We start from the raw sequence: 62,974 nt of genomic DNA on the forward strand, positions 1-62,974 counted from the left end.
AACGATTTGCAATAACGTAGAATGGTTTTCCATCCGTCCAGAACGTTGTGCAACGTCCTCCCACGATGTCGAACCCCGTAGAATCGTTTGGCAAACATCCACAACGTTGTGGAAGGCTCTCCAACTATTTCCAATCACGTAGAATGGTTTTCCAACACTCGACAACGTTGTGGAAGGCTCTCCAAGGATTTCCAATCACGTAGAATGATTTTCCAACCCTCCACAACGTTGTGGAAGGCTATCCAACGATTTCCGATAACGTAGAATCGTTTTCCAACCGTCCACAATGTTGTGGAATGCTATCCAACGATTTCCAATAACGAAGAGTGGTTTTCCAAACGTCCACAACGTTCTGGAAGGCTATCCAACGATTTCCAATAACGCAGAATCGTTTTCCAGCACTCCACAAAGTTGTGGAATGCTATGTAACGATTTCCAATAACGTAGAATCGCTTTGCAACCCTCCACAATGTTGTGGAAGGCTATGTAACGATTTCCAATAACGTAGAATGGTTTTCCAACCGTCCACAATGTTGTGGAATGCTATCCAACGATTTCCAATAACGTCGAATGGTTTTAAAACACTCCACAACGCTGTGGAAGGCTATCCAACGATCTCCAATAACGTAGCATGATTTTCCAACCCTGCACAACGTTGTGGAAGGCTCTCCAAGGATTTCCAATCACGTAGAATGACTTTCCAACCCTCCACAACGTTGTGGAAGGCTCTCCAAGGATTTCCAATCACGTAGAATGATTTTCCAACCCTCCACAACGTTGTGGAAGGCTCTCCAAGGATTTCCAATCACGTAGAATCGTTTTCCAACACTCCACAACGTTGTGGAAGGCTATCCAACGATTTCCAATAACGCAGAATCGTTTTCCAACCCTCCACAAAGTTGTGGAAGGCTATGTAACGATTTCCAATAACGTAGAATGGTTTTCCAACCGTCCACAATGCTGTGGAATGCTATCCAACGATTTCCAATAACGTAGAGTGGTTTTCCAAACGTCCACAACGTTGTGGAAGGCTATCCAACGATTTTCAATAACGTAGAATGGTTTCCCAAACCTCCACAACGTTGTGGAAGGCTCTCCAACGATTTCCAATAACGTAGGATGGTTTTAAAACACTCCACAGCGTTGTGGAAGGCTATCGAACGATCTCCAATAACGTAGAATGATTGTCCAACCCTCTACAACCTTATGGAAGACTTTGCAACGATTTCCAATAACGTAGAATGGATCTCCAACACTCCACGACATTTTAGAAGGCTATCCATCGATTTCCAATTACGTAGAATGATGTTCCAACCCTCCACAACGTTGTGGAAGGCTCACCAAGGATTTCCAATCACGTAGAATTATTTTCCAACCCTCCACAACGTTGTGGAAGGCTCTCCAACTATTTCCAATCACGTAGATTGCTTTTCCAACAGTCCACAACGTTGTGGAAGACTTTGCAACGATTTCCAATAACGTAGAATGGTTCTCCAACCCTCCACAACATTGTAGAAGGCTATCCAACGATTTCCAATTACGTAGAATGATTTTCCAACCCTCCACAACGTTGTGGAGTGCTATTCATCGATTTCCAATAACGTAGAATCGTTTTCCAACACTCCACAACGTTGTGGAAGGCTCTCCAACGATTTCCAATAACGTAGAATGGTTCTCCAAATCCCCACAACATTTTAGAAGGCTATCCAACGATTTCCAATTACGTAGAATGATTTTCCAACCCTCTACAACGTAGTGGAAGACTCACCAAGGATTTCCAATCACGTAGAATAATTTTCCAACCCTCCACAACGTAGTGGAAGGCTCTCCAACTATTTCCAATCACGTAGAATGGTTTTCCAACACTCCACAACGTTGAGGAAGGCTCTCCTACTATTTGCAATCACGTAGAATGGTTTTCCAACGGTCCACATCATTGTGGAAGACTCTCCTACGATTTTCAATCACGTAGAATGATTTTCCAACCCTCCACAACGTTGTGGAAGGCTATCCAACGATTTCCGATAACGTAGAATCGTTTTCCAACCCTCCACAACGTTGTCGAATGCTATCCAACGATTTGCAATAACGTAGAATGGTTTTCCATCCGTCCAGAACGTTGTGCAACGTCCTCCCACGATGTCGAACCCCGTAGAATCGTTTGGCAAACATCCACAACGTTGTGGAAGGCTCTCCAACTATTTCCAATCACGTAGAATGGTTTTGCAACACTCGACAACGTCGTGGAAGGCTATCCAACGATTTCCAATAACGTAGAGTGGTTTTCCAAACGTCCACAACGTTGTGGAAGGCTATCCAACGATTTTCAATAACGTAGAATGGTTTCCCAACCCTCCACAACGTTGTGGAAGGCTCTCCAACGATTTCCAATAACGTAGGATGGTTTTAAAACACTCCACAGCGCTCTGGAAGGCTATCCAACGATTTCCAATAACGTAGAATGGTTTCCCAACCATCCACAGCGTTGTGGAAGGCTATCGAACGATCTCCGATAACGTAGAATGATTGTCCAACCCTCTACAACCTTATGGAAGACTTTGCAACGATTTCCAATAACGTAGAATGGATCTCCAACACTCCACAACATTTTAGAAGGCTATCCATCGATTTCCAATTACGTAGAATGATTTTCCAACCCTCCACAACGTTGTGGAAGGCTCACCAAGGATTTCCAATCACGTAGAATTATTTTCCAACCCTCCACAACGTTGTGGATGGCTCTCCAACTATTTCCAATCACGTAGATTGCTTTTCCAACAGTCCACAACGTTGTGGAAGACTTTGCAACGATTTCCAATAACGTAGAATGGTTCTCCAACCCTGCACAACATTGTAGAAGGCTATCCAACGATTTCCAATTACGTAGAATGATTTTCCAACCCTCCACAACGTTGTGGAGTGCTATTCATCGATTTCCAATAACGTAGAATCGTTTTCCAACCCTCCACAACGTTGTGGAAGGCTCTCCAACGATTTCCAATAACGTAGAATGGTTCTCCAAACCCCCACAACATTTTAGAAGGCTATCCAACGATTTCCAATTACGTAGAATGATTTTCCAACCCTCCACAACGTTGTCGAATGCTATCCAACGATTTGCAATAACGTAGAATGGTTTTCCATCCGTCCAGAACGTTGTGCAACGTCCTCCCACGATGTCGAACCCCGTAGAATCGTTTGGCAAACATCCACAACGTTGTGGAAGGCTCTCCAACTATTTCCAATCACGTAGAATGGTTTTCCAACACTCGACAACGTTGTGGAAGGCTCTCCAAGGATTTCCAATCACGTAGAATGATTTTCCAACCCTCCACAACGTTGTGGAAGGCTATCCAACGATTTCCGATAACGTAGAATCGTTTTCCAACCGTCCACAATGTTGTGGAATGCTATCCAACGATTTCCAATAACGAAGAGTGGTTTTCCAAACGTCCACAACGTTCTGGAAGGCTATCCAACGATTTCCAATAACGCAGAATCGTTTTCCAGCACTCCACAAAGTTGTGGAATGCTATGTAACGATTTCCAATAACGTAGAATCGCTTTGCAACCCTCCACAATGTTGTGGAAGGCTATGTAACGATTTCCAATAACGTAGAATGGTTTTCCAACCGTCCACAATGTTGTGGAATGCTATCCAACGATTTCCAATAACGTCGAATGGTTTTAAAACACTCCACAACGCTGTGGAAGGCTATCCAACGATCTCCAATAACGTAGCATGATTTTCCAACCCTGCACAACGTTGTGGAAGGCTCTCCAAGGATTTCCAATCACGTAGAATGACTTTCCAACCCTCCACAACGTTGTGGAAGGCTCTCCAAGGATTTCCAATCACGTAGAATGATTTTCCAACCCTCCACAACGTTGTGGAAGGCTCTCCAAGGATTTCCAATCACGTAGAATCGTTTTCCAACACTCCACAACGTTGTGGAAGGCTATCCAACGATTTCCAATAACGCAGAATCGTTTTCCAACCCTCCACAAAGTTGTGGAAGGCTATGTAACGATTTCCAATAACGTAGAATGGTTTTCCAACCGTCCACAATGTTGTGGAATGCTATCCAACGATTTCCAATAACGTAGAGTGGTTTTCCAAACGTCCACAACGTTGTGGAAGGCTATCCAACGATTTTCAATAACGTAGAATGGTTTCCCAAACCTCCACAACGTTGTGGAAGGCTCTCCAACGATTTCCAATAACGTAGGATGGTTTTAAAACACTCCACAGCGTTGTGGAAGGCTATCGAACGATCTCCAATAACGTAGAATGATTGTCCAACCCTCTACAACCTTATGGAAGACTTTGCAACGATTTCCAATAACGTAGAATGGATCTCCAACACTCCACGACATTTTAGAAGGCTATCCATCGATTTCCAATTACGTAGAATGATGTTCCAACCCTCCACAACGTTGTGGAAGGCTCACCAAGGATTTCCAATCACGTAGAATTATTTTCCAACCCTCCACAACGTTGTGGAAGGCTCTCCAACTATTTCCAATCACGTAGATTGCTTTTCCAACAGTCCACAACGTTGTGGAAGACTTTGCAACGATTTCCAATAACGTAGAATGGTTCTCCAACCCTCCACAACATTGTAGAAGGCTATCCAACGATTTCCAATTACGTAGAATGATTTTCCAACCCTCCACAACGTTGTGGAGTGCTATTCATCGATTTCCAATAACGTAGAATCGTTTTCCAACCCTCCACAACGTTGTGGAAGGCTCTCCAACGATTTCCAATAACGTAGAATGGTTCTCCAAATCCCCACAACATTTTAGAAGGCTATCCAACGATTTCCAATTACGTAGAATGATTTTCCAACCCTCCACAACGTAGTGGAAGACTCACCAAGGATTTCCAATCACGTAGAATAATTTTCCAACCCTCCACAACGTTGTGGAAGGCTCTCCAACTATTTCCAATCACGTAGAATGGTTTTCCAACACTCCACAACGTTGAGGAAGGCTCTCCTACTATTTGCAATCACGTAGAATGGTTTTCCAACGGTCCACATCATTGTGGAAGACTCTCCTACGATTTTCAATCACGTAGAATGATTTTCCAACCCTCCACAACGTTGTGGAAGGCTATCCAACGATTTCCGATAACGTAGAATCGTTTTCCAACCCTCCACAACGTTGTCGAATGCTATCCAACGATTTGCAATAACGTAGAATGGTTTTCCATCCGTCCAGAACGTTGTGCAACGTCCTCCCACGATGTCGAACCCCGTAGAATCGTTTGGCAAACATCCACAACGTTGTGGAAGGCTCTCCAACTATTTCCAATCACGTAGAATGGTTTTGCAACACTCGACAACGTCGTGGAAGGCTATCCAACGATTTCCAATAACGTAGAGTGGTTTTCCAAACGTCCACAACGTTGTGGAAGGCTATCCAACGATTTTCAATAACGTAGAATGGTTTCCCAACCCTCCACAACGTTGTGGAAGGCTCTCCAACGATTTCCAATAACGTAGGATGGTTTTAAAACACCCCACAGCGCTCTGGAAGGCTATCCAACGATTTCCAATAACGTAGAATGGTTTCCCAACCATCCACAGCGTTGTGGAAGGCTATCGAACGATCTCCGATAACGTAGAATGATTGTCCAACCCTCTACAACCTTATGGAAGACTTTGCAACGATTTCCAATAACGTAGAATGGATCTCCAACACTCCACAACATTTTAGAAGGCTATCCATCGATTTCCAATTACGTAGAATGATTTTCCAACCCTCCACAACGTTGTGGAAGGCTCACCAAGGATTTCCAATCACGTAGAATTATTTTCCAACCCTCCACAACGTTGTGGATGGCTCTCCAACTATTTCCAATCACGTAGATTGCTTTTCCAACAGTCCACAACGTTGTGGAAGACTTTGCAACGATTTCCAATAACGTAGAATGGTTCTCCAACCCTCCACAACATTGTAGAAGGCTATCCAACGATTTCCAATTACGTAGAATGATTTTCCAACCCTCCACAACGTTGTGGAGTGCTATTCATCGATTTCCAATAACGTAGAATCGTTTTCCAACCCTCCACAACGTTGTGGAAGGCTCTCCAACGATTTCCAATAACGTAGAATGGTTCTCCAAACCCCCACAACATTTTAGAAGGCTATCCAACGATTTCCAATTACGTAGAATGATTTTCCAACCCTCCACAACGTTGTGGAATGCTATCCAACGATTTCCGATAACGTAGAATCGTTTTCCAACCCTCCACAACGTTGTGGAAGCCTGTCCAACGATTTTCAAGAACGTAGAATCGTTTTCCAACCCTCCACAACGTAGTGGAATTGCTCTCCAACGATTTCCAATAACGTAGGATGGTTTTAAAACACTCCACAGCGCTCTGGAAGGCTATCCAACGATTTCCAATAACGTAGAATGGTTTCCCAACCCTCCACAGCGTTGTGGAAGCCTGTCCAACGATTTCCAAGAACGTAGAATCGTTTTCCAACCCTCCACAACGTTGTGGAGTGCTATTCATCGATTTCCAATAACGTAGAATCGTTTTCCAACCCTCCACAACGTTGTGGAAGGCTCTCCAACGATTTCCAATAACGTAGAATGGTTCTCCAAACCCCCGCAACATTTTAGAAGGCTATCCAACGATTTCCAATTACGTAGAATGATTTTCCAACCCTCCACAACGTTGTGGAAGGCTATCCAACGATTTCCGATAACGTAGAATCGTTTTCCAACCCTCCACAACGTTGTGGAAGCCTGTCCAACGATTTCCAAGAACGTAGAATCGTTTTCCAACCCTCCACAACGTTGTGGAAGGCTCTCCAAGGATTTCCAATCACGTAGAATGATTTTCCAACCCTCCACAATGTTGTGGAAGGCTATCCAACGATTTCCAATAACGTAGCACGATTTTCCAACCCTGCACAACGTTGTGGAAGGCTCTCCAAGGATTTCCAATCACGTAGAATGATTTTCCAACCCTCCACAACGTTGTGGAAGGCTATCCAACGATTTCCGATAACGTAGAATCGTTTTCCAACCGTCCACAATGTTGTGGAATGCTATCCAACGATTTCCAATAACGTAGAGTGGTTTTCCAAACGTCCACAACGTTGTGGAAGGCTATCCAACGATTTCCAATAACGCAGAATCGTTTTCCAACACTCCACAAAGTTGTGGGATGCTATGTAACGATTTCCAATAACGTAGAATCGCTTTGCAACCCTCCACAATGTTGTGGAAGGCTATGTAACGATTTCCAATAACGTAGAATGGTTTTCCAACGGTCCACAATGTTGTGGAAGGCTATCCAACGATTTCCAATAACGTAGCATGATTTTCCAACCCTGCACAACGTTGTGGAAGGCTCTCCAAGGATTTCCAATCACGTAGAATGATTTTCCAACCCTCCACAACGTTGTGGAAGGCTATCCAACGATTTCCGATAACGTAGAATGGTTTTCCATCCGTCCAGAACGTTGTGCAACGTCCTCCCACGATGTCGAACCCCGTAGAATCGTTTGGCAAACATCCACAACGTTGTGGAAGGCTCTCCAACTATTTCCAATCACGTAGAATGGTTTTCCAACACTCGACAACGTTGTGGAAGGCTATCCAACGATTTCCAATAACGTAGAGTGGTTTTCCAAACGTCCACAACGTTGTGGAAGGCTCTCCAACTACTTCCAATCACGTAGATTGCTTTTCCAACAGTCCACAACGTTGTGGAAGACTTTGCAACGATTTCCAATAACGTAGAATGGTTCTCCAACCCTCCACAACATTGTAGAAGGCTATCCAACGATTTCCAATTACGTAGAATGATTTTCCAACCCTCCACAACGTTGTGGAGTGCTATTCATCGATTTCCAATAACGTAGAATCGTTTTCCAACCCTCCACAACGTTGTGGAAGGCTCTCCAACGATTTCCAATAACGTAGAATGGTTCTCCAAACCCCCACAACATTTTAGAAGGCTATCCAACGATTTCCAATTACGTAGAATGATTTTACAACCCTCCACAACGTAGTGGAAGACTCACCAAGGATTTCCAATCACGTAGAATAATTTTCCAACCCTCCACAACGTAGTGGAATGCTCTCCAACTATTTCCAATCACGTAGAATGGTTTTCCAACACTCCACAACGTTGAGGAAGGCTCTCCTACTATTTGCAATCACGTAGAATGGTTTTCCAACGGTCCACATCATTGTGGAAGACTCTCCTACGATTTTCAATCACGTAGAATGATTTTCCAACCCTCCACAACGTTGTGGAAGGCTATCCAACGATTTCCGATAACGTAGAATCGTTTTCCAACCCTCCACAACGTTGTCGAATGCTATCCAACGATTTGCAATAACGTAGAATGGTTTTCCATCCGTCCAGAACGTTGTGCAACGTCCTCCCACGATATCGAACCCCGTAGAATCGTTTGGCAAACATCCACAACGTTGTGGAAGGCTCTCCAACTATTTCCAATCACGTAGAATGGTTTTCCAACACTCGACAACGTTGTGGAAGGCTCTCCAAGGATTTCCAATCACGTAGAATGATTTTCCAACCCTCCACAACGTTGTGGAAGGCTATCCAACGATTTCCGATAACGTAGAATCGTTTTCCAACCGTCCACAATGTTGTGGAATGCTATCCAACGATTTCCAATAACGAAGAGTGGTTTTCCAAACGTCCACAACGTTGTGGAAGGCTATCCAACGATTTCCAATAACGCAGAATCGTTTTCCAACACTCCACAAAGTTGTGGAATGCTATGTAACGATTTCCAATAACGTAGAATCGCTTTGCAACCCTCCACAATGTTGTGGAAGGCTATGTAACGATTTCCAATAACGTAGAATGGTTTTCCAACCGTCCACAATGTTGTGGAATGCTATCCAACGATTTCCAATAACGTAGAGTGGTTTTCCAAACGTCCACAACGTTGTGGAAGGCTATCCAACGATTTCCAATAACGCAGAATCGTTTTCCAACACTCCACAAAGTTGTGGGATGCTATGTAACGATTTCCAATAACGTAGAATCGCTTTGCAACCCTCCACAATGTTGTGGAAGGCTATGTAACGATTTCCAATAACGTAGAATGGTTTTCCAACGGTCCACAATGTTGTGGAAGGCTATCCAACGATTTCCAATAACGTAGCATGATTTTCCAACCCTGCACAACGTTGTGGAAGGCTCTCCAAGGATTTCCAATCACGTAGAATGATTTTCCAACCCTCCACAACGTTGTGGAAGGCTATCCAACGATTTCCGATAACGTAGAATCGTTTTCCAACCGTCCACAATGTTGTGGAATGCTATCCAACGATTTCCAATAACGTAGAGTGGTTTTCCAAACGTCCACAACGTTGTGGAAGGCTGTCCAACGATTTCCAATAACGCAGAATCGTTTTCCAACACTCCACAAAGTTGTGGAATGCTATGTAACGATTTCCAATAACGTAGAATCGCTTTGCAACCCTCCACAATGTTGTGGAAGGCTATGTAACGATTTCCAATAACGTAGAATGGTTTTAAAACACTCCACAACGCTGTGGAAGGCTATCCAACGATCTCCAATAACGTAGCATGATTTTCCAACCCTGCACAACGTTGTGGAAGGCTCTCCAAGGATTTCCAATCACGTAGAATGACTTTCCAACCCTCCACAACGTTGTGGAAGGCTCTACAAGGATTTCCAATCACGTAGAATGATTTTCCAACCCTCCACAACGTTGTGGAAGGCTCTCCAAGGATTTCCAATCACGTAGAATCGTTTTCCAACACTCCACAACGTTGTGGAAGGCTATCCAACGATTTCCAATAACGCAGAATCGTTTTCCAACCCTCCACAAAGTTGTGGAAGGCTATGTAACGATTTCCAATAACGTAGAATGGTTTTCCAACCGTCCACAATGTTGTGGAATGCTATCCAACGATTTCCAATAACGTAGAGTGGTTTTCCAAACGTCCACAACGTTGTGGAAGGCTATCCAACGATTTTCAATAACGTAGAATGGTTTCCCAAACCTCCACAACGTTGTGGAAGGCTCTCCAACGATTTCCAATAACGTAGGATGGTTTTAAAACACTCCACAGCGCTCTGGAAGGCTATCCAACGATTTCCAATAACGTAGAATGGTTTCCGAACCCTCCACAACGTTGTGAAAGGCTATCGAACGATCTCCACTAACGTAGAATGATTATCCAACCCTCTACAACCTTATGGAAGACTTTGCAACGATTTCCAATAACGTAGAATGGTTCTCCAACACTCCACAACATTTTAGAAGGCTTTCCAACGATTTCCAATTACGTAGAATGATTTTCCAACCCTCCACAACGTTGTGGAAGGCTCACCAAGGATTTCCAATCACGTAGAATAATTTTCCAACCCTCCACAACGTTGTGGAAGGCTCTCCAACTATTTCCAATCACGTAGATTGCTTTTCCAACAGTCCACAACGTTGTGGAAGACTTTGCAACGATTTCCAATAACGTAGAATGGTTCTCCAACCCTCCACAACATTGTAGAAGGCTATCCAACGATTTCCAATTACGTAGAATGATTTTCCAACACTCCACAACGTTGTGGAGTGCTATTCATCGATTTCCAATAACGTAGAATCGTTTTCCAACCCTCCACAACGTTGTGGAAGGCAATCCAACGATTTCCAAGAACGTAGAATCGTTTTCAGACACTCCACAACGTTGTGGAAGGCTCTCCAAGGATTTCCAATCACGTAGATAGTTTTTCCAACAGTCCACAACGTAGTGGAAGGCTCTCCAACGATTTCCAATAACGTAGAATGGTTCTCCAACCCCCCACAACATCGTAGAAGGCTATCCAACGATTTCCAATAACGTAGAGTGGTTTTCCAAACGTCCACGACGTTGTGGAAGGCTCTCCAAGGATTTCCAATCACGTAGAATGGTTTTCCAACCCTCCACATCGTTGTGGATGGCTCTCCAACGATTTCCAGTAACGTAGAATGGTTTTCCTACACTCCACAACGTTGTGAAAGGCTATCCAACGATCTCCAATAACGTAGAATGATTGTCCAACACTCTACAACCTTATGGAAGACTTTGCAACGATTTCCAATTACGTAGAATGGTTCTCCAACACTCCACAACATTTTAGAAGGCTATCCAACGATTTCCAATTACGTAGAATGATTTTCCAACCCTCCAGAACGTAGTGGAAGGCTCTCCAACTATTTCCAATCACGTAGAATGGTTTTCCAACGGTCCACATCATTGTGGAAGACTCTCCTACGATTTTCAATCACGTAGAATGATTTTCCAACCCTCCACAACGTTGTGGAAGGTTATCCAACGATTTCCGATAACGTAGAATCGTTTTCCAACCCTCCACAACGTTGTCGAATGCTATCCAACGATTTGCAATAACGTAGAATGGTTTTCCATCCGTCCAGAACGTTGTGCAACGTCCTCCCACGATGTCGAACCCCGTAGAATCGTTTGGCAAACATCCACAACGTTGTGGAAGGCTCTCCAACTATTTCCAATCACGTAGAATGGTTTTCCAACACTCGACAACGTTGTGGAAGGCTATCCAACGATTTCCAATAACGTAGAGTGGTTTTCCAAACGTCCACAACGTTGTGGAAGGCTCTCCAACTATTTCCAATCACGTAGATTGCTTTTCCAACAGTCCACAACGTTGTGGAAGACTTTGCAACGATTTCCAATAACGTAGAATGGTTCTCCAACCCTCCACAACATTGTAGAAGGCTATCCAACGATTTCCAATTACGTAGAATGATTTTCCAACCCTCCACAACGTTGTGGAGTGCTATTCATCGATTTCCAATAACGTAGAATCGTTTTCCAACCCTCCACAACGTTGTGGAAGGCTCTCCAACGATTTCCAATAACGTAGAATGGTTCTCCAAACCCCCACAACATTTTAGAAGGCTATTCAACGATTTCCAATTACGTAGAATGATTTTACAACCCTCCACAACGTAGTGGAAGACTCACCAAGGATTTCCAATCACGTAGAATAATTTTCCAACCCTCCACAACGTAGTGGAATGCTCTCCAACTATTTCCAATCACGTAGAATGGTTTTCCAACACTCCACAACGTTGAGGAAGGCTCTCCTACTATTTGCAATCACGTAGAATGGTTTTAGAACGGTCCACATCATTGTGGAAGACTCTCCTACGATTTTCAATCACGTAGAATGATTTTCCAACCCTCCACAACGTTGTGGAAGGCTATCCAACGATTTCCGATAACGTAGAATCGTTTTCCAACCCTCCACAACGTTGTCGAATGCTATCCAACGATTTGCAATAACGTAGAATGGTTTTCCATCCGTCCAGAACGTTGTGCAACGTCCTCCCACGATGTCGAACCCCGTAGAATCGTTTGGCAAACATCCACAACGTTGTGGAAGGCTCTCCAACTATTTCCAATCACGTAGAATGATTTTCCAACCCTCCACAACGTTGTGGAAGGCTCTCCAAGGATTTCCAATCACGTAGAATCGTTTTCCAACACTCCACAACGTTGTGGAAGGCTATCCAACGATTTCCAATAACGCAGAATCGTTTTCCAACCCTCCACAAAGTTGTGGAAGGCTATGTAACGATTTCCAATAACGTAGAATGGTTTTCCAACCGTCCACAATGTTGTGGAATGCTATCCAACGATTTCCAATAACGTAGAGTGGTTTTCCAAACGTCCACAACGTTGTGGAAGGCTATCCAACGATTTTCAATAACGTAGAATGGTTTCCCAAACCTCCACAACGTTGTGGAAGGCTCTCCAACGATTTCCAATAACGTAGGATGGTTTTAAAACACTCCACAGCGCTCTGGAAGGCTATCCAACGATTTCCAATAACGTAGAATGGTTTCCGAACCCTCCACAACGTTGTGAAAGGCTATCGAACGATCTCCACTAACGTAGAATGATTATCCAACCCTCTACAACCTTATGGAAGACTTTGCAACGATTTCCAATAACGTAGAATGGTTCTCCAACACTCCACAACATTTTAGAAGGCTTTCCAACGATTTCCAATTACGTAGAATGATTTTCCAACCCTCCACAACGTTGTGGAAGGCTCACCAAGGATTTCCAATCACGTAGAATAATTTTCCAACCCTCCACAACGTTGTGGAAGGCTCTCCAACTATTTCCAATCACGTAGATTGCTTTTCCAACAGTCCACAACGTTGTGGAAGACTTTGCAACGATTTCCAATAACGTAGAATGGTTCTCCAACCCTCCACAACATTGTAGAAGGCTATCCAACGATTTCCAATTACGTAGAATGATTTTCCAACCCTCCACAACGTTGTGGAGTGCTATTCATCGATTTCCAATAACGTAGAATCGTTTTCCAACCCTCCACAACGTTGTGGAAGGCAATCCAACGATTTCCAAGAACGTAGAATCGTTTTCAGACACTCCACAACGTTGTGGAAGGCTCTCCAAGGATTTCCAATCACGTAGATAGTTTTTCCAACAGTCCACAACGTAGTGGAAGGCTCTCCAACGATTTCCAATAACGTAGAATGGTTCTCCAACCCCCCACAACATCGTAGAAGGCTATCCAACGATTTCCAATTACGTAGAGTGGTTTTCCAAACGTCCACGACGTTGTGGAAGGCTCTCCAAGGATTTCCAATCACGTAGAATGGTTTTCCAACCCTCCACATCGTTGTGGATGGCTCTCCAACGATTTCCAGTAACGTAGAATGGTTTTCCTACACTCCACAACGTTGTGAAAGGCTATCCAACGATCTCCAATAACGTAGAATGATTGTCCAACACTCTACAACCTTATGGAAGACTTTGCAACGATTTCCAATTACGTAGAATGGTTCTCCAACACTCCACAACATTTTAGAAGGCTATCCAACGATTTCCAATTACGTAGAATGATTTTCCAACCCTCCAGAACGTAGTGGAAGGCTCTCCAACTATTTCCAATCACGTAGAATGGTTTTCCAACACTCGACAACGTTGTGGAAGGCTCTCCAAGGATTTCCAATCACGTAGAATGATTTTCCAACCCTCCACAACGTTGTGGAAGGCTATCCAACGATTTCCGATAACGTAGAATCGTTTTCCAACCGTCCACAATGTTGTGGAATGCTATCCAACGATTTCCAATAACGAAGAGTGGTTTTCCAAACGTCCACAACGTTCTGGAAGGCTATCCAACGATTTCCAATAACGCAGAATCGTTTTCCAACACTCCACAAAGTTGTGGAATGCTATGTAACGATTTCCAATAACGTAGAATCGCTTTGCAACCCTCCACAATGTTGTGGAAGGCTATGTAACGATTTCCAATAACGTAGAATGGTTTTCCAACCGTCCACAATGTTGTGGAATGCTATCCAACGATTTCCAATAACGTCGAATGGTTTTAAAACACTCCACAACGCTGTGGAAGGCTATCCAACGATCTCCAATAACGTAGCATGATTTTCCAACCCTGCACAACGTTGTGGAAGGCTCTCCAAGGATTTCCAATCACGTAGAATGACTTTCCAACCCTCCACAACGTTGTGGAAGGCTCTCCAAGGATTTCCAATCACGTAGAATGATTTTCCAAACCTCCACAACGTTGTGGAAGGCTCTCCAAGGATTTCCAATCACGTAGAATCGTTTTCGAACACTCCACAACGTTGTGGAAGGCTATCCAACGATTTCCAATAACGCAGAATCGTTTTCCAACCCTCCACAAAGTTGTGGAAGGCTATGTAACGATTTCCAATAACGTAGAATGGTTTTCCAACCGTCCACAATGTTGTGGAATGCTATCCAACGATTTCCAATAACGTAGAGTGGTTTTCCAAACGTCCACAACGTTGTGGAAGGCTATCCAACGATTTTCAATAACGTAGAATGGTTTCCCAAACCTCCACAACGTTGTGGAAGGCTCTCCAACGATTTCCAATAACGTAGGATGGTTTTAAAACACTCCACAGCGTTGTGGAAGGCTATCGAACGATCTCCAATAACGTAGAATGATTGTCCAACCCTCTACAACCTTATGGAAGACTTTGCAACGATTTCCAATAACGTAGAATGGATCTCCAACACTCCACGACATTTTAGAAGGCTATCCATCGATTTCCAATTACGTAGAATGATGTTCCAACCCTCCACAACGTTGTGGAAGGCTCACCAAGGATTTCCAATCACGTAGAATTATTTTCCAACCCTCCACAACGTTGTGGAAGGCTCTCCAACTATTTCCAATCACGTAGATTGCTTTTCTAACAGTCCACAACGTTGTGGAAGACTTTGCAACGATTTCCAATAACGTAGAATGGTTCTCCAACCCTCCACAACATTGTAGAAGGCTATCCAACGATTTCCAATTACGTAGAATGATTTTCCAACCCTCCACAACGTTGTGGAGTGCTATTCATCGATTTCCAATAACGTAGAATCGTTTTCCAACCCTCCACAACGTTGTGGAAGGCTCTCCAACGATTTCCAATAACGTAGAATGGTTCTCCAAATCCCCACAACATTTTAGAAGGCTATCCAACGATTTCCAATTACGTAGAATGATTTTCCAACCCTCCACAACGTAGTGGAAGACTCACCAAGGATTTCCAATCACGTAGAATAATTTTCCAACCCTCCACAACGTAGTGGAAGGCTCTCCAACTATTTCCAATCACGTAGAATGGTTTTCCAACACTCCACAGCGCTCTGGAAGGCTATCCAACGATTTCCAATAACGTAGGATGGTTTTAAAACACTCCACAGCGCTCTGGAAGGCTATCCAACGATTTCCAATCACGTAGAATTATTTTCCAACCCTCCACAACGTTGTGGATGGCTCTCCAACTATTTCCAATCACGTAGATTGCTTTTCCAACAGTCCACAACGTTGTGGAAGACTTTGCAACGATTTCCAATAACGTAGAATGGTTCTCCAACCCTCCACAACATTGTAGAAGGCTATCCAACGATTTCCAATTACGTAGAATGATTTTCCAACCCTCCACAACGTTGTGGAGTGCTATTCATCGATTTCCAATAACGTAGAATCGTTTTCCAACCCTCCACAACGTTGTGGAAGGCTCTCCAACGATTTCCAATAACGTAGAATGGTTCTCCAAACCCCCACAACATTTTAGAAGGCTATCCAACGATTTCCAATTACGTAGAATGATTTTCCAACCCTCCACAACGTTGTGGAATGCTATCCAGCGATTTCCGATAACGTAGAATCGTTTTCCAACCCTCCACAACGTTGTGGAAGCCTGTGCAACGATTTTCAAGAACGTAGAATCGTTTTCCAACCCTCCACAACGTAGTGGAATTGCTCTCCAACGATTTCCAATAACGTAGGATGGTTTTAAAACACTCCACAGCGCTCTGGAAGGCTATCCAACGATTTCCAATAACGTAGAATGGTTTCCCAACCCTCCACAGCGTTGTGGAAGCCTGTCCAACGATTTCCAAGAACGTAGAATCGTTTTCCAACCCTCCACAACGTTGTGGAGTGCTATTCATCGATTTCCAATAACGTAGAATCGTTTTCCAACCCTCCACAACGTTGTGGAAGGCTCTCCAACGATTTCCAATAACGTAGAATGGTTCTCCAAACCCCCACAACATTTTAGAAGGCTATCCAACGATTTCCAATTACGTAGAATGATTTTCCAACCCTCCACAACGTTGTGGAAGGCTATCCAACGATTTCCGATAACGTAGAATCGTTTTCCAACCCTCCACAACGTTGTGGAAGCCTGTCCAACGATTTCCAATAACGTAGAATCGTTTTCCAACCCTCCACAACGTTGTGGAAGGCTCTCCAAGGATTTCCAATCACGTAGAATGATTTTCCAACCCTCCACAACGTTGTGGAAGGCTATCCAACGATTTCCAATAACGTAGCACGATTTTCCAACCCTGCACAACGTTGTGGAAGGCTCTCCAAGGATTTCCAATCACGTAGAATGATTTTCCAACCCTCCACAACGTTGTGGAAGGCTATCCAACGATTTCCGATAACGTAGAATCGTTTTCCAACCGTCCACAATGTTGTGGAATGCTATCCAACGATTTCCAATAACGTAGAGTGGTTTTCCAAACGTCCACAACGTTGTGGAAGGCTATCCAACGATTTCCAATAACGCAGAATCGTTTTCCAACACTCCACAAAGTTGTGGGATGCTATGTAACGATTTCCAATAACGTAGAATCGCTTTGCAACCCTCCACAATGTTGTGGAAGGCTATGTAACGATTTCCAATAACGTAGAATGGTTTTCCAACGGTCCACAATGTTGTGGAAGGCTATCCAACGATTTCCAATAACGTAGCATGATTTTCCAACCCTGCACAACGTTGTGGAAGGCTCTCCAAGGATTTCCAATCACGTAGAATGATTTTCCAACCCTCCACAACGTTGTGGAAGGCTATCCAACGATTTCCGATAACGTAGAATGGTTTTCCATCCGTCCAGAACGTTGTGCAACGTCCTCCCACGATGTCGAACCCCGTAGAATCGTTTGGCAAACATCCACAACGTTGTGGAAGGCTCTCCAACTATTTCCAATCACGTAGAATGGTTTTCCAACACTCGACAACGTTGTGGAAGGCTATCCAACGATTTCCAATAACGTAGAGTGGTTTTCCAAACGTCCACAACGTTGTGGAAGGCTCTCCAACTATTTCCAATCACGTAGATTGCTTTTCCAACAGTCCACAACGTTGTGGAAGACTTTGCAACGATTTCCAATAACGTAGAATGGTTCTCCAACCCTCCACAACATTGTAGAAGGCTATCCAACGATTTTCAATTACGTAGAATGATTTTCCAACCCTCCACAACGTTGTGGAGTGCTATTCATCGATTTCCAATAACGTAGAATCGTTTTCCAACCCTCCACAACGTTGTGGAAGGCTCTCCAACGATTTCCAATAACGTAGAATGGTTCTCCAAACCCCCACAACATTTTAGAAGGCTATCCAACGATTTCCAATTACGTAGAATGATTTTACAACCCTCCACAACGTAGTGGAAGACTCACCAAGGATTTCCAATCACGTAGAATAATTTTCCAACCCTCCACAACGTAGTGGAATGCTCTCCAACTATTTCCAATCACGTAGAATGGTTTTCCAACACTCCACAACGTTGAGGAAGGCTCTCCTACTATTTGCAATCACGTAGAATGGTTTTCCAACGGTCCACATCATTGTGGAAGACTCTCCTACGATTTTCAATCACGTAGAATGATTTTCCAACCCTCCACAACGTTGTGGAAGGCTCTCCAACTATTTCCAATCACGTAGATTGCTTTTCTAACAGTCCACAACGTTGTGGAAGACTTTGCAACGATTTCCAATAACGTAGAATGGTTCTCCAACCCTCCACAACATTGTAGAAGGCTATCCAACGATTTCCAATTACGTAGAATGATTTTCCAACCCTCCACAACGTTGTGGAGTGCTATTCATCGATTTCCAATAACGTAGAATCGTTTTCCAACCCTCCACAACGTTGTGGAAGGCTCTCCAACGATTTCCAATAACGTAGAATGGTTCTCCAAATCCCCACAACATTTTAGAAGGCTATCCAACGATTTCCAATTACGTAGAATGATTTTCCAACCCTCTACAACGTAGTGGAAGACTCACCAAGGATTTCCAATCACGTAGAATAATTTTCCAACCCTCCACAACGTAGTGGAAGGCTCTCCAACTATTTCCAATCACGTAGAATGGTTTTCCAACACTCCACAGCGCTCTGGAAGGCTATCCAACGATTTCCAATAACGTAGGATGGTTTTAAAACACTCCACAGCGCTCTGGAAGGCTATCCAACGATTTCCAATCACGTAGAATTATTTTCCAACCCTCCACAACGTTGTGGATGGCTCTCCAACTATTTCCAATCACGTAGATTGCTTTTCCAACAGTCCACAACGTTGTGGAAGACTTTGCAACGATTTCCAATAACGTAGAATGGTTCTCCAACCCTCCACAACATTGTAGAAGGCTATCCAACGATTTCCAATTACGTAGAATGATTTTCCAACCCTCCACAACGTTGTGGAGTGCTATTCATCGATTTCCAATAACGTAGAATCGTTTTCCAACCCTCCACAACGTTGTGGAAGGCTCTCCAACGATTTCCAATAACGTAGAATGGTTCTCCAAACCCCCACAACATTTTAGAAGGCTATCCAACGATTTCCAATTACGTAGAATGATTTTCCAACCCTCCACAACGTTGTGGAATGCTATCCAGCGATTTCCGATAACGTAGAATCGTTTTCCAACCCTCCACAACGTTGTGGAAGCCTGTGCAACGATTTTCAAGAACGTAGAATCGTTTTCCAACCCTCCACAACGTAGTGGAATTGCTCTCCAACGATTTCCAATAACGTAGGATGGTTTTAAAACACTCCACAGCGCTCTGGAAGGCTATCCAACGATTTCCAATAACGTAGAATGGTTTCCCAACCCTCCACAGCGTTGTGGAAGCCTGTCCAACGATTTCCAAGAACGTAGAATCGTTTTCCAACCCTCCACAACGTTGTGGAGTGCTATTCATCGATTTCCAATAACGTAGAATCGTTTTCCAACCCTCCACAACGTTGTGGAAGGCTCTCCAACGATTTCCAATAACGTAGAATGGTTTTCCAACCCCCCACAACATTTTAGAAGGCTATCCAACGATTTCCAATTACGTAGAATGATTTTCCAACCCTCCACAACGTTGTGGAAGGCTATCCAACGATTTCCGATAACGTAGAATCGTTTTCCAACCCTCCACAACGTTGTGGAAGCCTGTCCAACGATTTCCAAGAACGTAGAATCGTTTTCCAACCCTCCACAACGTTGTGGAAGGCTCTCCAAGGATTTCCAATCACGTAGAATGATTTTCCAACCCTCCACAACGTTGTGGAAGGCTATCCAACGATTTCCAATAACGTAGCACGATTTTCCAACCCTGCACAACGTTGTGGAAGGCTCTCCAAGGATTTCCAATCACGTAGAATGATTTTCCAACCCTCCACAACGTTGTGGAAGGCTATCCAACGATTTCCGATAACGTAGAATCGTTTTCCAACCGTCCACAATGTTGTGGAATGCTATCCAACGATTTCCAATAACGTAGAGTGGTTTTCCAAACGTCCACAACGTTGTGGAAGGCTATCCAACGATTTCCAATAACGCAGAATCGTTTTCCAACACTCCACAAAGTTGTGGGATGCTATGTAACGATTTCCAATAACGTAGAATCGCTTTGCAACCCTCCACAATGTTGTGGAAGGCTATGTAACGATTTCCAATAACGTAGAATGGTTTTCCAACGGTCCACAATGTTGTGGAAGGCTATCCAACGATTTCCAATAACGTAGCATGATTTTCCAACCCTGCACAACGTTGTGGAAGGCTCTCCAAGGATTTCCAATCACGTAGAATGATTTTCCAACCCTCCACAACGTTGTGGAAGGCTATCCAACGATTTCCGATAACGTAGAATGGTTTTCCATCCGTCCAGAACGTTGTGCAACGTCCTCCCACGATGTCGAACCCCGTAGAATCGTTTGGCAAACATCCACAACGTTGTGGAAGGCTCTCCAACTATTTCCAATCACGTAGAATGGTTTTCCAACACTCGACAACGTTGTGGAAGGCTATCCAACGATTTCCAATAACGTAGAGTGGTTTTCCAAACGTCCACAACGTTGTGGAAGGCTCTCCAACTATTTCCAATCACGTAGATTGCTTTTCCAACAGTCCACAACGTTGTGGAAGACTTTGCAACGATTTCCAATAACGTAGAATGGTTCTCCAACCCTCCACAACATTGTAGAAGGCTATCCAACGATTTCCAATTACGTAGAATGATTTTCCAACCCTCCACAACGTTGTGGAGTGCTATTCATCGATTTCCAATAACGTAGAATCGTTTTCCAACCCTCCACAACGTTGTGGAAGGCTCTCCAACGATTTCCAATAACGTAGAATGGTTCTCCAAACCCCCACAACATTTTAGAAGGCTATCCAACGATTTCCAATTACGTAGAATGATTTTACAACCCTCCACAACGTAGTGGAAGACTCACCAAGGATTTCCAATCACGTAGAATAATTTTCCAACCCTCCACAACGTAGTGGAATGCTCTCCAACTATTTCCAATCACGTAGAATGGTTTTCCAACACTCCACAACGTTGAGGAAGGCTCTCCTACTATTTGCAATCACGTAGAATGGTTTTCCAACGGTCCACATCATTGTGGAAGACTCTCCTACGATTTTCAATCACGTAGAATGATTTTCCAACCCTCCACAACGTTGTGGAAGGCTATCCAACGATTTCCGATAACGTAGAATCGTTTTCCAACCCTCCACAACGTTGTCGAATGCTATCCAACGATTTGCAATAATGTAGAATGGTTTTCCATCCGTCCAGAACGTTGTGCAACGTCCTCCCACGATGTCGAACCCCGTAGAATCGTTTGGCAAACATCCACAACGTTGTGGAAGGCTCTCCAACTATTTCCAATCACGTAGAATGGTTTTCCAACACTCGACAACGTTGTGGAAGGCTCTCCAAGGATTTCCAATCACGTAGAATGATTTTCCAACCCTCCACAACGTTGTGGAAGGCTATCCAACGATTTCCGATAACGTAGAATCGTTTTCCAACCGTCCACAATGTTGTGGAATGCTATCCAACGATTTCCAATAACGTAGAGTGGTTTTCCAAACGTCCACAACGTTGTGGAAGGCTATCCAACGATTTTCAATAACGTAGAATGGTTTCCCAAACCTCCACAACGTTGTGGAAGGCTCTCCAACGATTTCCAATAACGTAGGATGGTTTTAAAACACTCCACAGCGCTCTGGAAGGCTATCCAACGATTTCCAATAACGTAGAATGGTTTCCGAACCCTCCACAACGTTGTGAAAGGCTATCGTACGATCTCCAATAACGTAGAATGATTGTCCAACCCTCTACAACCTTATGGAAGACTTTGCAACGATTTCCAATAACGTAGAATGGTTCTCCAACACTCCACAACATTTTAGAAGGCTATCCAACGATTTCCAATTACGTAGAATGATTTTCCAACCCTCCACAACGTTGTGGAAGGCTCACCAAGGATTTCCAATCACGTAGAATAATTTTCCAACCCTCCACAAAGTTGTGGAAGGCTATGTAACGATTTCCAATAACGTAGAATGGTTTTCCAACCGTCCACAATGTTGTGGAATGCTATCCAACGATTTCCAATAACGTAGAGTGGTTTTCCAAACGTCCACAACGTTGTGGAAGGCTATCCAACGATTTTCAATAACGTAGAATGGTTTCCCAAACCTCCACAACGTTGTGGAAGGCTCTCCAACGATTTCCAATAACGTAGGATGGTTTTAAAACACTCCACAGCGCTCTGGAAGGCTATCCAACGATTTCCAATAACGTAGAATGGTTTCCGAACCCTCCACAACGTTGTGAAAGGCTATCGTACGATCTCCAATAACGTAGAATGATTGTCCAACCCTCTACAACCTTATGGAAGACTTTGCAACGATTTCCAATAACGTAGAATGGTTCTCCAACACTCCACAACATTTTAGAAGGCTATCCAACGATTTCCAATTACGTAGAATGATTTTCCAACCCTCCACAACGTTGTGGAAGGCTCACCAAGGATTTCCAATCACGTAGAATAATTTTCCAACCCTCCACAACGTTGTGGAAGGCTCTCCAACTATTTCCAATCACGTAGATTGCTTTCCAAAAGTCCACAACGTTGTGGAAGACTTTGCAACGATTTCCAATAACGTAGAATGGTTCTCCAACCCTCCACAACATCGTAGAAGGCTATCCAACGATTTGCAATAACGTAGAATGGTTTTCCATCCGTCCAGAACGTTGTGGAACGTCCTCCCACGATGTCGAACCCCGTAGAATCGTTTGCCAAACATCCACACCCTTGTGGAAGGCTATCCAACGATTTCCAATAACGCAGAATCGTTTTCCAACCCTCCACAACGTTGTGGAAGGCTCTCCAAGGATTTCCAATCACGTAGAATGGTTCTCCAACCCTCCACATCGTTGTGGATGGCACTCCAACGATTTCAAATAACGCAGTATAGTTTTCCAACACACCCCAACGTTGTGGAAGGCCTTCAAACGATTTCCAGTAACGTAGAATGGTTTTCCTACCCTCCACAACGTTGTGAAAGGCTATCGAACGATCTCCAATAACGTAGAATGATTGTCCAACCCTCTACAACCTTATGGAAGACTTTGCAACGATTTCCAATAACGTAGAATGGATCTCCAACACTCCACAACATTTTAGAAGGCTATCCAACGATTTCCAATTACGTAGAATGATTTTCCAACCCTCCACAACGTTGTGGAAGGCTCACCAAGGATTTCCAATCACGTAGAATAATTTTCCAACCCTCCACAACGTTGTGGAAGGCTCTCCAACTATTTCCAATCACGTAGATTGCTTTTCAAACAGTCCACAACGTTGTGGAAGACTTTGCAACGATTTCCAATAACGTAGAATGGTTCTCCAACCCTCCACAACATTGTAGAAGGCTATCCAACGATTTCCAATTAGGTAGAATGATTTTCCAACCCTCCACAACGTAGTGGAGTGCTATTCATCGATTTCCAATAACGTAGAATCGTTTTCCAACCCTCCACAACGTTGTGGAAGGCAATCCAACGATTTCCAAGAACGTAGAATCGTTTTCAGACACTCCACAACGTTGTGGAAGGCTCTCCAAGGATTTCCAATCACGTAGATAGTTTTTCCAACAGTCCACAACGTTGTGGAAGGTTCTCCAACGATTTCCAATATCGTAGAATGGTTCTCCAACTCTCCACAACATCGTAGAATGCTATCCAACGATTTGCAATAACGTAGAATGGTTTTCCATCCGTCCAGAACGTTGTGGAACGTCCTCCCACGATGTCGAACCACGTAGAATCGTTTGCCAAACATCCACACCCTTGTGGAAGGCTATCCAACGATTTCCAATAACGCAGAATCGTTTTCCAACCCTCCACAAAGTTGTGGAAGGCTATGTAACGATTTCCAATAACGTAGAATGGTTTTCCAACCGTCCACAATGTTGTGGAATGCTATCCAACGATTTCCAATAACGTAGAGTGGTTTTCCAAACGTCCACGACGTTGTGGAAGGCTCTCCAAGGATTTCCAATCACGTAGAATGGTTTTCCAACCCTCCACATCGTTGTGGATGGCTCTCCAACGATTTCAAATAACGCAGAATGGTTTTCCAACACTCCCCAACGTTGTGGAAGGCCTTCAAACGATTTCCAGTAACGTAGAATGGTTTTCCTACACTCCACAACGTTGTGAAAGGCTATCCAACGATCTCCAATAACGTAGAATGATTGTCCAACCCTCTACAACCTTATGGAAGACTTTGCAACGATTTCCAATTACGTAGAATGGTTCTCCAACACTCCACAACATTTTAGAAGGCTATCCAACGATTTCCAATTACGTAGAATGATTTTCCAACCCTCCACAACGTTGTGGAAGGCTCTCCAACTATTTCCAATCACGTAGAATGGTTTTCCAACACTCCACAACGTTGAGGAAGGCTCTCCAACTATTTGCAATCACGTAGAATGGTTTTCCAACGGTCCACATCATTGTGGAAGACTCTCCTACGATTTTCAATCACGTAGAATGATTTTCCAACCCTCCACAACGTTGTGGAAGGCTATCCAACGATTTCCTATAACGTAGAATCGTTTTCCAACCCTCCACAACGTTGTCGAATGCTATCCAACGATTTGCAATAACGTAGAATGGTTTTCCATCCGTCCAGAACGTTGTGGAACGTCCTCCCACGATGTCGAACCCCGTAGAATCGTTTGCCAAACATCCACAAACTTGTGGAAGGCTATCCAACGATTTCCAATAACGTAGAATGGTTTTCCAACACTGCACATCGTTGTGGACGGCTCTCCAAGGATTTTCAATCACGTAGAATGATTTTCCAACCCTCCACAACGTTGGGGAAGCCTATGCAACGATTTCCAATAACGTAGAATCGTTTTCCAACCCTCCACAACGTTGTGGAAGGCCTTCAAACGATTTCCAGTAACGTAGAATGGTTTTCCTACCCTCCACAACGTTGTGGAAGGCTCACCAAGGATTTCCAATCACGTAGAATAATTTTTCAACCCTCCACAACGTTGTGGAAGGCTCTCCAACTATTTCCAATCACGTAGAATGTTTCCCAACACTCCACAACGTTGAGGAAGGCTCTCCAACTATTTGCAACAACGTAGAATGGTTTTCCAACGGTCCACATCATTGTGGAAGACTCTCCAACGATTTTCTATCACGTAGAATGATTTTCCAACCCTCCACAACGTTGTGGAAGGCTATCCAACGATTTCCGATAACGTAGAATGGTTTTCCAACCCTCCACAACGTTGTCGAATGCTATCCAACGATTTGCAATAACGTAGAATGGTTTTCCATCCGTCCAGAACGTTGTGGAACGTCCTCCCACGATGTCGAACCCCGTAGAATCGTTTGCCAAACATCCACAACCTTGTGGAAGGCTATCCAACGATTTCCAATAACGTAGAATGGTTTGCCAACACTGCACATCGTTGTGGACGGCTCTCCAAAGATTTTCAATATCGTAGAATGATTTTCCAACCCTCCACAACGTTGTGGAAGGCTATGCAACGATTTCCAATAACGTAGAATCGTTTTCCAACCCTCCACAAAGTTATGGAAGGCTCTCCAAAGATTTCCAATCACGTAGAATAATTGTCCAACCCTCTACAACCTTATGGAAGACTTTGCAACGATTTCCAATAACGTAGAATGGTTCTCCAACCCTCCACAGCGTTGTGGAAGGCTATCCAACGATTTCCAATAACGTAGAATGGTTTTAAAACTCTCCACAATGGCTGTGGTATGCTATCCAACGATCTCCAATAACGTAGAATGATTGTCCAACCCTCTACAACATTATGGAAGACTTTGCAACGATTTCCAATAACGTAGAATTGTTTTAAAGTCTCCACAACGCTGTGGAATGCTATCCAACGATCTCCAATAACGTAGAATGATTGTCCAAACCTCTACAACCTTATGGAAGACTTTGCAACGATTTCCAATAACGTAGAATGGTTCTCCAAACCTCCACAACATTGTAGAAGGCTATCCAACGATTTCCAATTACGTAGAATGATTTTCAAACCTTCCACAACGTTGTGGAAGGCTCTCCAACGATTTTCAATAACGTAGATTGGTTTTAAAACACTCCACAACGCTGTGGAATGCTATCCAACGATCTCCAATAACGTAGAATGATTGTCCAACCCTCTACAACCTTATGGAAGACTTTGCAATGATTTCCAATAACGTAGAATCGTTTTCCAACCCTCCACAACGTTGTGGAAGACTCTCCAACGATTTTCTATCACGTAGAATGATTTTCCAACCCTCCACAACGTTGTGGAAGGCTATCCAACGATTTCCGATAACGTAGAATGGTTTTCCAACCCTCCACAACGTTGTCGAATGCTATCCAACGATTTGCAATAACGTAGAATGGTTTTCCATCCGTCCAGAACGTTGTGGAACGTCCTCCCACGATGTCGAACCCCGTAGAATCGTTGGCCAAACATCCACAACCTTGTGGAAGGCTATCCAACGATTTCCAATAACGTAGAATGGTTTTCCAACACTGCACATCGTTGTGGACGGCTCTCCAAAGATTTTCAATATCGTAGAATGATTTTCCAACCCTCCACAACGTTGTGGAAGGCTATGCAACGATTTCCAATAACGTAGAATCGTTTTCCAACCCTCCACAAAGTTATGGAAGGCTCTCCAAAGATTTCCAATCACGTAGAATAATTGTCCAACCCTCTACAACCTTATGGAAGACTTTGCAACGATTTCCAATAACGTAGAATGGTTCTCCAACCCTCCACAGCGTTGTGGAAGGCTATCCAACGATTTCCAATAACGTAGAATGGTTTTAAAACTCTCCACAACGCTGTGGTATGCTATCCAACGATCTCCAATAACGTAGAATGATTGTCCAACCCTCTACAACATTATGGAAGACTTTGCAACGATTTCCAATAACGTAGAATTGTTTTAAAGTCTCCGCAACGCTGTGGAATGCTATCCAACGATCTCCAATAACGTAGAATGATTGTCCAAATCTCTACAACCTTATGGAAGACTTTGCAACGATTTCCAATAACGTAGAATGGTTCTCCAAACCTCCACAACATTGTAGAAGGCTATCCAACGATTTCCAATTACGTAGAATGATTTTCAAACCTTCCACAACGTTGTGGAAGGCTCTCCAACGATTTTCAATAACGTAGATTGGTTTTAAAACACTCCACAACGCTGTGGAATGCTATCCAACGATCTCCAATAACGTAGAATGATTGTCCAACCCTCTACAACCTTATGGAAGACTTTGCAATGATTTCCAATAACGTAGAATCGTTTTCCAACCCTCCACAACGTTGTGGAAGGCTCTCCAAGGATTTCCAATCACGTAGAATGGTTTTCCAACACTCCACAAAGTTGTGGAAGGCTCTCCAACTATTTCCAATAACGTAGAATGGTTTTCCAACACTCCACAACGTCGTGGAAAGCTCTCCAACGATTTCCAATAACGTAGAATGGTTTTTCAACCCTCCACAGCGTTGTGGAAGGCTATCTAACGATTTCCAAGAACGTAGAATCGTTTTCAGACCCTCCACAACGTTGTGGAAGGCTCTCCAAGGATTTCCAATCACGTAGATTGTTTTTCCAACAGTCCACAACGTTGTGGAAGGCTCTCCAACGATTTCCAATAACGTAGAATGGTTTTCCAACCCACCACAGCGTTGTGGAAGGCTCTCCAACGATTTCCAATGACGTAGAATGGTTTTCCATCCCTCCAGAACGTTGTGGAATGAACTCCCACGATGTCGAACCACGTAGAATCGTTTGGCAAACATCCACAACGTTGTGGAAGGCTCTCCAACTATTTCCAATAACGTAGAATGGTTTTCCAACACTCCACAACGTTGTGGAAAGCTCTCCAACGATTTCCAATAACGTAGAATGGTTTTCCAACCCTCCACAACGTTGTGGAAGGCTCTCCAAGGATTTCCAATCACGTAGAATGGTTTTCCAACCCTCCACATCGTTGTGGAAGGCTCTCCAACGATTTCAAATAACGCAGAATGGTTTTCCAACATTCCCCAAAGTTGTGGAATGCTATTCATCGATTTCCAATAACGTAGAATCGTTTTCCAACCCTCCACAACGTTGTGGAATGTAATCCAGCGATTTCCAAGAACGTAGAATCGTTTTCAGACACTCCACAACGTTGTGGAAGGCTCTCCAAGGATTTCCAATCACGTAGAATGGTTTTCCAACCCTCCACAAATTTGTGGAAGGCTATCCAACGATTTCCAATAACGTAGAATGGTTTTCCAACCGTCCACAATGTTGTTTAATGCTATCCAACTATTTCCAATAACGTAGAATGGTTTTCCAAACGTCCACAATGTTGTGGAATGCTATCGAACGATTTCCAATAACGTAGAATGGTTTCCCAACCCTCCACAGTGTTGTGGAAGTCTGTCCAACGATTTCCAAGAATGTAGAATCGTTTTCCAACCCTCCACAACGTTGTGGAAGGCTCTCCAAGGATTTCCAATCACGTAGAATAATTTTCCAACCCTCCACAACGTTGTGGAAGGCTCTCCAAGGATTTCCAATTACGTAGAATAATTTTCCAACCCTGCACAACGTTGAGGAAGGCTCTCCAACTATTTCCAATCACGTAGAATGGTTTTCCAATACAACACAACGTTGAGGAAGGCTCTCCAACTATTTCCAATCACGTAGAATGGCTTTCCAACGGTCCACATCATTGTGGAAGGCTCTCCAACGATTTTCAATCACGTAGATTGATTTTCCAACCCTCCACAACGATGTGCAAGGCTATCCAACAATTTGCAATAACGTAGAATCGCTTTCGAACCCTCCACAACGTTGTCGAATGCTATCCAACGATTTGCAATAACGTAGAATGGTTTTCCATCCCCCCACAGCGTTGTGGAAGGCTCTCCAACGATTTCCAATGACGTAGAATGGTTTTCCATCCCTCCAGAACGTTGTGGAACGTCCTCCCACGATGTCGAACCCCGTAGAATGGTTTGGCAAACATCCACAACCTTGTGGAAGGCTATCCAACGCTTTCCAATAACGTAGAATGGTTTTCCAACAATCCACAACGTTGTGGAAGGCTCTCCAACGATTTCCAATAACGTAGAATGGTTTTTCAACCCTCCACAGTGTTGTGGAAGGCTATCCAACGATTTCCAAGAACGTAGAATCGTTTTCAGACCCTCCACAACGTTGTGGAAGGCTCTCCAAGGATTTCCAATCACGTAGATTGTTTTTCCAACAGACCACAACGTTGTGGAAGGCTCTAAAAACGATTTCCAATAACGTAGAATGGTTTTTCATCCCTCCAGAACGTTGTGGAACGTCCTCCCACGATGTCCAACCACGGAGAATCGTTTGGCAAACATCCACAACGTTGTGGAAGGCTCACCAACTATTTCCAATCACGCAGAATCGTTTTCCAACCCTCCACAAAGTTGTGGAAGGCTATGTAACGATTTCCTATAACGTAGAATGGTTTTCCAACCGTCCACAATGTTGTGGAATGCTATCCAACGATTCCCAATAACGTAGAATCGTTTTCAGAACCTCCACAACGTTGTGGAAGGCTCTCCAAGGATTTCCAATCACGTAGATTGCTTTCCTACAGTCCACAACGTTGTGGAAGGATCTTCAACGATTTCCAATAACGTAGAATGGTATTCCAACCCTTGACATCGTTGTGGAAGGCTCTCCAACGATTTCCAATGACGTAGAATGGTTTTCAATCCCTCCAGAACGTTGTGGAACGTCCTCCCACGATCTCGAACCACGTAGAATAGTTTGGCAAAAATCCTCAACGTTGTGGAAGGCTCTCCAACTATTTCCAATCACGTAGAATGGTTTTCCAACACTCCACAACGTTATGGAAGGCTATCCAACGATTTCCAATAACGCAGAATTGTTTTCCAACCTTCCACAAAGTTGTGGAAGGCTATGTAACGATTTCCAATAACGTCGAGTGGCTTTCGAAATGTCCACAACGATGTGGAAGGCTCTCCAACGATTTTCAATGACGCAGAATGGTATCCCAACCCTCCACAACGTTGTGGAAGGCTCTCCAACGATTTCGAATAACGTAGAATGGTTTTAAAACGCTCCACAACGCTGTGGAAGGCTATCCAAGGATTTCCAATCACGTAGATTGCTTTCCAACAGTGCACAACGTTGTGGAAGGATCTTCAACGATTTCCAATAACGTAGAATGGTTTTCCAACACTCCACAACGTTGTGGAAGGCTATCCAACGATTTCCAATAACGCAGAATCGTTTTCCAACCTTCCACAAAGTTGTGGAAGGCTATGTAACGATTTCCAATAACGTAGAATGGTTTTCGAAACGTCCACAACGATGTGGAAGGCTATCCAACGATTTTCAATGTCGTAGTATGGTATCCCAACACTCCACAACGTTGTGGAAGGCGCTCCAACGATTTCCAATAACGTAGAATGGTTTTAAAACGCTCCACAACGCTGTGGAAGGCTATCCAACGATCCCCAATAACATAGAATTATTGTCCAACACTCTACAACGTTGTGGAAGGCTCACCAACTATTTTCAATCACGCAGAATCGTTTTCCAACCCTCCACAACGTTGTGGAATGCTATCCAACGATTTCCAATAACGCAGAATCGTTTTCCAACCTTCCACAAAGTTGTGGAAGGCTATGTAACGATTTCCAATAACGTAGAATGGTTTTCCAACCGTCCACAACGTTGTGGAATGCTATCCAACGATTTCCAATAACGTAGAATCGTTTTCCAACCCTCCACAACCGTGTGGAAGGCTCTCCAAGGTTTTCCAATCACGTAGAATGGTTTTCCAACACTCCACATCGTTGTGGAAGGCTATGCAACGAATTCGAATAACGTAGAATGGTTCTCCAACCCTCCACAACATTGTAGAATGCAATCCAACGATTTCCAGTTACGTAGAATGGTTCTCCAAACCTCCACAACATTGTAGAAGGCTGTCCAACGATTTCCAATTACGTAGAATGATTTTCCAACCCTCCAAAACGTTGTGGAGTGCTATCCAACGATTTCCAATAACGTAGAATCGTTTTCCAACCCTCCACAACGTTGTGGAAGGCTCTCCAAGGATTTCCAATCACGTAGAATGGTTTCCCAACCCTCCACAACGTTGTGGAACTCTATCCAACGATTTCCAATAACGTAGAATGGTTTTCCAACCCTCCACAACGTTGTGGAACTCTATCAAACGATTTCCAATAACGTAGAATGGTTTTCCAACCGTCCACAATGTTGTTTAATGCTATCCAACGATTTCCAATAACGTAGAGCGGTTTTCCAAACGTCCACAATGTTGTGGAAGGCTATCCAACGATTTCCAATAACGTAGAATGGTTTCCCAACCCTCCACAGTGTTGTGGAAGTCTGTCCAACGAATTCCAAGAACGTAGAAGCGTTTTACAACCCTCCACAACGTTGAGGAAGGCTCTCCAACTATTTCCAATCACGTAGAATGGTCTTCCAACACTCCACAACGTTGTGCAAGGCTATCCAACAATTTGCAATAACGTAGAATCGCTTTCGAACCCTCCACAACGTTGTCGAATGCTATCCAACGATTTGCAATAACGTAGAATGGTTTTCCATCCCTCCAGAACGTTTTCGAACGTCCTCCCACGATGTCGAACCCCGTAGAATCGTTTGGCAAACATCCACAACCTTGTGGAATACTATCCAACGCTTTCCAATAACGTAGAATGGTTTTCCAACACTCCACAACGTTGTGGAAGGCTCTCCAACGATTTCCAATGACGTAGAATGGTTTTCCATCCCTCCAGAACGTTGTGGAACGTCCTCCCACGATGTCGAACCACGTAGAATCGTTTGGCAAACATCCATAACGTTGTGGAAGGCTCTCCAACTATTTCCAATCACGTAGAATGGTTTTCCAACACTCCACAGCGTTGTGGAAGGCTATCCAACGATTTCCAAGAACGTAGAATCGTTTTCAGACCCTCCACAACGTTGTGGAAGGCTCTCCAAGGATTTCCAATCACGTAGATTGTTTTTCCAACAGTCCACAACGTTGTGGAAGGCTCTCCAACGATTTTCAATAACGTAGAATGGTTTCCCAACCCTCCACAGCGTTGTGGAAGGCTCTCCAACGATTTCCAATGACGTAGAATGGTTTTCCATCCCTCCAGAACGTTGTGGAACGTCCTCCCACGATGTCGAACCACGTAGAATCGTTTGGCAAACATCCATAACGTTGTGGAAGGCTCTCCAACTATTTCCAATCACGTAGAATGGTTTTCCAACACTCCACAACGTTGTGGAAGGCTATCCAACGATTTCCAATAACGCAGAATCGTTTTCCAACCTTCCACAAAGTTGTGGAAGGCTATGTAACGATTTCCAATAACGTAGAATGGTTTTCCAACCCTCCACAACGTTGTGGAAGGCACTCCAACGGTTTCCAATCACGTAGAATGATTTTCCAACCCTCCACAACGTTGTGGAATGCTAACCAACGATTTCCAATAACGTAGAATCGTTTTCCAACTCTCCACAACCGTGTGGAAGGCTCTCCAAGGATTTCCAATCAAGTAGAATGGTTTTCCAACACTCCACATCGTTGTGGAAGGCTATGCAACGATTTCCAATAACATAGAATCGTTTTCCAACCATCCACAACGTTGTGGAAGGCTCTCCAAGGATTTCCAATCACGTAGAATAATTTTCCAACCCTCCACAACGTTGTGGAAGGCTCACCAACTATTTCCAATCACGCAGAATCGTTTTCCAACCCTCCACAACGTTGTGGAAGGCTCTCCAAGGATTTCCAATCACGTAGAATGGTTTTCCAACACTCCACATCGTTGTGGAAGGCTTTCCAACGATTTCAAATAACGCAGAATGGTTTTCCAACATTCCCCAACGTTGTGGAAGGCCTTCAAACGATCTCCAGTAACGTAGAATGGTTTTCCTACCCTCCACAACGTTGTGAAAGGCTATCCAACGATCTCCAATAACGTAGAATGATTGTCCAACCCTCTACAACCTTATGGAAGACTTTGCAACGATTTTCAATAACGTAGAATGGTTCTCCAACCCTCCACAACATTGTAGAATGCAATCCAACGATTTCCAGTTACGTAGAATGGTTCTCCAAACCTCCACAACATTGTAGAAGGCTGTCCAACGATTTCCAATTACGTAGAATGATTTTCCAACCCTCCAAAACGTTGTGGAGTGCTATCCAACGATTTCCAATAACGTAGAATCGTTTTCCAACCCTCCACAACGTTGTGGAAGGCTCTCCAAGGATTTCCAATCACGTAGAATGGTTTCCCAACCCTCCACAACGTTGTGGAACTCTATCCAACGATTTCCAATAACGTAGAATGGTTTTCCAACCCTCCACAACGTTGTGGAACTCTATCAAACGATTTCCAATAACGTAGAATGGTTTTCCAACCGTCCACAATGTTGTTTAATGCTATCCAACGATTTCCAATAACGTAGAGTGGTTTTCCAAACGTCCACAATGTTGCGGAAGGCTATCCAACGATTTCCAATAACGTAGAATGGTTTCCCAACCCTCCACAGTGTTGTGGAAGTCTGTCCAACGATTTCCAAGAACGTAGAAGCGTTTTACAACCCTCCACAACGTTGAGGAAGGCTCTCCAACTATTTCCAATCACGTAGAATGGTCTTCCAACACTCCACAACGTTGTGCAAGGCTATCCAACAATTTGCAATAACGTAGAATCGATTTCGAACCCTCCACAACGTTGTCGAATGCAATCCAACGATTTCCAGTTACGTAGAATGGTTCTCCAAACCTCCACAACATTGTAGAAGGCTGTCCAACGATTTCCAATTACGTAGAATGGTTTCCCAACCCTCCACAGTGTTGTGGAAGTCTGTCCAACTATTTCAAAGAACGTAGAATGGTTTTCCAACACTCCGCAACGTTGTGGAAGACTCTCCAACGATTTTCAATCACGTAGAATGCTTTTCCAACCCTCCACAACGTTGTCGAATGCTATCCAACGATTTGCAATAACGTAGACTGTATTTTCATCCGTCCAGAACGTTGTGGAACGTCCTCCCACGATGTCGAACCCCGTAGAATCGTTTGGCAAACATCCACAACCTTGTCGAAGGCTACCCAACGATTTCCAATAACGTAGAATGGTTTTCCAACACTCCACATAAATGGGGAAGGCTATCCAACGATTTCCAATAACGTAGAATGGTTTTCCAACCCTCCACAACGTTGTGCAAGGCTATCCAACAATTTGCAATAACGTAGAATCGCTTTCGAACCCTCCACAACGTTGTCGGATGCTATCCAACGATTTGCTATAACGTAGAATGGTTTTCCATCCCTCCAGAACGTTTTCGAACGTCCTCCCACGATGTCGAACCCCGTAGAATCGTTTGGCAAACATCCACAACCTTGTGGAATACTATCCAACGCTTTCCAATAACGTAGAATGGTTTTCCAACACTCCACAACGTTGTGGAAGGCTCTCCAACGATTTCCAATAACGTAGAATGGTTTTTCAACCCTCCACAGCGTTGTGGAAGGCTATCCAACGATTTCCAAGAACGTAGAATCGTTTTCAGACCCTCCACAACGTTGTGGAAGGCTCTCCAAGGATTTCCAATCACGTAGATTGTTTTTCCAACAGTCCACAACGTTGTGGAAGGCTCTCCAACGATTTTCAATAACGTAGAATGGTTTCCCAACCCTCCACAGCGTTGTGGAAGGCTCTCCAACGATTTCCAATGACGTAGAATGGTTTTCCATCCCTCCAGAACGTTGTGGAACGTCCTCCCACGATGTCGAACCACGTAGAATCGTTTGGCAAACATCCATAACGTTGTGGAAGGCTCTCCAACTATTTCCAATCACGTAGAATGGTTTTCCAACACTCCACAACGTTGTGGAAGGCTATCCAACGATTTCCAATAACGCAGAATCGTTTTCCAACCTTCCACAAAGTTGTGGAAGGCAATGTAACGATTTCCAATAACGTAGAATGGTTTTCCAACCCTCCACAACGTTGTGGAAGGCACTCCAACGGTTTCCAATCACGTAGAATGATTTTCCAACCCTCCACAACGTTGTGGAATGCTATCCAACGATTTCCAATAACGTAGAATCGTTTTCCAACCCTCCACAACCGTGTGGAAGGCTCTCCAAGGATTTCCAATCAAGTAGAATGGTTTTCCAACACTCCACATCGTTGTGGAAGGCTATGCAACGATTTCCAATAACGTAGAATCGTTTTCCAACCATCCACAACGTTGTGGAAGGCTCTCCAAGGATTTCCAATCACGTAGAATAATTTTCCAACCCTCCACAACGTTGTGGAAGGCTCACCAACTATTTCCAATCACGCAGAATCGTTTTCCAACCCTCCACAACGCTGTGGAAGGCTCTCCAAGGATTTCCAATCACGTAGAATGGTTTTCCAACACTCCACATCGTTGTGGAAGGCTTTCCAACGATTTCAAATAACGCAGAATGGTTTTCCAACATTCCCCAACGTTGTGGAAGGCCTTCAAACGATCTCCAGTAACGTAGAATGGTTTTCCTACCCTCCACAACGTTGTGAAAGGCTATCCAACGATCTCCAATAACGTAGAATGATTGTCCAACCCTCTACATCCTTATGGAAGACTTTGCAACGATTTTCAATAACGTAGAATGGTTCTCCAACCCTCCACAACATTGTAGAATGCAATCCAACGATTTCCAGTTACGTAGAATGGTTCTCCAAACCTCCACAACATTGTAGAAGGCTGTCCAACGATTTCCAATTACGTAGAATGATTTTCCAACCCTCCAAAACGTTGTGGAGTGCTATCCAACGATTTCCAATAACGTAGAATCGTTTTCCAACCCTCCACAACGTTGTGGAAGGCTCTCCAAGGATTTCCAATCACGTAGAATGGTTTCCCAACCCTCCACAACGTTGTGGAACTCTATCCAACGATTTCCAATAACGTAGAATGGTTTTCCAACCCTCCACAACGTTGTGGAACTCTATCAAACGATTTCCAATAACGTAGAATGGTTTTCCAACCGTCCACAATGTTGTTTAATGCTATCCAACGATTTCCAATAACGTAGAGTGGTTTTCCAAACGTCCACAATGTTGTGGAAGGCTATCCAACGATTTCCAATAACGTAGAATGGTTTCCCAACCCTCCACAGTGTTGTGGAAGTCTGTCCAACGATTTCCAAGAACGTAGAAGCGTTTTACAACCCTCCACAACGTTGAGGAAGGCTCTCCAACTATTTCCAATCACGTAGAATGGTCTTCCAACACTCCACAACGTTGTGCAAGGCTATCCAACAATTTGCAATAACGTAGAATCGCTTTCGAACCCTCCACAACGTTGTCGAATGCAATCCAACGATTTCCAGTTACGTAGAATGGTTCTCCAAACCTCCACAACATTGTAGAAGGCTGTCCAACGATTTCCAATTACGTAGAATGATTTTCCAACCCTCCAAAACGTTGTGGAGTGCTATCCAACGATTTCCAATAACGTAGAATCGTTTTCCAACCCTCCACAACGTTGTGGAAGGCTCTCCAAGGATTTCCAATCACGTAGAATGGTTTCCCAACCCTCCACAACGTTATGGAACTGTATCCAACGATTTCCAATAACGTAGAATGGTTTTCCAACCCTCCACAACGTTGTGGAACTCTATCAAACGATTTCCAATAACGTAGAATGGTTTTCCAACCGTCCACAATGTTGTTTAATGCTATCCAACGATTTCCAATAACGTAGAGTGGTTTTCCAAACGTCCACAATGTTGTGGAAGGCTATCCAACGATTTCCAATAACGTAGAATGGTTTCCCAACACTCCACATAAATGGGGAAGGCTATCCAACGATTTCCAATAACGTAGTATGGTTTTCCAACCCTCCACAACGTTGTGGAACTCTATCAAACGATTGCCAATAACGTAGAATCTTTTTCCAACCGTCCACAATGTTGTTTAATGCTATCCAACGATTTCCAATAACGTAGAGTGGTTTTCCAAACGTCCACAATGTTGTGGAAGGTTATCCAACGATTTCCAATAACGTAGAATGGTTTTCCATCCCTCCAGAACGTTATGGAACGTCCTCCCACGATCTCGAACCACGTAGAATCGTTTGGCAAACATCCACGACGTTGTGGAATGCTCTCCAACTATTTCCAATCACGTAGAATGGTTTTCCAACACTTCACAACGTTGTGGAATGCTATCCAACGATTTCCAATCACGAAGAATAATTACCAACCCTCCACAACGTTGTGGAAGGCTCTCCAACTATTTCCAATCACGTAGAATGGTTTTCCAACACTCCACAACGTTGAGGAAAGCTCTCCAACTATTTCCAAACACGTAGAATGGTTCTCCAACCCTCCACAACATTGTGGGAGGCTATCCAACGATTTCCAATTACGTAGAATGGTTTTCCAACCCTCCACAACGTTGTGGAATGCTATCCAACGATTTCCAATAACGTAGAATCGTTTTCCTACCCTCCACAACGTTGTGGAAGGCTCTCCAATGATTTCCAATCACGTAGAATGGTTTTCCAACCCTCCACATCGTTGTGGAAGGCTCTCCAACGATTTCCAATGACGTAGAATGGTTTTTCATCCCTCCAGAACGTTGTGGAACGTCCTCCCACGATGTCCAACCACGGAGAATCGTTTGGCAAACATCCACAACCTTGTCGAAGGCTACCCAACGATTTCCAATAACGTAGAATGGTTTTCCAACCCTCCACAAAGTTGTGGAAGGCTATGTAACGATTTCCAATAACGTAGAATGGTTTTCCAACCCTCCACAACGTTGTGGAACTCTATCAAACGATTTCCAATAACGTAGAATGGTTTTCCAACCGTCCACAATGTTGTTTAATGCTATCCAACGATTTCCAATAACGTAGAGTGGTTTTCCAAACGTCCACAATATTGTGGAAGGCTATCCAACGATTTCCAATAACGTAGAATGGTCTTCCAACCCTCCACAGTGTTGTGGAAGTCTGTCCAACGATTTCCAAGAACGTAGAATCGTTTTCCACCCCTCCACAACGTTGAGGGGTTAGGTTGGGGTTAGGTTGGGGTTAGGTTGGGGTTAGGTTGGGGAGCACGAGGCGGGTATGGGTTCTCAGTGCGTAGCATCATGCCCTGAGAAACCCCGATGTATCTGATGTTCACCTATAGTCGGGTGGCGGCTGGTCGGCGCTGTGGCGCCCGTCAGATCGCTGATCCGGTGCGGAGAACTTCGGAGAAGTTGGTGGGCCCATATCTGTCAAGACCACTCACCTCACCTTCACGTGGGGCTCCCCGTCATCCTGCATCGGTCCCGACCGGGGTAGGGTGCGAAAGAGTGAGTGGCAAAGCAAACGAGGGCATGGCTCGTCAACCATGCACCTGATGAAGAAGGAAGGAGGAAGGAGGAAGAAGAAGAAAGAAAAAATATGGATATGCAGGATAACCAAGAAATCGACGTTTACGGTGCAGGGGAGGGATACCCCAGTACCGGCGCAGGAGTGGGTGGTCAAGCGGGCCCCACTGCGTCGTTAGCTAGCGACCGTGGCCGTGTGGGGGTGGGCCACCGGGCCCCCATACGCGTAAACGCGTCCGGTGAAGAAATGGAAGACGTCGCGATGGAGGAGACCCGCGAGGGTGGGCCTCCCGCAAGGACAAAAGCGAACAACATCGAAGCGGCAAAGAACCGCGGAAGAAGCGGGGAGAGAAAAGCGGAGAGGGCGGGACCCGAGGACAGGAGAAGAAGCAACAGCCGGGGAGGGAAACCGACACCGACGCCGTCGCACGCCCCGCTCGCGGTCCCGTCAACCCCGCTTCCAACCGCAGCGGAGCACAGCGGCAACACGTTCCAAACGTTCAAAATCCCCAAGAACGTCAGGGACAAAGTGAAAGCGCAAGATGGGCACAGGTCCATAGACGGCTCGATAGAGTCGTCTCAGATGAGAAAGGAGTCGACCTCGGAAGGCAGATCGGAGGACGAGGAGTCAATGGCCTCGGTCACCTGGAGGGGCAAGAAGAGAAAAATAACGAAAGTGACTCCAGAGGTGTCGGACCGAATGAGGAACGTTATCCAAGGGTCCTCACCGAGAGACGTGGACGCCGAAGTACGGCGACATCAGGCCGAGGTCCTGAAGGTGGCGGCGACGTCCTCCAACCTCAAGGGGACGTACGTCAAAACCCTCAAGGACGCGGTCGAGTACACCGTCGCGGCATGGTCCCACCAAACAACCACCTCCCGGGTGCCAGACTTCCTGGAAGAAAGGAAGAAGAGGGAGGCGCTGGAAAGAGAGGTGGAAAGCCTGAAGAGGAGGAACGAGGAGTTGGAACAAAGGATAAACAGGTTCCTGAAAGGCACGGCCGAGACAGCGGCGCCGTCCCCGACGGAGGCGCAGGCTCCCCGGAGCAGCGGGAGGGCCAAGGACGACATCGGAGCAGAAATAGAGATGCTAAAGAAGTCGATAAGCAGCCTCGGCCCATCCCTGTTGGGGACCCTGAGGGAAGAGCTCAGGGAAGCCCTCAGGGGAACGGGCCTGCTGAGACAAGCGACAGGAGGGAACAACAGCGGCGACAAAGAGCGGACGACGATGCCGCGGACGGCGAGCCCGAAGCCTCCCCAACAACCCCCGCAATCCTCCCAACCCTCTCAACAGCAAGAGGGACAGGGACAGGAGACGGACGGGGAATGGAGGACCATGGTCTCGCGGAATGCGAGACGGAAGGCCAGGGAACAGAGGAGGAAAGAAGCGGGCCACGGCGCCCCCCTCCCCATCGCGCCACAAACTAGCAGGGCGAGATCGGCGGTGGGACCAGCCGGGCAACCGCCAAGGACGACCCCCGCCGCATTAGGTGGAGGGGAAAGGAGGAGAGAAAGAAACGGAGAGAAGAAGACAGGAGCCCAACCGGCGAAACGGACGTACGCGACGGTGGCGGGCAGGGCGGGATCGGCGGTCGTGCGGCCAGCACTCCGACCCCCCCCAACGTCATCGGCGGTAACGCTCACGCTGAGGGACGGGGCTCCGAAGACGTACGAGGAGATCCTGGCGGAGGCGAGACGGGACAAGACCCTCCAGAAATGCGGACTGGAGTACGTCCGAACGAGAAAGGCGGCGACCGGGGCCATGGTGATCAATATCCCGGACGACGCCGGCATGAGCAAGGCCACGCAGTTGGCGTCGCGATTAGCCGGGGTATTGGACCCCTCCACCGTCAGAGTATCAGTCCCGGTACCGACGGCCGAGATCAAATTGGTGGGGGTCGACATATCCCTTAACGAGGAGGAACTGCTGGAGGAGCTGTCCAGGGCGGCGGACTGCCAGCCCCGCGACGTCAGAGCATGGAGCGCGGGAACATCTAGAAGCGGCATGGGGATATTCTACGCCAAGTGCCCCGTGGCCGGAGCCCGTAAACTGGCTCAAGCGGGGAGGGTCACACTGGGGTGGACCAGGGCAAAGGTGATCGCACTCCCCAGGAGACCGCTCCAGTGTTTCCGATGCCTGGAGGTGGGCCACATGGCGGCGATGTGCGTCTCCCCGGTGAGAAGAACCCACCTGTGTTTCCGGTGCGGAGAAGAGGGGCACAGGGCGAGGAACTGCACGGCCGCATCGCCGAGGTGCCCCATCTGCGAGGCAAAAGGAGCCCCGTCAAAACACAGGATGGGAAGCGCGGCGTGCAAACCACCGGAGGTAGGACCATCCGGAAGGAGAAGGGCGCGGAGAACGGCGATGGCCAAGGCAGCAGAGGCCACGGCGACAACCACGAGCAAGGGCGTCACCGGAGCCGCGGAGCAGGCCAGCCTGTCGGGCAACCCACCAGTCGGAGGGAAGGATAGCACCATCGGAGTGAGTGGCCCGGGGGAGGCCATGGAGGTGACCGAGTAAATTCCGGGTCCTCCAGTGTAACTTGGGCAGAGCCGGAAGGGCCCAGGACCTGCTCTACCAGTCCATCCGGGAGAGCAGGACCGACGTGGCGGTGGTGGCGGAGCCGTACAACATCCCCGCATCCCCCCAATGGGCGGGAGATCTAAGCGGATGGGTCGCCATCACTTGGCCGTGTACCTCGGGAGTCTCCGGGCGAATCGCGGAAAGAGGCAACGGGTTCGTGGCGGTCGAATGGACGGACCTCGTGGTGGTGGGGGTATACATCTCTCCCAACTGCGACATCCGGGCGTTCGAGGACCTACTGGACGAGATGGGAGAGTGCGTAAGGAGGCTTCTCCCCCGACAGGTGCTCGTACTGGGGGACTTCAACGCCCACTCCACGACGTGGGGCAACGACAGAACCACCACGAGAGGCAGAGAACTGGCGGACTGGGCCGCGGGTCTCGGTCTCGTGCTGGTCAACAGAGGCTCGGAGTCCACATACGTGGGGCGGAGAGGAGCGTCGGTCATAGATCTGACGTGGGCGACGCAGAGGCTCCACCCCAGAATAAGGAACTGGCGGGTGGCCGTAGAGATGGAAACGCTAGCGGACCACCTCTACGTGCTAATGGACATCGAACCCGCCAAGAGAAGCACGAGCGGCGACAACAACAACAACGTCGAGGGAAGGACATCGAGCCGCCCGGGGCTGCCCCCTCCTCGCCGATGGAAACTGAAGGAGAGGGACGGGGACATGCTTCGGGCAACGGCCACCGTAGCGGCTTGGTGCTGGGACGCGAAGAGGAACAAGAACCGAGGCAACGTGGACGGGGAGGCGCAGGAATTGGGAGAATGGATGAGGAGAGCCTGCGACGCCTCCATGCCGCGAACCAGCGCCGGGTCTAGGCGCGACAACAGCAGCGTCTACTGGTGGTCGCGGGAGATCGCGGACCTGCGAGACGACTGCCACAGAGCCCGCAGGCTTCTCGCTAGGGCGAGAAGAAGAGGGCGGAACCGCAACGAAGAGGAGATCCTCGAGAGGTACAGGGCCCACAGAGAAGCCAGAATGGCCCTGCAAAGGGCCATAAAGGAAGCGAAAGAGGCGTCGTGGAAACGGCTGTTGGAATCCGTGGAATCCGATCCATGGGGAAGACCGTACAAGACGGTGCTGAGGAAACTCAGGCCGGCGGCTCCCCCGATAACCGAGAACATGGATCGGGAACTACTAGCACGGGTGATCGACACGCTGTTCCCACGACCGGAAGAAGAAGGAGGCGAAGAGGAGGAAGACTCCCCGAGGCGCCACGAGGATACGGAACAGGCCCCTCCAGAGGAGAGGGGATGCACTCGGAGCGGCGGCGGCGTACCGGCGATGGATCAACCCGGAGCGCACATAACGAGGGAGGAACTGGAAGCAGCCACCAAGAAGATGGCTGCCAAGGACGTGGCGCCGGGGCCGGACGGAATCCCCGGGCGGGTGTGGGCGGAGACCATGGACATCATGGCCCCCCGCCTGCTGCATCTGTACAACAGGTGCCTGAGGGAAGGCGCATACCCCCGGGCGTGGAAGGTGGCGAGGCTGGTGCTGCTGAGGAAGGAGGGTCGACCGCCGGAGTCCCCATCGGCGTACAGGCCGATATGCCTCCTGGACGAGGTGGGCAAGCTCTTCGAGAGAGTAATCGCCTCCCGTCTGGGGGCGCACATGGAGTCCAGGGTACCAGGCTGGCACGACAACCAGTTCGGGTTCCGTCGCGGGAGGTCCACCATCGACGCGATCCGCAGATTGAGAGAGGGGGTGGAGAGAGTGGTGGCTCGAGAAGGGATCGCGATAGCGGTCTCCCTGGACATCACCAACGCCTTCAACTCGATCCCGTGGAGCAAGATCAGAGAGGCCCTGCGATTCTTCGAGGTTCCGGGGTACCTCCGGAGGATAATCGGGGCATACCTCCGGGAGAGGTGGATAACGTACAGATCCACGGAGGGAGAGGAGAGAAGAGCGGTGGAGCGCGGAGTGCCGCAGGGCTCGGTCCTGGGACCGATGCTGTGGATAACCGCCTACGACTACGTGCTCCGCACCCCGATGCCCGGAAGCACGGGACTGATCTGCTACGCGGACGACACCCTGGTCGTGGCAGGAGGGCGCTGGTGGTACGAGACGGCGGAGGCTGCCACGGAGGCCACCCGGCGAGCGGCGAGGGCCATCGGAGAACTGGGGCTGAAGGTCGCTCCGGCCAAGACGGAGGCGCTCGGGTTCTACGACAGAAGACGCAGAGGACCGCCCCCGGATGGACTGACGATCGACGTGGACGGGGTAGGGGTCCGGGTGGGGAGCCAACTGAGGTACCTGGGCCTCATCATCGACGACCAATGGTCGTTCGAGCCCCACTTCGAGAGCCTCGCCCCAAAGGTGGCGGCAGCGGCCAACGCCCTATGCGGCATCCTCCCGAACATCGGAGGCGCCGGGAGAGGGGTGCGCAGGCTGTACGACGGGGTGGTCAGAGCCCGAGCGATGTACGGTGCGCCCATCTGGGCGAGGGATCTGGCCGCGAGCAGGCGAAGTCAGGCACTCCTGCGGGCGGTTCAACGCACCACCGCTCTGAGGATAGCGAGAGGGTACAGGACGGTGTCGCACGCGTCCGCGACCGTCCTGGCGGCATCCCCTCCATACGCGTTGCAAGCCCTGGCCCTTCAAAAGGTGTACGGAGCCACGAGGGTCAGGGACGGGGATCGAGACGAAGACGCTCCGCAGGTGAGAAAGGAGATAGAAGAGGAGACATGGGACAGGTGGCGGCTCCTACTGGAGAAGGAGGCGAGGAAGACGTCCCACCGCGCGGTAGACGCGGACCTGCCCGTCTGGGACAGGTGGAAGGAAGCGCGGGGCGTTCCGCTGACCTACAGGCTGACCCAGGTGCTCACCGGGCACGGAGTGTTCGGTGAGTTCCTGAAGAAGATTCGGAAGGAGGTGACCAACATCTGTCACCACTGCGGGGAGGCGGAGGACAACGCCCAGCACACTCTGCAGCACTGCCCCGCGTGGGCCATGCAGAGACACACCCTGACGGTGAAGATCGGGGACGACCTGTCCCCGAGGAGGATCGTCGAGGCGCTGCTACGTAGCCGGTCGGACTACGAGGCAGTGAGGGACTTTTGCGAGCAAATCATGCTCGCGAAGGAGCGGGCGGAGCGGCTCAGGGTCCGAGCCGAGCACCCGGCAAGGATACGACGCGAGAGAAGTGGGCGCAACGGGGGGAGGCCGCCATCTCCCCCAACGGATACGGAAACAACAAGAGGAAGATGACCCCGGGGTTGGCTGCCCCGGGAGTCACAGCGAAGCATCCCCTCCGCACTAGGAGGGAAGACGATGAGAGGAGGGCTTACAGGAGATTTTCAACCGTGATACCCCTGGGCCCTCTTCTTCCCTGTGCGTACGAGCAGCCACGTGGTGGTTTTAGTCGGTAAGAGTCCGACACTACCCGACCCCCATTGGGGGAAGGGTGTCCATGAGGATTTCCCCACGTAAAAAAAAAAAAAAAAAAAAAAAAAAAAAAAAAAAGAAAAAAAAAAAAAAAAAAAAAAAAAAGGTTGGGGTTAGGTTGGGGTTAGGTTGGGGTTAGGTTGGGGTTAGGTTGGGGTTAGGTTGGGGAGCACGAGGCGGGTATGGGTTCTCAGTGCGTAGCATCATGCCCTGAGAAACCCCGATGTATCTGATGTTCACCTATAGTCGGGTGGCGGCTGGTCGGCGCTGTGGCGCCCGTCAGATCGCTGATCCGGTGCGGAGAACTTCGGAGAAGTTGGTGGGCCCATATCTGTCAAGACCACTCACCTCACCTTCACGTGGGGCTCCCCGTCATCCTGCATCGGTCCCGACCGGGGTAGGGTGCGAAAGAGTGAGTGGCAAAGCAAACGAGGGCATGGCTCGTCAACCATGCACCTGATGAAGAAGGAAGGAGGAAGGAGGAAGAAGAAGAAAGAGAAAAAATATGGATATATGGATATGCAGGATAACCAAGAAATCGACGTTTACGGTGCAGGGGAGGGATACCCCAGTACCGGCGCAGGAGTGGGTGGTCAAGCGGGCCCCACTGCGTCGTTAGCTAGCGACCGTGGCCGTGTGGGGGTGGGCCACCGGGCCCCCATACGCGTAAACGCGTCCGGTGAAGAAATGGAAGACGTCGCGATGGAGGAGACCCGCGAGGGTGGGCCTCCCGCAAGGACAAAAGCGAACAACATCGAAGCGGCAAAGAACCGCGGAAGAAGCGGGGAGAGAAAAGCGGAGAGGGCGGGACCCGTGGACAGGAGAAGAAGCAACAGCCGGGGAGGGAAACCGACACCGACGCCGTCGCTCGCCCCGCTCGCGGTCCCGTCAACCCCGCTTCCAACCGCAGCGGAGCACAGCGGCAACGTGTTCCAAACGTTCAAAATCCCCAAGAACGTCAGGGACAAAGTGAAAGCGCAAGATGGGCACAGGTCCATAGACGGCTCGATAGAGTCGTCTCGGATGAGAAAGGAGTCGACCTCGGATGGCAGATCGGAGGACGAGGAGTCAATGGCCTCGGTCACCGCGAGGGGCAAGAAGAGGAAAATAACGAAAGTGACTCCAGAGGTGTCGGACCGATTGAGGAACGTTATCCAAGGGTCCTCACCGAGAGACGTGGACGCCGAAGTACGGCGACATCAGGCCGAGGTCCTGAAGGTGGCGGCGACGTCCTCCAACCTCAAGGGGACGTACGTCAAAACCCTCAAGGACGCGGTCGAGTACACCGTCGCGGCATGGTCCCACCAAACAACCACCTCCCGGGTGCCAGACTTCCTGGAAGAAAGGAAGAAGAGGGAGGCGCTGGAAAGAGAGGTGGAAAGCCTGAAGAGGAGGAACGAGGAGTTGGAACAAAGGATAAATAGGTTCCTGAAAGGCACGGCCGAGACAGCGGCGCCGTCCCCGACGGAGGCGCAGGCTCCCCGGAGCAGCGGGAGGGCCAAGGACGACATCGCATCGGAAATAGAGATGCTAAAGAAGTCGATAAGCAGCCTCGGCCCATCCCTGTTGGGGACCCTGAGGGAAGAGCTCAGGGAAGCCCTCAGGGGAACGAGCCTGCCGAGACAAGCGACAGGAGGGAATATCAGCGGCGACAAAGAGCGGACGACGATGCCGCGGACGGCGGGCCCGAAGCCTCCCCAACAATCCCCGCAATCCTCCCAACCCTCTCAACAGCAAGCGGGACAGGGACAGGAGACGGACGGGGAATGGAGGACCATGGTCTCGCGGAAGGCGAGACGGAAGGCCAGGGAACAGAGGAGGAAAGAAGCGGGCCACGGCGCCCCCCTCCCCATAGCGCCACAAACAAACAGGACGAGATCGGCGGTGGGACCAGCCGGGCAACCGCCAAGGACGACCCCGGCCGCATTAGGTGGAGGGGAAAGGAGGAGAGAAGGAAACGGAGAGAAGAAGGCAGGAGCCCAACCGGCGAAACGGACGTACGCGACGGTGGCGGGCAGGGCGGGATCGGCGGTCGTGCGGCCAGCACTCCGACCCCCCCCAACGTCATCGGCGGTAACGCTCACGCTGAGGGAAGGGGCTCCGAAGACGTACGAGGAGATCCTGGCGGAGGCGAGACGGGACAAGACCCTCCAGAAATGCGGACTGGAGTACGTCCGAACGAGAAAGGCGGCGACCGGGGCCATGGTGATCAATATCCCGGACGACGCCGGCATGAGCAAGGCCACGCAGTTGGCGTCGCGATTAGCCGGGGTATTGGACCCCTCCACCGTCAGAGTATCAGTCCCGGTACCGACGGCCGAGATCAAATTGGTGGGGGTCGATATATCCCTGAACGAGGAGGAACTGCTGGAGGAGCTGTCCAGGGCGGCGGACTGCCAGCCCCGCGACGTCAGAGCATGGAACGCGGGAACATCTAGAAGCGGCATGGGGATATTCTACGCCAAGTGCCCCGTGGCCGGAGCCCGTAAACTGGCTCAAGCGGGGAGGGTCACACTGGGGTGGACCAGGGCAAAGGTGATCGCACTCCCCAGGAGACCGCTCCAGTGTTTCCGATGCCTGGAGGTGGGCCACATGGCGGCGATGTGCGTCTCCCCGGTGAGAAGAACCCACCTGTGTTTCCGGTGCGGAGAAGAGGGGCACAGGGCGAGGAACTGCACGGCCGCATCGCCGAGGTGCCCCATCTGCGAGGCAAAAGGAGCCCCGTCAAAACACAGGATGGGAAGCGCGGCGTGCAAACCACCGGAGGTAGGACCATCCGGAAGGAGAAGGGCGCGGAGAACGGCGATGGCCAAGGCAGCAGAGGCCACGGCGACAACCACGAGCAAGGGCGTCACCGGAGCCGCGGAGCAGGCCAGCCTGTCGGGCAACCCACCAGTCGGAGGGAAGGATAGCACCATCGGAGTGAGTGGCCCGGGGGAGGCCATGGAGGTGACCGAGTAAATTCCGGGTCCTCCAGTGTAACTTGGGCAGAGCCGGAAGGGCCCAGGACCTGCTCTACCAGTCCATCCGGGAGAGCAGGACCGACGTGGCGGTGGTGGCGGAGCCGTACAACATCCCCGCATCCCCCCAATGGGCGGGAGATCTAAGCGGATGGGTCGCCATCACTTGGCCGTGTACCTCGGGAGTCTCCGGGCGAATCGCGGAAAGAGGCAACGGGTTCGTGGCGGTCGAATGGACGGACCTCGTGGTGGTGGGGGTATACATCTCTCCCAACTGCGACATCCGGGCGTTCGAGGACCTACTGGACGAGATGGGAGAGTGCGTAAGGAGGCTTCTCCCCCGACAGGTGCTCGTACTGGGGGACTTCAACGCCCACTCCACGACGTGGGGCAACGACAGAACCACCACGAGAGGCAGAGAACTGGCGGACTGGGCCGCGGGTCTCGGTCTCGTGCTGGTCAACAGAGGCTCGGAGTCCACATACGTGGGGCGGAGAGGAGCGTCGGTCATAGATCTGACGTGGGCGACGCAGAGGCTCCACCCCAGAATAAGGAACTGGCGGGTGGCCGTAGAGATGGAAACGCTAGCGGACCACCTCTACGTGCTAATGGACATCGAACCCGCCAAGAGAAGCACGAGCGGCGACAACAACAACAACGTCGAGGGAAGGACATCGAGCCGCCCGGGGCTGCCCCCTCCTCGCCGATGGAAACTGAAGGAGAGGGACGGGGACATGCTTCGGGCAACGGCCACCGTAGCGGCTTGGTGCTGGGACGCGAAGAGGAACAAGAACCGAGGCAACGTGGACGGGGAGGCGCAGGAATTGGGAGAATGGATGAGGAGAGCCTGCGACGCCTCCATGCCGCGAACCAGCGCCGGGTCTAGGCGCGACAACAGCAGCGTCTACTGGTGGTCGCGGGAGATCGCGGACCTGCGAGACGACTGCCACAGAGCCCGCAGGCTGCTCGCCAGGGCGAGAAGAAGAGGGCGGAACCGCAACGAAGAGGAGATCCTCGAGAGGTACAGGGCCCACAGAGAAGCCAGAATGGCCCTGCAAAGGGCCATAAAGGAAGCGAAAGAGGCGTCGTGGAAACGGCTGTTGGAATCCGTGGAATCCGATCCATGGGGAAGACCGTACAAGACGGTGCTGAAGAAACTCAGGCCGGCGGCTCCCCCGATAACCGAGAACATGGATCGGGAACTACTAGCACGGGTGATCGACACGCTGTTCCCACGACCGGAAGAAGAAGGAGGCGAAGAGGAGGAAGACTCCCCGAGGCGCCGCGAGGATACGGAACAGGCCCCCCCGGAGGAGAGGGGATGCACTCGGAGCGGCGGCGGCGGACCGGCGACGGATCAACCCGGAGCGCACATAACGAGGGAGGAACTGGAAGCAGCCACCAAGAAGATGGCTGCCAAGGACGTGGCGCCGGGGCCGGACGGAATCCCCGGGCGGGTGTGGGCGGAGACCATGGACATCATGGCCCCCCGCCTGCTGCATCTGTACAACAGATGCCTGAGGGAAGGCGCATACCCCCGGGCGTGGAAGGTGGCGAGGCTGGTGCTGCTGAGGAAGGAGGGTCGACCGCCGGAGTCCCCATCGGCGTACAGGCCGATATGCCTCCTGGACGAGGTGGGCAAGCTCTTCGAGAGAGTAATCGCCTCCCGTCTGGGGGCGCACATGGAGTCCAGGGTACCAGGCTGGCACGACAACCAGTTCGGGTTCCGTCGCGGGAGGTCCACCATCGACGCGATCCGCAGATTGAGAGAGGGGGTGGAGAGAGTGGTGGCTCGAGAAGGGATCGCGATAGCGGTCTCCCTGGACATCACCAACGCCTTCAACTCGATCCCGTGGAGCAAGATCAGAGAGGCCCTGCGATTCTTCGAGGTTCCGGGGTACCTCCGGAGGATAATCGGGGCATACCTCCGGGAGAGGTGGATAACGTACAGATCCACGGAGGGAGAGGAGAGAAGAGCGGTGGAGCGCGGAGTGCCGCAGGGCTCGGTCCTGGGACCGATGCTGTGGATAACCGCCTACGACTACGTGCTCCGCACCCCGATGCCCGGAAGCACGGGACTGATCTGCTACGCGGACGACACCCTGGTCGTGGCAGGAGGGCGCTGGTGGTACGAGACGGCGGAGGCTGCCACGGAGGCCACCCGGCGAGCGGCGAGGGCCATCGGAGAACTGGGGCTGAAGGTCGCTCCGGCCAAGACGGAGGCGCTCGGGTTCTACGACAGAAGACGCAGAGGACCGCCCCCGGATGGACTGACGATCGACGTGGACGGGGTAGGGGTCCGGGTGGGGAGCCAACTGAGGTACCTTGGCCTCATCATCGACGACCAATGGTCGTTCGAGCCCCACTTCGAGAGCCTCGCCCCGAAGGTGGCGGCAGCGGCCAACGCCCTGTGCGGCATCCTCCCGAACATCGGAGGCGCCGGGAGAGCGGTGCGCAGGCTGTACGACGGGGTGGTCAGAGCCCGAGCGATGTACGGTGCGCCCATCTGGGCGAGGGATCTGGCCGCGAGCAGGCGAAGTCAGGCACTCCTGCGGGCGGTTCAACGCACCACCGCTCTGAGGATAGCGAGAGGGTACAGGACGGTGTCGCACGCGTCCGCGACCGTCCTGGCGGCATCCCCTCCATACGCGTTGCAAGCCCTGGCCCTTCAAAAGGTGTACGGAGCCACGAGAGTCAGGGACGGGGATCGAGACGAAGACCCTCTGCAGGTGAGGAAGGAGATAGAAGAGGAGACATGGGAGAGATGGCGGCTCCTACTGGAGAAGGAGGCGAGGAAGACGTCCCACCGCGCGGTAGACGCGGTCCTGCCCGTCTGGGACAGGTGGAAGGAAGCGCGGGGCGTTCCGCTGACCTACAGGCTGACCCAGGTGCTCACCGGGCACGGAGTGTTCGGGGAGTTCCTGAAGAAGATTCGGAAGGAGGTGACCAACATCTGTCACCACTGCGGGGAGGCGGAGGACAACGCCCAGCACACTCTGCAGCACTGCCCCGCGTGGGCCATGCAGAGACACACCCTGACGGTGAAGATCGGGGACGACCTGTCCCCGAGGAGGATCGTGGAGGCGCTGCTACGTAGCCGGTCGGACTACGAGGCAGTGAGGGACTTTTGCGAGCAAATCATGCTCGCGAAGGAGCGGGCGGAGCGGCTCAGGGTCCGAGCCGAGCACCCGGCAAGGATACGACGCGAGAGAAGTGGGCGCAACGGGGGGAGGCCGCCATCTCCCCCAACGGATACGGAAACAACAAGAGGAAGATGACCCCGGGGTTGGCTGCCCCGGGAGTCACAGCGAAGCATCCCCTCCGCACTAGGAGGGAAGACGATGAGAGGAGGGCTTACAGGAGATTTTCAACCGTGATACCCCTGGGCCCTCTTCTTCCCTGTGCGTACGAGCAGCCACGTGGTGGTTTTAGTCGGTAAGAGTCCGACACTACCCGACCCCCATTGGGGGAAGGGTGTCCATGAGGATTTCCCCACGTAAAAAAAAAAAAAAAAAAAAAAAAGGTTGGGGTTAGGTTGGGGTTAGGTTGGGGTTAGGTTGGGGTTAGGTTGGGGTTAGGTTGGGGTTAGGTTGGGGTTAGGTTGGGGAGCACGAGGCGGGTATGGGTTCTCAGTGCGTAGCATCATGCCCTGAGAAACCCCGATGTATCTGATGTTCACCTATAGTCGGGTGGCGGCTGGTCGGCGCTGTGGCGCCCGTCAGATCGCTGATCCGGTGCGGAGAACTTCGGAGAAGTTGGTGGGCCCATATCTGTCAAGACCACTCACCTCACCTTCACGTGGGGCTCCCCGTCATCCTGCATCGGTCCCGACCGGGGTAGGGTGCGAAAGAGTGAGTGGCAAAGCAAACGAGGGCATGGCTCGTCAACCATGCACCTGATGAAGAAGGAAGGAGGAAGGAGGAAGAAGAAGAAAGAGAAAAAATATGGATATATGGATATGCAGGATAACCAAGAAATCGACGTTTACGGTGCAGGGGAGGGATACCCCAGTACCGGCGCAGGAGTGGGTGGTCAAGCGGGCCCCACTGCGTCGTTAGCTAGCGACCGTGGCCGTGTGGGGGTGGGCCACCGGGCCCCCATACGCGTAAACGCGTCCGGTGAAGAAATGGAAGACGTCGCGATGGAGGAGACCCGCGAGGGTGGGCCTCCCGCAAGGACAAAAGCGAACAACATCGAAGCGGCAAAGAACCGCGGAAGAAGCGGGGAGAGAAAAGCGGAGAGGGCGGGACCCGTGGACAGGAGAAGAAGCAACAGCCGGGGAGGGAAACCGACACCGACGCCGTCGCTCGCCCCGCTCGCGGTCCCGTCAACCCCGCTTCCAACCGCAGCGGAGCACAGCGGCAACGTGTTCCAAACGTTCAAAATCCCCAAGAACGTCAGGGACAAAGTGAAAGCGCAAGATGGGCACAGGTCCATAGACGGCTCGATAGAGTCGTCTCGGATGAGAAAGGAGTCGACCTCGGATGGCAGATCGGAGGACGAGGAGTCAATGGCCTCGGTCACCGCGAGGGGCAAGAAGAGGAAAATAACGAAAGTGACTCCAGAGGTGTCGGACCGAATGAGGAACGTTATCCAAGGGTCCTCACCGAGAGACGTGGACGCCGAAGTACGGCGACATCAGGCCGAGGTCCTGAAGGTGGCGGCGACGTCCTCCAACCTCAAGGGGACGTACGTCAAAACCCTCAAGGACGCGGTCGAGTACACCGTCGCGGCATGGTCCCACCAAACAACCACCTCCCGGGTGCCAGACTTCCTGGAAGAAAGGAAGAAGAGGGAGGCGCTGGAAAGAGAGGTGGAAAGCCTGAAGAGGAGGAACGAGGAGTTGGAACAAAGGATAGACAGGTTCCTGAAAGGCACGGCCGAGACAGCGGCGCCGTCCCCGACGGAGGCGCAGGCTCCCCGGAGCAGCGGGAGGGCCAAGGACGACATCGGAGCAGAAATAGAGATGCTAAAGAAGTCGATAAGCAGCCTCGGCCCATCCCTGTTGGGGACCCTGAGGGAAGAGCTCAGGGAAGCCCTCAGGGGAACGGGCCTGCGGAGACAAGCGACAGGAGGGAACAACAGCGGCGACAAAGAGCGGACGACGATGCCGCGGACGGCGAGCCCGAAGCCTCCCCAACAACCCCCGCAATCCTCCCAACCCTCTCAACAGCAAGAGGGACAGGGACAGGAGACGGACGGGGAATGGAGGACCATGGTCTCGCGGAATGCGAGACGGAAGGCCAGGGAACAGAGGAGGAAAGAAGCGGGCCACGGCGCCCCCCTCCCCATCGCGCCACAAACTAGCAGGGCGAGATCGGCGGTGGGACCAGCCGGGCAACCGCCAAGGACGACCCCCGCCGCATTAGGTGGAGGGGAAAGGAGGAGAGAAAGAAACGGAGAGAAGAAGACAGGAGCCCAACCGGCGAAACGGACGTACGCGACGGTGGCGGGCAGGGCGGGATCGGCGGTCGTGCGGCCAGCACTCCGACCCCCCCCAACGTCATCGGCGGTAACGCTCACGCTGAGGGACGGGGCTCCGAAGACGTACGAGGAGATCCTGGCGGAGGCGAGACGGGACAAGACCCTCCAGAAATGCGGACTGGAGTACGTCCGAACGAGAAAGGCGGCGACCGGGGCCATGGTGATCAATATCCCGGACGACGCCGGCATGAGCAAGGCCACGCAGTTGGCGTCGCGATTAGCCGGGGTATTGGACCCCTCCACCGTCAGAGTATCAGTCCCGGTACCGACGGCCGAGATCAAATTGGTGGGGGTCGACATATCCCTTAACGAGGAGGAACTGCTGGAGGAGCTGTCCAGGGCGGCGGACTGCCAGCCCCGCGACGTCAGAGCATGGAGCGCCGGAACATCTAGAAGCGGCATGGGGATATTCTACGCCAAGTGCCCCGTGGCCGGAGCCCGTAAACTGGCTCAAGCGGGGAGGGTCACACTGGGGTGGACCAGGGCAAAGGTGATCGCACTCCCCAGGAGACCGCTCCAGTGTTTCCGATGCCTTGAGGTGGGCCACATGGCGGCGATGTGCGTCTCCCCGGTGAGAAGAACCCACCTGTGTTTCCGGTGCGGAGAAGAGGGGCACAGGGCGAGGAACTGCACGGCCGCATCGCCGAGATGCCCCATCTGCGAGGCAAAAGGAGCCCCGTCAAAACACAGGATGGGAAGCGCGGCGTGCAAACCACCGGAGGTAGGACCATCCGGAAGGAGAAGGGCGCGGAGAACGGCGATGGCCAAGGCAGCAGAGGCCACGGCGACAACCACGAGCAAGGGCGTCACCGGAGCCGCGGAGCAGGCCAGCCTGTCGAGCAACCCACCAGTCGGAGGGAAGGATAGCACCATCGGAGTGAGTGGCCCGGGGGAGGCCATGGAGGTGACCGAGTAAATTCCGGGTCCTCCAGTGTAACTTGGGCAGAGCCGGAAGGGCCCAGGACCTGCTCTACCAGTCCATCCGGGAGAGCGGGACCGACGTGGCGGTGGTGGCGGAGCCGTACAACATCCCCGCATCCCCCCAATGGGCGGGAGATCTAAGCGGATGGGTCGCCATCACTTGGCCGTGTACCTCGGGAGTCTCCGGGCGAGTCGCGGAAAGAGGCAACGGGTTCGTGGCGGTCGAATGGACGGACCTCGTGGTGGTGGGGGTATACATCTCTCCCAACTGCGACATCCGGGCGTTCGAGGACCTACTGGACGAGATGGGAGAGTGCGTAAGGAGGCTTCTCCCCCGACAGGTGCTCGTACTGGGGGACTTCAACGCCCACTCCACGACGTGGGGCAACGACAGAACCACCACGAGAGGCAGAGAACTGGCGGACTGGGCCGCGGGTCTCGGTCTCGTGCTGGTCAACAGAGGCTCGGAGTCCACATACGTGGGGCGGAGAGGAGCGTCGGTCATAGATCTGACGTGGGCGACGCAGAGGCTCCACCCCAGAATAAGGAACTGGCGGGTGGCCGTAGAGATGGAAACGCTAGCGGACCACCTCTACGTGCTAATGGACATCGAACCCGCCAAGAGAAGCACGAGCGGCGACAACAACAACAACGTCGAGGGAAGGACATCGAGCCGCCCGGGGCTGCCCCCTCCTCGCCGATGGAAACTGAAGGAGAGGGACGGGGACATGCTTCGGGCAACGGCCACCGTAGCGGCTTGGTGCTGGGACGCGAAGAGGAACAAGAACCGAGGCAACGTGGACGGGGAGGCGCAGGAATTGGGAGAATGGATGAGGAGAGCCTGCGACGCCTCCATGCCGCGAACCAGCGCCGGGTCTAGGCGCGACAACAGCAGCGTCTACTGGTGGTCGCGGGAGATCGCGGACCTGCGAGACGACTGCCACAGAGCCCGCAGGCTGCTCGCCAGGGCGAGAAGAAGAGGGCGGAACCGCAACGAAGAGGAGATCCTCGAGAGGTACAGGGCCCACAGAGAGGCCAGAATGGCCCTGCAAAGGGCCATAAAGGAAGCGAAAGAGGCGTCGTGGAAACGGCTGTTGGAATCCGTGGAATCCGATCCATGGGGAAGACCGTACAAGACGGTGCTGAAGAAACTCAGGCCGGCGGCTCCCCCGATAACCGAGAACATGGATCGGGAACTACTAGCACGGGTGATCGACACGCTGTTCCCACGACCGGAAGAAGAAGGAGGCGAAGAGGAGGAAGACTCCCCGAGGCGCCGCGAGGATACGGAACAGGCCCCCCCGGAGGAGAGGGGATGCACTCGGAGCGGCGGCGGCGGACCGGCGACGGATCAACCCGGAGCGCACATAACGAGGGAGGAACTGGAAGCAGCCACCAAGAAGATGGCTGCCAAGGACGTGGCGCCGGGGCCGGACGGAATCCCCGGGCGGGTGTGGGCGGAGACCATGGACATCATGGCCCCCCGCCTGCTGCATCTGTACAACAGGTGCCTGAGGGAAGGCGCATACCCCCGGGCGTGGAAGGTGGCGAGGCTGGTGCTGCTGAGGAAGGAGGGTCGACCGCCGGAGTCCCCATCGGCGTACAGGCCGATATGCCTCCTGGACGAGGTGGGCAAGCTCTTCGAGAGAGTAATCGCCTCCCGTCTGGGGGCGCACATGGAGTCCAGGGTACCAGGCTGGCACGACAACCAGTTCGGGTTCCGTCGCGGGAGGTCCACCATCGACGCGATCCGCAGATTGAGAGAGGGGGTGGAGAGAGTGGTGGCTCGAGAAGGGATCGCGATAGCGGTCTCCCTGGACATCACCAACGCCTTCAACTCGATCCCGTGGAGCAAGATCAGAGAGGCCCTGCGATTCTTCGAGGTTCCGGGGTACCTCCGGAGGATAATCGGGGCATACCTCCGGGAGAGGTGGATAACGTACAGATCCACGGAGGGAGAGGAGAGAAGAGCGGTGGAGCGCGGAGTGCCGCAGGGCTCGGTCCTGGGACCGATGCTGTGGATAACCGCCTACGACTACGTGCTCCGCACCCCGATGCCCGGAAGCACGGGACTGATTTGCTACGCGGACGACACCCTGGTCGTGGCAGGAGGGCGCTGGTGGTACGAGACGGCGGAGGCTGCCACGGAGGCCACCCGGCGAGCGGCGAGGGCCATCGGAGAACTGGGGCTGAAGGTCGCTCCGGCCAAGACGGAGGCGCTCGGGTTCTACGACGGAAGACGCAGAGGACCGCCCCCGGATGGACTGACGATCGACGTGGACGGGGTAGGGGTCCGGGTGGGGAGCCAACTGAGGTACCTGGGCCTCATCATCGACGACCAATGGTCGTTCGAGCCCCACTTCGAGAGCCTCGCCCCAAAGGTGGCGGCAGCGGCCAACGCCCTATGCGGCATCCTCCCGAACATCGGAGGCGCCGGGAGAGCGGTGCGCAGGCTGTACGACGGGGTGGTCAGAGCCCGAGCGATGTACGGTGCGCCCATCTGGGCGAGGGATCTGGCCGCGAGCAGGCGAAGTCAGACACTCCTGCGGGCGGTTCAACGTACCACCGCTCTGAGGATAGCGAGAGGGTACAGGACGGTGTCGCACGCGTCCGCGACCGTCCTGGCGGCATCCCCTCCATACGCGTTGCAAGCCCTGGCCCTTCAAAAGGTGTACGGAGCCACGAGAGTCAGGGACGGGGATCGAGACGAAGACCCTCTGCAGGTGAGGAAGGAGATAGAAGAGGAGACATGGGAGAGATGGCGGCTCCTACTGGAGAAGGAGGCGAGGAAGACGTCCCACCGCGCGGTAGACGCGGTTCTGCCCGTCTGGGACAGGTGGAAGGAAGCGCGGGGCGTTCCGCTGACCTACAGGCTGACCCAGGTGCTCACCGGGCACGGAGTGTTCGGGGAGTTCCTGAAGAAGATTCGGAAGGAGGTGACCAACATCTGTCACCACTGCGGGGAGGCGGAGGACAACGCCCAGCACACTCTGCAGCACTGCCCCGCGTGGGCCATGCAGAGACACACCCTGACGGTGAAGATCGGGGACGACCTGTCCCCGAGGAGGATCGTGGAGGCGCTGCTACGTAGCCGGTCGGACTACGAGGCAGTGAGGGACTTTTGCGAGCAAATCATGCTCGCGAAGGAGCGGGCGGAGCGGCTCAGGGTCCGAGCCGAGCACCCGGCAAGGATACGACGCGAGAGAAGTGGGCGCAACGGGGGGAGGCCGCCATCTCCCCCAACGGATCAGGAAACAAGAAGAGGAATATGACCTCGGGGTTGGCTGCCCCGGGGGTCACAGCGAAGCATCCCCTCCGCACTAGGAGGGAAGACGATGAGAGGAGGGCTTACAGGAGATTTTCAACCGTGATACCCCTGGGCCCTCTTCTTCCCTGTGCGTACGAGCAGCCACGTGGTGGTTTTAGTCGGTAAGAGTCCGACACTACCCGACTCCCATCGGGGGGAGGGTGTCCATGAGGATTTCCCCACGTAAAAAAAAAAAAAAAAAAAAAAAAAAGGTTGGGGTTAGGTTGGGGTTAGGTTGGGGTTAGGTTGGGGTTAGGTTGGGGTTAGGTTGGGGTTAGGTTGGGGTTAGGTTGGGGTTAGGTTGGGGTTAGGTTGGGGTTAGGTTGGGGTTAGGTTGGGGTTAGGTTGGGGTTAGGTTGGGGTTAGGTTGGGGTTAGGTTGGGGTTAGGTTGGGGTTAGGTTGGGGTTAGGTTGGGGTTAGGTTGGGGTTAGGTTTGGGGTTAGGTTGGGGTTAGGTTGGGGTTAGGTTGGGGTTAGGTTGGGGTTAGGTTGGGGTTAGGTTGGGGTTAGGTTGGGGTTAGGTTGGGGTTAGGTTGGGGTTAGGTTGGGGTTAGGTTGGGGTTAGGTTGGGGTTAGGTTGGGGTTAGGTTGGGGTTAGGTTGGGGTTAGGTTGGGGTTAGGTTGGGGTTAGGTTGGGGTTAGGTTGGGGTTAGGTTGGGGTTAGGTTGGGGTTAGGTTGGGGTTAGGTTGGGGTTAGGTTGGGGTTAGGTTGGGGTTAGGTTGGGGTTAGGTTGGGGTTAGGTTGGGGTTAGGTTGGGGTTAGGTTGGGGTTAGGTTGGGGTTAGGTTGGGGTTAGGTTGGGGTTAGGTTGGGGTTAGGTTGGGGTTAGGTTGGGGTTAGGTTGGGGTTAGGTTGGGGTTAGGTTGGGGTTAGGATGGGGTTAGGTTGGGGTTAGGTTGGGGTTAGGTTGGGGTTAGGTTGGGGTTAGGTTGGGGTTAGGTAGGGGTTAGGTTGGGGTTAGGTTGGGGTTAGGTTGGGGTTAGGTTGGGGTTAGGTTGGGGTTAGGTTGGGGTTAGGTTGGGGTTAGGTTGGGGTTAGGTTGGGGTTAGGTTGGGGTTAGGTTGGGGTTAGGTTGGGGTTAGGTTGGGGTTAGGTTGGGGTTAGGTTGGGGTTAGGTTGGGGTTAGGTTGGGGTTAGGTTGGGGTTAGGTTGGGGTTAGGTTGGGGTTAGGTTGGGGTTAGGTTGGGGTTAGGTTGGGGTTAGGTTGGGGTTAGGTTGGGGTTAGGTTGGGGTTAGGTTGGGGTTAGGTTGGGGTTAGGTTGGGGTTAGGTTGGGGTTAGGTTGGGGTTAGGTTGGGGTTAGGTTGGGGTTAGGTTGGGGTTAGGTTGGGGTTAGGTTGGGGTTAGGTTGGGGTTAGGTTGGGGTTAGGTTGGGGTTAGGTTGGGGTTAGGTTGGGGTTAGGTTGGGGTTAGGTTGGGGTTAGGTTGGGGTTAGGTTGGGGTTAGGTTGGGGTTAGGTTGGGGTTAGGTTGGGGTTAGGTTGGGGTTAGGTTGGGGTTAGGTTGGGGTTAGGTTGGGGTTAGGTTGGGGTTAGGTTGGGGTTAGGTTGGGGTTAGGTTGGGGTTAGGTTGGGGTTAGGTTGGGGTTAGGGTTGGGGTTAGGTTGGGGTTTGGTTGGGGGTAGGTTGGGGTTGGTTGGGGTTAGGTTGGGGTTTGGTTGGGGTTAGGTTGGGGTTTGGGTGGGGGTAGGTTGGGGTTAGGTTGGGGTTAGGTTGGGGGGTTAGGTTGGGGTTAGGTTGGGGTTAGGTTGGGGTTAGGTTGGGGTTAGGTTGGGGTTAGGTTGGGGTTAGGTGGGGTTGGGTGGGGTTTGGGTGGGGTTTGGGTTGGGGTTAGGTTGGGGTTAGGTTGGGGTTAGGTTGGGGTTAGGTTGGGGTTAGGTTGGGGGTTAGGTTGGGGTTAGGTTGGGGTTAGGTTGGGGTTAGGTTGGGGTTAGGTTGGGGGGTTAGGTTGGGGTTAGGTTGGGGTTAGGTTGGGGTTAGGTTGGGGGTTGGGTGGGGGTTAGGTTGGGGTTAGGTTGGGGTTAGGTTGGGGTTAGGTTGGTGGGGTTAGGTTGGGGTTAGGTTGGGGTTAGGTTGGGTTAGGTTGGGGTTAGGTTGGGGTTAGGTTGGGGTTAGGTTGGGGTTAGGTTGGGGGTTGGGTGGGGTTTAGGTTGGGGTTAGGTGGGGGTTAGGTTGGGGTTAGGTTGGGGTTAGGTTGGGGTTAGGTTGGGGTTAGGGTTGGGGTTAGGTTGGGGTTAGGTTGGGGTTAGGTTGGGGGTTAGGTTGGGGTTAGGTTGGGGTTAGGTTGGGGTTAGGTTGGGGTTAGGTTGGGGTTAGGTTGGGGTTAGGTTGGGGTTAGGTTGGGGTAGGTGGGGTTAGGTTGGGGTTAGGTTGGGGTTAGGTTGGGGTTAGGTTGGGGTTAGGTTGGGGGTTAGGTTGGGGTTAGGTTGGGGTTAGGTTGGGGTTAGGTTGGGGTTAGGTTGGGGTTAGGTTGGGGTTGGTTGGGGTTAGGTTGGGGGTTGGTTGGGGGTTGGGTGGGGGTTAGGTTGGGGTTAGGTTGGGGTTAGGTTGGGGTTAGGTTGGGGTTAGGTTGGGGTTAGGTTGGGGTTAGGTTGGGGTTAGGTTGGGGTTAGGTTGGGGTTAGGTTGGGGGGTTAGGTTGGGGTTAGGTTGGGGTTAGGTTGGGGTTAGGTTGGGGTTAGGTTGGGGGTTAGGTTGGGGTTAGGTTGGGGTTAGGTTGGGGTTAGGTTGGGGTTAGGTTGGGGTTAGGTTGGGGTTAGGTTGGGGTGGGGTTGGGGTTAGGTTGGGGTTAGGTTGGGGTTAGGTTGGGGGTTTGGGTTGGGGTTAGGTTGGGGTTAGGTTGGGGTTAGGTTGGGGTTAGGTTGGGGTTAGGTTGGGGTTAGGTTGGGGTTAGGTTGGGGTTAGGTTGGGGTTGGGTGGGGGTGGGGTTGGGGTTGGTGGGGTTAGGTTGGGGTTAGGTGGGGTTAGGTTGGGGTTAGGTTGGGGTTAGGTTGGGGTTAGGTTGGGGTTAGGTTGGGGTTAGGTTGGGGTTAGGTTGGGGTTAGGTTGGGGTTAGGTTGGGGTTAGGTTGGGGTTAGGTTGGGGGTTAGGTTGGGGTTAGGTTGGGGTTAGGTTGGGGTTAGGTTGGGGTTAGGTTGGGGTTAGGTTGGGGTTAGGTTGGGGTTAGGTTGGGGTTAGGTTGGGGTTAGGTTGGGTTTGGGTGGGGGTTAGGTTGGGGTTAGGTTGGGGTTAGGTTGGGGTTAGGTTGGGGTTAGGTTGGGGTTAGGTTGGGGTTAGGTTGGGGTTAGGTTGGGGGGTTAGGTTGGGGTTAGGTTGGGGTTAGGTTGGGGTTAGGTTGGGGTTAGGTTGGGGGTTAGGTTGGGGTTAGGTTGGGGTTAGGTTGGGGTTAGGTTGGGGTTAGGTTGGGGTTAGGTTGGGGTTAGGTTGGGGTTAGGTTGGGGTTAGGTTGGGGTTAGGTTGGGGTTAGGTTGGGGTTAGGTTGGGGTTAGGTTGGGGTTAGGTTGGGGTTAGGTTGGGGTTAGGTTGGGGTTTGGGTGGGGTTTGGGTGGGGGTTAGGTTGGGGTTAGGTTGGGGTTAGGTTGGGGTTAGGTTGGGGTTAGGTTGGGGTTAGGTTGGGGTTAGGTTGGGGTTAGGTTGGGGTTAGGTTGGGGTTAGGTTGGGGTTAGGTTGGGGTTAGGTTGGGGTTAGGTTGGGGTTAGGTTGGGGGTTAGGTTGGGGTTAGGTTGGGGTTAGGTTGGGGTTAGGTTGGGGTTAGGTTGGGGTTAGGTTGGGGTTAGGTTGGGGTTAGGTTGGGGTTAGGTTGGGGTTAGGTTGGGGTTAGGTTGGGGTTAGGTTGGGGTTAGGTTGGGGTTAGGTTGGGGTTAGGTTGGGGTTAGGTTGGGGTTAGGTTGGGGTTAGGTGGGGGTAGGTTGGGGTTAGGTTGGGGTTAGGTTGGGGTTAGGTTGGGGTTAGGTTGGGGTTAGGTTGGGGTTAGGTTGGGGTTAGGTTGGGGTTAGGTTGGGGTTAGGTTGGGGGTTAGGTTGGGGTTAGGTTGGGGTTAGGTTGGGGTTAGGTTGGGGTTAGGTTGGGGTTAGGTTGGGGTTAGGTTGGGGTTAGGTTGGGGTTAGGTTGGGGTTAGGTTGGGGTTAGGTTGGGGTTAGGTTGGGGTTAGGTTGGGGTTAGGTTGGGGTTAGGTTGGGGTTAGGTTGGGGTTAGGTTGGGGTTAGGTTGGGGTTAGGTTGGGGTTAGGTTGGGGTTAGGTTGGGGTTAGGTTGGGGTTAGGTTGGGGTTAGGTTGGGGTTAGGTTGGGGTTAGGTTGGGGTTAGGTTGGGGTTAGGTTGGGGTTAGGTTGGGGTTAGGTTGGGGTTAGGTTGGGGTTAGGTTGGGGGTTAGGTTGGGGTTAGGTTGGGGTTAGGTTGGGGTTAGGTTGGGGTTAGGTTGGGGTTAGGTTGGGGTGGGGGGTTAGGTTGGGGTTAGGTTGGGGTTAGGTTGGGGTTAGGTTGGGGTTAGGTTGGGGTTAGGTTGGGGTTAGGTTGGGGTTAGGTTGGGGTTAGGTTGGGGTTAGGTTGGGGTTAGGTTGGGGTTAGGTTGGGGTTAGGTTGGGGTTAGGTTGGGGTTAGGTGGGTTGGGGGTTGGGTGGGGGTTAGGTTGGGGTTAGGTTGGGGGTTAGGTTGGGGTTAGGTTGGGGTTAGGTTGGGGTTAGGTTGGGGTTAGGTTGGGGTTAGGTTGGGGTTAGGTTGGGGTTAGGTTGGGGTTAGGTTGGGGTTAGGTTGGGGTTAGGTTGGGGTTAGGTTGGGGTTAGGTTGGGGTTAGGTTGGGGTTAGGTGGGTTGGTTGGGGTTAGGTTGGGGTTAGGTTGGGGTTAGGTTGGGGGTTAGGTTGGGGTTAGGTTGGGGTTAGGTTGGGGTTAGGTTGGGGTTAGGTTGGGGTTAGGTTGGGGTTAGGTTGGGGTTAGGTTGGGGTTAGGTTGGGGTTAGGTTGGGGTTAGGTTGGGGTTAGGTTGGGGTTAGGTTGGGGTTAGGTTGGGGTAGGTGGGGTTAGGTTGGGGTTAGGTTGGGGTTAGGTTGGGGTTAGGTTGGGGTTAGGTTGGGGTTAGGTTGGGGTTAGGTTGGGGTTAGGTTGGGGGTTAGGTTGGGGTTGGGTGGGGGTTAGGTTGGGGTTAGGTTGGGGTTAGGTTGGGGTTAGGTTGGGTTAGGGGGTTGGTTGGGGTTAGGTTGGGGTTAGGTTGGGGTTAGGTTGGGGTTAGGTTGGGGTTAGGTTGGGGTTAGGTTGGGGTTAGGTTGGGGTTAGGTTGGGGTTAGGTTGGGGTTAGGGGGGTTGGGGGTTAGGTTGGGGTTAGGTTGGGGTTAGGTTGGGGTTAGGTTGGGGTTAGGTTGGGGGTTAGGTTGGGGTTAGGTTGGGGTTAGGTTGGGGTTAGGTTGGGGTTAGGTTGGGGGTGAGGTGGGGGTTGGGTGGGGGTTAGGTTGGGGTTAGGTTGGGGTTAGGTTGGGGTTAGGTTGGGGTTGGGTTGGGGTGGGGTTGGGGTTAGGTTGGGTAGGTTGGGGTTAGGTTGGGGTTAGGTTGGGGTTAGGTTGGGGTTAGGTTGGGGTTAGGTTGGGGTTAGGTTGGGGGTTAGGTGGGGGTTAGGTTGGGGTTAGGTGGGGTTGGTGGGTTAGGTTGGGGTTAGGTTGGGTTAGGTTGGGGTTAGGT

The 62,974-nt window shown here is 50.7% G+C and overlaps 3 protein-coding genes across 3 annotated transcripts; all 3 read left to right on the forward strand.

The window, feature by feature from the left end:
- The first annotated feature begins 38,738 nt into the window (after window positions 1–38,738).
- Window positions 38,739–44,463, forward strand: LOC132904727 (uncharacterized). Its single transcript, XM_060955441.1, has 2 exons — window positions 38,739–41,147; window positions 41,203–44,463. The coding sequence occupies exons 1-2, from the start codon at window positions 38,739–38,741 to the stop codon at window positions 44,461–44,463; spliced, it is 5,670 nt and encodes a 1,889-aa protein (XP_060811424.1).
- Window positions 44,464–45,090: 627 nt separating this feature from the next.
- LOC132904728 (uncharacterized) lies at window positions 45,091–50,878 on the forward strand. Its single transcript, XM_060955442.1, has 2 exons — window positions 45,091–47,562; window positions 47,618–50,878. The coding sequence occupies exons 1-2, from the start codon at window positions 45,091–45,093 to the stop codon at window positions 50,876–50,878; spliced, it is 5,733 nt and encodes a 1,910-aa protein (XP_060811425.1).
- Window positions 50,879–51,489: 611 nt separating this feature from the next.
- Window positions 51,490–57,277, forward strand: LOC132904729 (uncharacterized). The gene is made up of 2 exons (XM_060955443.1): window positions 51,490–53,961; window positions 54,017–57,277. The coding sequence occupies exons 1-2, from the start codon at window positions 51,490–51,492 to the stop codon at window positions 57,275–57,277; spliced, it is 5,733 nt and encodes a 1,910-aa protein (XP_060811426.1).
- The last annotated feature ends 5,697 nt before the right edge of the window (window positions 57,278–62,974 follow it).

This window comes from Bombus pascuorum, chromosome 2 (assembly GCF_905332965.1).
Source record: "Bombus pascuorum chromosome 2, iyBomPasc1.1, whole genome shotgun sequence".
NCBI classification, from domain to species: domain Eukaryota; kingdom Metazoa; phylum Arthropoda; class Insecta; order Hymenoptera; family Apidae; genus Bombus; species Bombus pascuorum.

Coding starts and splice junctions, on each gene's coding strand:
- LOC132904727 (XM_060955441.1), top strand. CDS start 38,739: ATGGATATGCAGGATAACCAAGAAATCGACGTTTACGGTGCAGGGGAG. Junction 41,148..41,202: donor GGAAGGATAGCACCATCGGA/GTGAGTGGCCCG, acceptor CGGGTCCTCCAG/TGTAACTTGGGCAGAGCCGG.
- LOC132904728 (XM_060955442.1), top strand. CDS start 45,091: ATGCACCTGATGAAGAAGGAAGGAGGAAGGAGGAAGAAGAAGAAAGAG. Junction 47,563..47,617: donor GGAAGGATAGCACCATCGGA/GTGAGTGGCCCG, acceptor CGGGTCCTCCAG/TGTAACTTGGGCAGAGCCGG.
- LOC132904729 (XM_060955443.1), top strand. CDS start 51,490: ATGCACCTGATGAAGAAGGAAGGAGGAAGGAGGAAGAAGAAGAAAGAG. Junction 53,962..54,016: donor GGAAGGATAGCACCATCGGA/GTGAGTGGCCCG, acceptor CGGGTCCTCCAG/TGTAACTTGGGCAGAGCCGG.